General features: G+C 45.1%; 3 pseudogenes; all 3 read left to right on the top strand.

The window, feature by feature from the left end:
• Positions 1 to 23,549: 23,549 nt before the first annotated feature.
• LOC142264475 (U2 spliceosomal RNA) lies at positions 23,550 to 23,756 on the top strand (annotated as a pseudogene).
• A 13,603-nt stretch (positions 23,757 to 37,359) lies between these two features.
• On the top strand, positions 37,360 to 37,566 carry LOC142264474 (U2 spliceosomal RNA; annotated as a pseudogene).
• A 15,670-nt stretch (positions 37,567 to 53,236) lies between these two features.
• LOC142264473 (U2 spliceosomal RNA) lies at positions 53,237 to 53,443 on the top strand (annotated as a pseudogene).
• Positions 53,444 to 72,089: the final 18,646 nt, after the last annotated feature.

The raw sequence follows: 72,089 nt of genomic DNA, 5'->3' as shown, positions 1-72,089 counted from the left end.
AAATGTTAAGGGCACATACCCAATAGTGAGATAGATCTGGTGTATGTTACTTTTTGAGATCAATACATGAAAGATTTTACGTGAAAACATTGTGTGGCACTCCGATGTCCCTGAGAAGAGACGTACATGAAGGCCTCTTGAGTCTAATGTGCCCATTTTGAGGAAGTGAGTCTTTGTAGTATTTTCCTTTGCCAGGGCAGTCCTAAATTGTGAGGTTCACCAATGCCCCTGCATACAGACGTGCATGAGGGCCTCAAAACATTAAGTGTCCATTGTCAGGAAGTGGGTGTATTATAGTATAGCCCTTAGGCAGGGCAGCCAAAAATTGGGAGGCTCCACATTGTCCCTGGGTAGAGACGTGCATGATGGCCTTTAAACCTGAAGTGCCCATTGTAAGGAAGTGGGTCTATTTCAGTATAGCCCTTTGCCAGGGCAGCCAAAAATTGGGAGGCTCCACATTGTCCCTGGGTAGAGACGTGCATGAGGGCCTCAAAACATTAAGTGTCCATTTTAAGGAAGTGGGTGTATTTCAGTATAGCCCTTAGGCAGGGCAGCCAAAAATTGGGAGGCTCCACATTGTCCCTGGATAGAGACGTGCATGATGGCCTTTAAACCTGAAGTGCCCATTGTAAGGAAGTGGGTCTATTTCAGTATAGCCCTTTGCCAGGGCAGCCAAAAATTGGGAGGCTCCACATTGTCCCTGGGTAGAGACGTGCATGAGGGCCTCAAAACATTAAGTGTCCATTGTCAGGAAGTGGGTGTATTATAGTATAGCCCTTAGGCAGGGCAGCCAAAAATTGGGAGGCTCCACATTGTCCCTGGGTAGAGACGTGCATGATGGCCTTTAAACCTGAAGTGCCCATTGTAAGGAAGTGGGTCTATTTCAGTATAGCCCTTTGCCAGGGCAGCCAAAAATTGGGAGGCTCCACATTGTCCCTGGGTAGAGACGTGCATGAGGGCCTCAAAACATTAAGTGTCCATTTTAAGGAAGTGGGTGTATTTCAGTATAGCCCTTAGGCAGGGCAGCCAAAAATTGGGAGGCTACACGTTGTCCCTGGGTAGAGACGTGCATGAGGGCCTCAAAACATTAAGTGTCCATTTTAAGGAAGTGGGTGTATTTCAGTATAGCCCTTAGGCAGGGCAGCCAAAAATTGGGAGGCTCCACATTGTCCCTGGGTAGAGACGTGCATGATGGCCTTTAAACCTGAAGTGCCCATTGTAAGGAAGTGGGTCTATTTCAGTATAGCCCTTTGCCAGGGCAGCCAAAAATTGGGAGGCTCCACATTGTCCCTGGGTAGAGACGTGCATGAGGGCCTCAAAACATTAAGTGTCCATTGTCAGGAAGTGGGTGTATTATAGTATAGCCCTTAGGCAGGGCAGCCAAAAATTGGGAGGCTCCACATTGTCCCTGGGTAGAGACGTGCATGATGGCCTTTAAACCTGAAGTGCCCATTGTAAGGAAGTGGGTCTATTTCAGTATAGCCCTTTGCCAGGGCAGCCAAAAATTGGGAGGCTCCACATTGTCCCTGGGTAGAGACGTGCATGAGGGCCTCAAAACATTAAGTGTCCATTGTCAGGAAGTGGGTGTATTATAGTATAGCCCTTAGGCAGGGCAGCCAAAAATTGGGAGGCTCCACATTGTCCCTGGGTAGAGACGTGCATGATGGCCTTTAAACCTGAAGTGCCCATTGTAAGGAAGTGGGTCTATTTCAGTATAGCCCTTTGCCAGGGCAGCCAAAAATTGGGAGGCTCCACATTGTCCCTGGGTAGAGACGTGCATGAGGGCCTCAAAACATTAAGTGTCCATTTTAAGGAAGTGGGTGTATTTCAGTATAGCCCTTAGGCAGGGCAGCCAAAAATTGGGAGGCTACACGTTGTCCCTGGGTAGAGACGTGCATGAGGGCCTCAAAACATTGTTCCCATTGCAAAGGAGCGGGTCTCCTGTCGTTGTAATGTCCATTCTGCAAAGAATGGGCGAAAAAATTTACCACTGGGGGTATACCTGAAACAAAGACCTAACTATTGTAACGGTCATCATGATGGCGCATGAGGAGAAGGAGGAGCAGTCCAGCGATTATCCAAAGTCGAGAAGTGTACCCATGGGTGAGTGGAGGTACATGGCAAACTTTAAATTCCGCTCTCATTTGCTGGTGGTGTGGTGAAGTCTGGCCCAATCCAACCCTTGTTCATCTTTATCAGAGTCAGCCTGTCAGCATTTTCAGTTGACAGGCGGGTGCGTTTATCTGTAATGATTCCACCTGCGGCACTAAAAACACGCTCTGACAAAACGCTAGCAGCAGGGCAGGCCAGGACTTCCAAGGCGTAGAGAGCCAATTCATGCCACGTGTCCAGCTTGGATACCCAATAATTGTAAGGCACAGAGGAATGTCGGAGTACAGTTGTTCGATCTGCAAGGTACTCCTTCAGCATCTGGGCAAACTTAGGATTTCTTGTGGCACTACCCCGCACCTCAGGGGCTGTGGTACGTGAGGGGCTGAGAAAACTGTCCCACATCTTAAAGACTGTTCCCCTACCTCTGGCGGATTGGACTTGTGCCTCTCTCGGCTGTACGCCTCGGTTGTCCACTGATTCCTGACCTATGCCGCTAGCGTTTTGTGAGGGGAATGCTTTGCCTACTTCCGTGAGTATGGCCTTCCGAAACTGCTGCATTTTGGTTGACCTCTCATCCACGGGAATAAGAGACAAAAAGTTCTCCTTGTAGCGTGGGTCTAACAGTGTTACCAACCAGTAATGATTGTCGGCCAAGATGTTCTTAACGCGAGGGTCACGAGACAGGCAGCTTACCATAAAGTCAGCCATGTGCGCCAGACTCTTAACAGCCAGGACTTCAGTAGCCTGACCAACAAGATGACTGAACATGCTGTCCTCCTCCTCCTCCTCCTCCTCCTCCTCCTCATCTACCCTGTCCTCTGGCCAGCCACGCTGAATCGAGGATATGACTGGTGTGCATGTCATATCCTCAATTTGGCCGGAGAGTTGCTCCATGTCTTCATCCTCCTCCTCGTCATAGTCCTCCACTGCACGTTGTGATGAGACGAGGCTGGGCTGTGTGTTATCACCCACACCCACTACTGTTTCTTGCTGCAACTCATCGCGCTCCGCCTGCAATGCATCATGTTTGTTTTTCAAAAGGGACCGTTTTAGAAGGCAGAGTAGCGGTATGGTGACGCTAATAATGGCGTCATCACCACTCACCATCTTGGTGGAGTCCTCAAAGTTTTGGAGGATGGTACATAGGTCTGACATCCATCTCCACTCCTCAGGTGTTATGTGTGGAGTTTGACCCATTTCCCGACGGCTTAGGTGATGCAGGTACTCAACAACTGCCCTCTTCTGCTCACATATCCTGACCAACATGTGCAGAGTTGAATTCCAACGCGTGGGGACATCACACACCAGTCTGTGAGCCGGAAGATGCAAACGGCGCTGAAAGCCGGCAAGGCCGGCTGAAGCAGTAGGTGACTTTCGAAAATGTGCAGACAGGCGGCGAACTTTTACCAGCAGATCAGACAGCTCTGGGTATGACTTTATAAACCGCTGAACCACGAGGTTGAGCACATGGGCCACGCATGGAACATGTGTCAGCTGGCCTCGCCTCAAAGCCGCCACCAGGTTCCGGCCATTGTCACAAACGACCTTTCCTGGCTTTAGGTTCAGAGGTGTGAGCCAGTGATCTGCCTGCTGTTTCAGAGCTGTCCACAGCTCTTCTGCATTGTGGGGTTTGTCACCTATGCAGATTAGCTTCAGCACAGCCTGTTGCCGCTTCGCCGAGGCAGTGCTGCAGTGCTTCCAGCTTGTGACTGGTGTGGAGGGCACAGTGGATGAGGATGCGCAGGAGGAGGAGGAGGCTGAAGAGCATGACATTCCGGAGCTGTAGAGTGTGGGTGAAACACTGACTGAGGTAGGGCCTGCAAACCTTGGTGTGGGAAGGACGTGTTCCGTCCCTCGCTCAGACTGGGTCCCAGCTTCCACAATATTAACCCAGTGTGCCGTCAACGAGATGTAGCGGCCTTGCCCACAAGCACTTGTCCACGTGTCTGTGGTTAGGTGGACTTTGGGTGAAACAGCGTTGTTCAGGGCACGTGTGATGTTTTGTGACACGTGGTTATGCAACGCGGGGACGGCACACCGGGAGAAATAGTGGCGGCTGGGGACCGAGTAACGTGGGACAGCTGCCGCCATCAGGTCACGGAATGCTTCTGTCTCCACCAGCCTAAAAGGCAACATTTCCAGCGCAAGCAGTCGCGAAATGTTAGCATTTAGAACTGTGGCATGTGGGGTGTTGGCAGTGTATTTGCGCCTGCGTTCAAAGGTTTGCTGAATGGATAACTGAACGCTGCGCTGGGACAAGGACGTGCTTGATGATGGTGTTCTTTCTGCGTAGGCAACTGCAGGTGCAGGAGTGGAGGAGGCTTGTTCGCAGGCAGCATGGACAGAGGATTGGCTCGCATGCACAACCAGCGAAGACGTAGCAGTGACATCAGCAAGCACTGCTCCTCGACTCTGTTGTACTTCCCACAAAGTCGGGTGCTTGGCTGACATGTGCCTGATCATGCTGGTGGTGGTCAGGCTGCTAGTTTTGGTACCCCTGCTGATGCTGGCACGGCAGGTGTTGCAAATGGCCTTTTTTGAATCATCTGGATCCAACTTAAAAAACTGCCAGACTCGTGAAGACCTAACATTTGTACAGGCACCTTGTGTCGTCGTGTTGTTACGGGGAACGGTTGCCTGACTTCTGCCTGGGACCACCACCCTGCTTCTTACTGCCTGTTGTGATGCTACGCCTCCCTCCCCCTGTGCACTGCTGTCCTCGCTCTGCATATCCTCCTGCCAGGTTGGGTCAGTTACTGGATCATCCACCACGTCGTCTTCCTCTTCCGCACCCTGCTCCTCCTCCTGACTTGCTGACAATTGTGTCTCATCATCGTCCACCACTTGTTGAGACACGTTGCCAACTTCGTGAGAACGTGGCTGCTCAAATATTTGGCTATCTGTACAGACGATCTCCTCATGACCCACTTCAATATGAGCTGGCGAGAGGCCAGAATGTGTGAATGGAAACGTGAACAGCTCTTCCGAGTGTCCAAGTGTGGGATCATTAATGTCCGAGGAGGACGTGTACTCAGCCTGGTGGTAGGAAGGAGGATCAGGTTCAGAAATGTGCGGTGCAGTATCACGGCTACTGACACTTGACCGTGTGGAAGACAGAGTGTTTGTGGTGGTGCCAATCTGACTGGAAGCATTATCCGCTATCCAACTAACAACCTGTTGACACTGGTCTTGGTTCAAGAGCGGTGTACTGCTGCGGTCCCCAAGAATTTGGGACAGGACGTGCGAGCGACTAGATGTGGCCCTTTGTTGTGGCGAAATTAGAGCTTGCCCACGACCTCGGCCTCTGCCTGCACCACCATCACGTCCACTTCCTTGTTCCTTGCCAATGCCCTTGCGCATTTTGCAATGCTGTGCACTGCTGACGTGTATATTCACTACTTGTGCGTTATATCAAAGTTTCTGGAAATTGCACACCAGTGCACCTGTACGCTGCCACCAACAGGCACACACGTGCGGTTTTAAAAACCAAGCACGGACGCAATAATAACCTAACACAGGTTTTAGGAGCAAAAATTAAGAACTCTGACACTATCAGCCACTGCTGACTGACGTGTATTATACACTACACTTGTGCGTTATATAATAGTTTGGTAAACGCACACCAGTGCACCTGTACGCTGCCACCAACAGGCACACACGTGCGGTTTTAAAAACCAAGCACGGACGCAATAATAACCTAACACAGGTTTTAGGAGCAAAAATTAAGAACTCTGACACTATCAGCCACTGCTGACTGACGTGTATTATACACTACACTTGTGCGTTATATAATAGTTTGGTAAACGCACACCAGTGCACCTGTACGCTGCCACCAACAGGCACACACGTGCGGTTTTAAAAACCAAGCACGGACGCAATAATAACCTAACACAGGTTTTAGGAGCAAAAATTAAGAACTCTGACACTATCAGCCACTGCTGACTGACGTGTATTATACACTACACTTGTGCGTTATATAATAGTTTGGTAAACGCACACCAGTGCACCTGTACGCTGCCACCAACAGGCACACACGTGCGGTTTTAAAAACCAAGCACGGACGCATTAATAACCTAACACAGGTTTTAGGAGCAAAAATTAAGAACTCTGACACTATCAGCCACTGCTGACTGACGTGTATTATACACTACACTTGTGCGTTATATAATAGTTTGGTAAACGCACACCAGTGCACCTGTACGCTGCCACCAACAGGCACACACGTGCGGTTTTAAAAACCAAGCACGGACGCAATAATAACCTACTAACAGGTTTTTTTGGGGAGCGACAATTACAGTACAGACAAGTCAGACACTATCTGGACTGTTTTACACTGTGTACACCAGCCCCAGATATGAAGGCTGGTATACGGTCACCACTACCCTGCCTGCCTGCCTGCCTGTATACTGCTACAATAGTCCTGACAAGGACTCTTTTGGTCACTAGCCTGTATTCAGACCTGGCTATACCCTGCCTGTATATAGCAACAATAGTCCTGAGAAGGACTCTGCTACTGTACTCCGACCTGGCTATACCCTGCCTGCCTGTATACAACTAGAATAGTCCTGAGAAGGACTTTTGGTCACACTGTTTGCAGCCCTGCAACTGAAAAAGCTATAAAGGGCCGCAAAGCTTTCCCTGAATCAGCGACACTCTCCCTACACTCACTGTCAGAATAGCTGTGAGCAGAGCACAGCGCGCCGGCCGATATAAAGGCTCGGTGACGCTGTGCAGGCCGGCCAATCACTGCAATTCCACAACTAACAGGGCTGTGGCATTGCAGTGGTCTGCCAGCCAATCCCTGCATGAGGGCTGGCTCTCAAAAGAGCGCCAACATGCAGAAATGAAGACCACGAGTAAAGCACGAGTATCGCGAGATTACTCGGTCCCCGCCGAGCAGCCCGAGTACAGTGATACTCGTGCGAGTACCGAGTAGTGACAAGCATGCTCGCTCATCACTAGTTATCTTGCAATCCCGAGATAATCGTCTCCATGCTCCAAATCCATTTTAAAGCCATTTTAAGGCATTTCGCGCATACATGAAATGAACACATTTTTCTCCAAAACTATAACAGATGCAAGCTTGTCCTGTTTGGTGGAGATGATATTTAATAAAATAAGTAGAAATCCACTAAAAGTTTTGTTTGGTTATCTTGCAATCCCGAGATAATCGTCTCCATGCTCCAAATCTATTTTAAAGCCATTTTTAAGGCATTTCGCGCATACATGAAATGAACACTTTTTTCTCCAAAACTATAACAGATGCAAGCTTGTCCTGTTTGGTGGAGATGATATTTAATAAAATAAGTAGAAATCCACTAAAAGTTTTGTTTGGTTATCTTGCAATCCCGAGATAATCGTCTCCATGCTCCAAATCCATTTTAAAGCCATTTTTAAGGCATTTCGCGCATACATGAAATGAACACATTTTTCTCCAAAACTATAACAGATGCAAGCATGTCCTGTTTGGTGGAGATGATATTTAATAAAATAAGTAGAAATCCACTAAAAGTTTTGTTTGGTTATCTTGCAATCCCGAGATAATCGTCTCCATGCTCCAAATCTATTTTAAAGCCATTTTTAAGGCATTTCGCGCATACATGAAATGAACACATTTTTCTCCAAAACTATAACAGATGCAAGCTTGTCCTGTTTGGTGGAGATGATATTTAATAAAATAAGTAGAAATCCACTAAAAGTTTTGTTTGGTTATCTTGCAATCCCGAGATAATCGTCTCCATGCTCCAAATCCATTTTAAAGCCATTTTTAAGGCATTTCGCGCATACATGAAATGAACACATTTTTCTCCAAAACTATAACAGATGCAAGCTTGTCCTGTTTGGTGGAGATGATATTTAATAAAATAAGTAGAAATCCACTAAAAGTTTTGTTTGGTTATCTTGCAATCCCGAGATAATCGTCTCCATGCTCCAAATCCATTTTAAAGCCATTTTTAAGGCATTTCGCGCATACATGAAATGAACACATTTTTCTCCAAAACTATAACAGATGCAAGCTTGTCCTGTTTGGTGGAGATGATATTTAATAAAATAAGTAGAAATCCACTAAAAGTTTTGTTTGGTTATCTTGCAATCCCGAGATAATCGTCTCCATGCTCCAAATCCATTTTAAAGCCATTTTTAAGGCATTTCGCGCATACATGAAATGAACACATTTTTCTCCAAAACTATAACAGATGCAAGCTTGTCCTGTTTGGTGGAGATGATATTTAATAAAATAAGTAGAAATCCACTAAAAGTTTTGTTTGGTTATCTTGCAATCCCGAGATAATCGTCTCCATGCTCCAAATCCATTTTAAAGCCATTTTTAAGGCATTTCGCGCATACATGAAATGAACACATTTTTCTCCAAAACTATAACAGATGCAAGCTTGTCCTGTTTGGTGGAGATGATATTTAATAAAATAAGTAGAAATCCACTAAAAGTTTTGTTTGGTTATCTTGCAATCCCGAGATAATCGTCTCCATGCTCCAAATCCATTTTAAAGCCATTTTTAAGGCATTTCGCGCATACATGAAATGAACACATTTTTCTCCAAAACTATAACAGATGCAAGCTTGTCCTGTTTGGTGGAGATGATATTTAATAAAATAAGTAGAAATCCACTAAAAGTTTTGTTTGGTTATCTTACAATCCCGAGATAATCGTCTCCATGCTCCAAATCCATTTTAAAGCCATTTTTAAGGCATTTCGCGCATACATGAAATGAACACATTTTTCTCCAAAACTATAACAGATGCAAGCTTGCCCTGTTTGGTGGAGATGATATTTAATAAAATAAGTAGAAATCCACTAAAAGTTTTGTTTGGTTATCTTGCAATCCCGAGATAATCGTCTCCATGCTCCAAATCCATTTTAAAGCCATTTTTAAGGCATTTCGCGCATACATGAAATGAACACATTTTTCTCCAAAACTAAAACAGATGCAAGCTTGTCCTGTTTGGTGGAGATGTTATTTAATAAAATAAGTAGAAATCCACTAAAAGTTTTGTTTGGTTATCTTGCAATCCCGAGATAATCGTCTCCATGCTCCAAATCCATTTTAAAGCCATTTTTAAGGCATTTCGCGCATACATGAAATGAACACATTTTTCTCCAAAACTATAACAGATGCAAGCTTGTCCTGTTTGGTGGAGATGATATTTAATAAAATAAGTAGAAATCCACTAAAAGTTTTGTTTGGTTATCTTGCAATCCCGAGATAATCGTCTCCATGCTCCAAATCCATTTTAAAGCCATTTTTAAGGCATTTCGCGCATACATGAAATGAACACATTTTTCTCCAAAACTATAACAGATGCAAGCTTGTCCTGTTTGGTGGAGATGATATTTAATAAAATAAGTAGAAATCCACTAAAAGTTTTGTTTGGTTATCTTGCAATCCCGAGATAATCGTCTCCATGCTCCAACTCCATTTTAAAGCCATTTTTAAGGCATTTCGCGCATACATGAAATGAACACATTTTTCTCCAAAACTATAACAGATGCAAGCTTGTCCTGTTTGGTGGAGATGATATTTAATAAAATAAGTAGAAATCCACTAAAAGTTTTGTTTGGTTATCTTGCAATCCCGAGATAATCGTCTCCATGCTCCAAATCCATTTTAAAGCCATTTTTAAGGCATTTCGCGCATACATGAAATGAACACATTTTTCTCCAAAACTATAACAGATGCAAGCTTGTCCTGTTTGGTGGAGATGATATTTAATAAAATAAGTAGAAATCCACTAAAAGTTTTGTTTGGTTATCTTGCAATCCCGAGATAATCGTCTCCATGCTCCAAATCCATTTTAAAGCCATTTTTAAGGCATTTCGCGCATACATGAAATGAACACATTTTTCTCCAAAACTATAACAGATGCAAGCTTGTCCTGTTTGGTGGAGATGATATTTAATAAAATAAGTAGAAATCCACTAAAAGTTTTGTTTGGTTATCTTGCAATCCCGAGATAATCGTCTCCATGCTCCAAATCCATTTTAAAGCCATTTTTAAGGCATTTCGCGCATACATCAAATGAACACATTTTTCTCCAAAACTATAACAGATGCAAGCTTGTCCTGTTTGGTGGAGATGATATTTAATAAAATAAGTAGAAATCCACTAAAAGTTTTGTTTGGTTATCTTGCAATCCCGAGATAATCGTCTCCATGCTCCAAATCCATTTTAAAGCCATTTTTAAGGCATTTCGCGCATACATGAAATGAACACATTTTTCTCCAAAACTATAACAGATGCAAGCTTGTACTGTTTGGTGGAGATGATATTTAATAAAATAAGTAGAAATCCACTAAAAGTTTTGTTTGGTTATCTTGCAATCCCGAGATAATCGTCTCCATGCTCCAAATCCATTTTAAAGCCATTTTTAAGGCATTTCGCGCATACATGAAATGAACACATTTTTCTCCAAAACTATAACAGATGCAAGCTTGTCCTGTTTGGTGGAGATGATATTTAATAAAATAAGTAGAAATCCACTAAAAGTTTTGTTTGGTTATCTTGCAATCCCGAGATAATCGTCTCCATGCTCCAAATCCATTTTAAAGCCATTTTTAAGGCATTTCGCGCATACATGAAATGAACACATTTTTCTCCAAAACTATAACAGATGCAAGCTTGTCCTGTTTGGTGGAGATGATATTTAATAAAATAAGTAGAAATCCACTAAAAGTTTTGTTTGGTTATCTTGCAATCCCGAGATAATCGTCTCCATGCTCCAAATCCATTTTAAAGCCATTTTTAAGGCATTTCGCGCATACATGAAATGAACACATTTTTCTCCAAAACTATAACAGATGCAAGCTTGTCCTGTTTGGTGGAGATGATATTTAATAAAATAAGTAGAAATCCACTAAAAGTTTTGTTTGGTTATCTTGCAATCCCGAGATAATCGTCTCCATGCTCCAAATCTATTTTAAAGCCATTTTTAAGGCATTTCGCGCATACATGAAATGAACACATTTTTCTCCAAAACTATAACAGATGCAAGCTTGTCCTGTTTGGTGGAGATGATATTTAATAAAATAAGTAGAAATCCACTAAAAGTTTTGTTTGGTTATCTTGCAATCCCGAGATAATCGTCTCCATGCTCCAAATCCATTTTAAAGCCATTTTTAAGGCATTTCGCGCATACATGAAATGAACACATTTTTCTCCAAAACTATAACAGATGCAAGCTTGTCCTGTTTGGTGGAGATGATATTTAATAAAATAAGTAGAAATCCACTAAAAGTTTTGTTTGGTTATCTTGCAATCCCGAGATAATCGTCTCCATGCTCCAAATCTATTTTAAAGCCATTTTTAAGGCATTTCGCGCATACATGAAATGAACACATTTTTCTCCAAAACTATAACAGATGCAAGCTTGTCCTGTTTGGTGGAGATGATATTTAATAAAATAAGTAGAAATCCACTAAAAGTTTTGTTTGGTTATCTTGCAATCCCGAGATAATCGTCTCCATGCTCCAAATCCATTTTAAAGCCATTTTTAAGGCATTTCGCGCATACATGAAATGAACACATTTTTCTCCAAAACTATAACAGATGCAAGCTTGTCCTGTTTGGTGGAGATGATATTTAATAAAATAAGTAGAAATCCACTAAAAGTTTTGTTTGGTTATCTTGCAATCCCGAGATAATCGTCTCCATGCTTCAAATGCTATTAAAACCCATTTCTAAGGCATTTCGCGCATAAATGAAATGAACACATTTTTCTCCAAAACTATAACAGATGCAAGCTTGTCCTGTTTGGTGGAGATGATATTTAATAAAATAAGTAGAAATCCACTAAAAGTTTTGTTTGGTTATCTTGCAATCCCGAGATAATCGTCTCCATGCTCCAAATCCATTTTAAAGCCATTTTTAAGGCATTTCGCGCATACATGAAATGAACACATTTTTCTCCAAAACTATAACAGATGCAAGCTTGTCCTGTTTGGTGGAGATGATATTTAATAAAATAAGTAGAAATCCACTAAAAGTTTTGTTTGGTTATCTTGCAATCCCGAGATAATCGTCTCCATGCTCCAAATCCATTTTAAAGCCATTTTTAAGGCATTTCGCGCATACATGAAATGAACACATTTTTCTCCAAAACTATAACAGATGCAAGCTTGTCCTGTTTGGTGGAGATGATATTTAATAAAATAAGTAGAAGTCCACTAAAAGTTTTGTTTGGTTATCTTGCAATCTCGAGATAATCGTCTCCATGCTTCAAATGCTATTAAAACCCATTTCTAAGGCATTTCGCGCATAAATGAAATGAACACATTTTTCTCCAAAACTATAACAGATGCAAGCTTGTCCTGTTTGGTGGAGATGATATTTAATAAAATAAGTAGAAATCCACTAAAAGTTTTGTTTGGTTATCTTGCAATCCCGAGATAATCGTCTCCATGCTCCAAATCCATTTTAAAGCCATTTTTAAGGCATTTCGCGCATACATGAAATGAACACATTTTTCTCCAAAACTATAACAGATGCAAACTTGTCCTGTTTGGTGGAGATGATATTTAATAAAATAAGTAGAAATCCACTAAAAGTTTTGTTTGGTTATCTTGCAATCCCGAGATAATCGTCTCCATGCTCCAAATCTATTTTAAAGCCATTTTTAAGGCATTTCGCGCATACATGAAATGAACACATTTTTCTCCAAAACTATAACAGATGCAAGCTTGTCCTGTTTGGTGGAGATGATATTTAATAAAATAAGTAGAAATCCACTAAAAGTTTTGTTTGGTTATCTTGCAATCCCGAGATAATCGTCTCCATGCTCCAAATCCATTTTAAAGCCATTTTTAAGGCATTTCGCGCATACATGAAATGAACACATTTTTCTCCAAAACTATAACAGATGCAAGCTTGTCCTGTTTGGTGGAGATGATATTTAATAAAATAAGTAGAAATCCACTAAAAGTTTTGTTTGGTTATCTTGCAATCCCGAGATAATCGTCTCCATGCTCCAAATCTATTTTAAAGCCATTTTTAAGGCATTTCGCGCATACATGAAATGAACACATTTTTCTCCAAAACTATAACAGATGCAAGCTTGTCCTGTTTGGTGGAGATGATATTTAATAAAATAAGTAGAAATCCACTAAAAGTTTTGTTTGGTTATCTTGCAATCCCGAGATAATCGTCTCCATGCTCCAAATCCATTTTAAAGCCATTTTTAAGGCATTTCGCGCATACATGAAATGAACACATTTTTCTCCAAAACTATAACAGATGCAAGCTTGTCCTGTTTGGTGGAGATGATATTTAATAAAATAAGTAGAAATCCACTAAAAGTTTTGTTTGGTTATCTTGTAATCCCGAGATAATCGTCTCCATGCTTCAAATGCTATTAAAACCCATTTCTAAGGCATTTCGCGCATAAATGAAATGAACACATTTTTCTCCAAAACTATAACAGATGCAAGCTTGTCCTGTTTGGTGGAGATGATATTTAATAAAATAAGTAGAAATCCACTAAAAGTTTTGTTTGGTTATCTTGCAATCCCGAGATAATCGTCTCCATGCTCCAAATCCATTTTAAAGCCATTTTTAAGGCATTTCGCGCATACATGAAATGAACACATTTTTCTCCAAAACTATAACAGATGCAAGCTTGTCCTGTTTGGTGGAGATGATATTTAATAAAATAAGTAGAAATCCACTAAAAGTTTTGTTTGGTTATCTTGCAATCCCGAGATAATCGTCTCCATGCTCCAAATCCATTTTAAAGCCATTTTTAAGGCATTTCGCGCATACATGAAATGAACACATTTTTCTCCAAAACTATAACAGATGCAAGCTTGTCCTGTTTGGTGGAGATGATATTTAATAAAATAAGTAGAAGTCCACTAAAAGTTTTGTTTGGTTATCTTGCAATCTCGAGATAATCGTCTCCATGCTTCAAATGCTATTAAAACCCATTTCTAAGGCATTTCGCGCATAAATGAAATGAACACATTTTTCTCCAAAACTATAACAGATGCAAGCTTGTCCTGTTTGGTGGAGATGATATTTAATAAAATAAGTAGAAATCCACTAAAAGTTTTGTTTGGTTATCTTGCAATCCCGAGATAATCGTCTCCATGCTCCAAATCCATTTTAAAGCCATTTTTAAGGCATTTCGCGCATACATGAAATGAACACATTTTTCTCCAAAACTATAACAGATGCAAGCTTGTCCTGTTTGGTGGAGATGATATTTAATAAAATAAGTAGAAATCCACTAAAAGTTTTGTTTGGTTATCTTGCAATCCCGAGATAATCGTCTCCATGCTCCAAATCTATTTTAAAGCCATTTTTAAGGCATTTCGCGCATACATGAAATGAACACATTTTTCTCCAAAACTATAACAGATGCAAGCTTGTCCTGTTTGGTGGAGATGATATTTAATAAAATAAGTAGAAATCCACTAAAAGTTTTGTTTGGTTATCTTGCAATCCCGAGATAATCGTCTCCATGCTCCAAATCCATTTTAAAGCCATTTTTAAGGCATTTCGCGCATACATGAAATGAACACATTTTTCTCCAAAACTATAACAGATGCAAGCTTGTCCTGTTTGGTGGAGATGATATTTAATAAAATAAGTAGAAATCCACTAAAAGTTTTGTTTGGTTATCTTGCAATCCCGAGATAATCGTCTCCATGCTTCAAATGCTATTAAAACCCATTTCTAAGGCATTTCGCGCATAAATGAAATGAACACATTTTTCTCCAAAACTATAACAGATGCAAGCTTGTCCTGTTTGGTGGAGATGATATTTAATAAAATAAGTAGAAATCCACTAAAAGTTTTGTTTGGTTATCTTGCAATCCCGAGATAATCGTCTCCATGCTCCAAATCCATTTTAAAGCCATTTTTAAGGCATTTCGCGCATACATGAAATGAACACATTTTTCTCCAAAACTATAACAGATGCAAGCTTGTCCTGTTTGGTGGAGATGATATTTAATAAAATAAGTAGAAATCCACTAAAAGTTTTGTTTGGTTATCTTGCAATCCCGAGATAATCGTCTCCATGCTCCAAATCCATTTTAAAGCCATTTTTAAGGCATTTCGCGCATACATGAAATGAACACATTTTTCTCCAAAACTATAACAGATGCAAGCTTGTCCTGTTTGGTGGAGATGATATTTAATAAAATAAGTAGAAGTCCACTAAAAGTTTTGTTTGGTTATCTTGCAATCTCGAGATAATCGTCTCCATGCTTCAAATGCTATTAAAACCCATTTCTAAGGCATTTCGCGCATAAATGAAATGAACACATTTTTCTCCAAAACTATAACAGATGCAAGCTTGTCCTGTTTGGTGGAGATGATATTTAATAAAATAAGTAGAAATCCACTAAAAGTTTTGTTTGGTTATCTTGCAATCCCGAGATAATCGTCTCCATGCTCCAAATCCATTTTAAAGCCATTTTTAAGGCATTTCGCGCATACATGAAATGAACACATTTTTCTCCAAAACTATAACAGATGCAAACTTGTCCTGTTTGGTGGAGATGATATTTAATAAAATAAGTAGAAATCCACTAAAAGTTTTGTTTGGTTATCTTGCAATCCCGAGATAATCGTCTCCATGCTCCAAATCTATTTTAAAGCCATTTTTAAGGCATTTCGCGCATACATGAAATGAACACATTTTTCTCCAAAACTATAACAGATGCAAGCTTGTCCTGTTTGGTGGAGATGATATTTAATAAAATAAGTAGAAATCCACTAAAAGTTTTGTTTGGTTATCTTGCAATCCCGAGATAATCGTCTCCATGCTCCAAATCCATTTTAAAGCCATTTTTAAGGCATTTCGCGCATACATGAAATGAACACATTTTTCTCCAAAACTATAACAGATGCAAGCTTGTCCTGTTTGGTGGAGATGATATTTAATAAAATAAGTAGAAATCCACTAAAAGTTTTGTTTGGTTATCTTGCAATCCCGAGATAATCGTCTCCATGCTCCAAATCTATTTTAAAGCCATTTTTAAGGCATTTCGCGCATACATGAAATGAACACATTTTTCTCCAAAACTATAACAGATGCAAGCTTGTCCTGTTTGGTGGAGATGATATTTAATAAAATAAGTAGAAATCCACTAAAAGTTTTGTTTGGTTATCTTGCAATCCCGAGATAATCGTCTCCATGCTCCAAATCCATTTTAAAGCCATTTTTAAGGCATTTCGCGCATACATGAAATGAACACATTTTTCTCCAAAACTATAACAGATGCAAGCTTGTCCTGTTTGGTGGAGATGATATTTAATAAAATAAGTAGAAATCCACTAAAAGTTTTGTTTGGTTATCTTGTAATCCCGAGATAATCGTCTCCATGCTTCAAATGCTATTAAAACCCATTTCTAAGGCATTTCGCGCATAAATGAAATGAACACATTTTTCTCCAAAACTATAACAGATGCAAGCTTGTCCTGTTTGGTGGAGATGATATTTAATAAAATAAGTAGAAATCCACTAAAAGTTTTGTTTGGTTATCTTGCAATCCCGAGATAATCGTCTCCATGCTCCAAATCCATTTTAAAGCCATTTTTAAGGCATTTCGCGCATACATGAAATGAACACATTTTTCTCCAAAACTATAACAGATGCAAGCTTGTCCTGTTTGGTGGAGATGATATTTAATAAAATAAGTAGAAATCCACTAAAAGTTTTGTTTGGTTATCTTGCAATCCCGAGATAATCGTCTCCATGCTCCAAATCCATTTTAAAGCCATTTTTAAGGCATTTCGCGCATACATGAAATGAACACATTTTTCTCCAAAACTATAACAGATGCAAGCTTGTCCTGTTTGGTGGAGATGATATTTAATAAAATAAGTAGAAGTCCACTAAAAGTTTTGTTTGGTTATCTTGCAATCTCGAGATAATCGTCTCCATGCTTCAAATGCTATTAAAACCCATTTCTAAGGCATTTCGCGCATAAATGAAATGAACACATTTTTCTCCAAAACTATAACAGATGCAAGCTTGTCCTGTTTGGTGGAGATGATATTTAATAAAATAAGTAGAAATCCACTAAAAGTTTTGTTTGGTTATCTTGCAATCCCGAGATAATCGTCTCCATGCTCCAAATCCATTTTAAAGCCATTTTTAAGGCATTTCGCGCATACATGAAATGAACACATTTTTCTCCAAAACTATAACAGATGCAAACTTGTCCTGTTTGGTGGAGATGATATTTAATAAAATAAGTAGAAATCCACTAAAAGTTTTGTTTGGTTATCTTGCAATCCCGAGATAATCGTCTCCATGCTCCAAATCTATTTTAAAGCCATTTTTAAGGCATTTCGCGCATACATGAAATGAACACATTTTTCTCCAAAACTATAACAGATGCAAGCTTGTCCTGTTTGGTGGAGATGATATTTAATAAAATAAGTAGAAATCCACTAAAAGTTTTGTTTGGTTATCTTGCAATCCCGAGATAATCGTCTCCATGCTCCAAATCCATTTTAAAGCCATTTTTAAGGCATTTCGCGCATACATGAAATGAACACATTTTTCTCCAAAACTATAACAGATGCAAGCTTGTCCTGTTTGGTGGAGATGATATTTAATAAAATAAGTAGAAATCCACTAAAAGTTTTGTTTGGTTATCTTGCAATCCCGAGATAATCGTCTCCATGCTCCAAATCTATTTTAAAGCCATTTTTAAGGCATTTCGCGCATACATGAAATGAACACATTTTTCTCCAAAACTATAACAGATGCAAGCTTGTCCTGTTTGGTGGAGATGATATTTAATAAAATAAGTAGAAATCCACTAAAAGTTTTGTTTGGTTATCTTGCAATCCCGAGATAATCGTCTCCATGCTCCAAATCCATTTTAAAGCCATTTTTAAGGCATTTCGCGCATACATGAAATGAACACATTTTTCTCCAAAACTATAACAGATGCAAGCTTGTCCTGTTTGGTGGAGATGATATTTAATAAAATAAGTAGAAATCCACTAAAAGTTTTGTTTGGTTATCTTGCAATCCCGAGATAATCGTCTCCATGCTTCAAATGCTATTAAATCCCATTTCTAAGGCATTTCGCGCATAAATGAAATGAACACATTTTTCTCCAAAACTATAACAGATGCAAGCTTGTCCTGTTTGGTGGAGATGATATTTAATAAAATAAGTAGAAATCCACTAAAAGTTTTGTTTGGTTATCTTGCAATCCCGAGATAATCGTCTCCATGCTCCAAATCCATTTTAAAGCCATTTTTAAGGCATTTCGCGCATACATGAAATGAACACATTTTTCTCCAAAACTATAACAGATGCAAGCTTGTCCTGTTTGGTGGAGATGATATTTAATAAAATAAGTAGAAATCCACTAAAAGTTTTGTTTGGCTATCTTGCAATCCCGAGATAATCGTCTCCATGCTCCAAATCCATTTTAAAGCCATTTTTAAGGCATTTCGCGCATACATGAAATGAACACATTTTTCTCCAAAACTATAACAGATGCAAGCTTGTCCTGTTTGGTGGAGATGATATTTAATAAAATAAGTAGAAGTCCACTAAAAGTTTTGTTTGGTTATCTTGCAATCTCGAGATAATCGTCTCCATGCTTCAAATGCTATTAAAACCCATTTCTAAGGCATTTCGCGCATAAATGAAATGAACACATTTTTCTCCAAAACTATAACAGATGCAAGCTTGTCCTGTTTGGTGGAGATGATATTTAATAAAATAAGTAGAAATCCACTAAAAGTTTTGTTTGGTTATCTTGCAATCCCGAGATAATCGTCTCCATGCTCCAAATCCATTTTAAAGCCATTTTTAAGGCATTTCGCGCATACATGAAATGAACACATTTTTCTCCAAAACTATAACAGATGCAAGCTTGTCCTGTTTGGTGGAGATGATATTTAATAAAATAAGTAGAAATCCACTAAAAGTTTTGTTTGGTTATCTTGCAATCCCGAGATAATCGTCTCCATGCTCCAAATCCATTTTAAAGCCATTTTTAAGGCATTTCGCGCATACATGAAATGAACACATTTTTCTCCAAAACTATAACAGATGCAAGCTTGTCCTGTTTGCTGGAGATGATATTTAATAAAATAAGTAGAAATCCACTAAAAGTTTTGTTTGGTTATCTTGCAATCCCGAGATAATCGTCTCCATGCTCCAAATCCATTTTAAAGCCATTTTTAAGGCATTTCGCGCATACATGAAATGAACACATTTTTCTCCAAAACTATAACAGATGCAAGCTTGTCCTGTTTGGTGGAGATGATATTTAATAAAATAAGTAGAAATCCACTAAAAGTTTTGTTTGGTTATCTTGCAATCCCGAGATAATCGTCTCCATGCTCCAAATCCATTTTAAAGCCATTTTTAAGGCATTTCGCGCATACATGAAATGAACACATTTTTCTCCAAAACTATAACAGATGCAAGCTTGTCCTGTTTGGTGGAGATGATATTTAATAAAATAAGTAGAAATCCACTAAAAGTTTTGTTTGGTTATCTTGCAATCCCGAGATAATCGTCTCCATGCTCCAAATCCATTTTAAAGCCATTTTTAAGGCATTTCGCGCATACATGAAATGAACACATTTTTCTCCAAAACTATAACAGATGCAAGCTTGTCCTGTTTGGTGGAGATGATATTTAATAAAATAAGTAGAAATCCACTAAAAGTTTTGTTTGGTTATCTTGCAATCCCGAGATAATCGTCTCCATGCTCCAAATCCATTTTAAAGCCATTTTTAAGGCATTTCGCACATACATGAAATGAACACATTTTTCTCCAAAACTATAACAGATGCAAGCTTGTCCTGTTTGGTGGAGATGATATTTAATAAAATAAGTAGAAATCCACTAAAAGTTTTGTTTGGTTATCTTGCAATCCCGAGATAATCGTCTCCATGCTCCAAATCCATTTTAAAGCCATTTTTAAGGCATTTCGCGCATACATGAAATGAACACATTTTTCTCCAAAACTATAACAGATGCAAGCTTGTCCTGTTTGGTGGAGATGATATTTAATAAAATAAGTAGAAATCCACTAAAAGTTTTGTTTGGTTATCTTGCAATCCCGAGATAATCGTCTCCATGCTCCAAATCCATTTTAAAGCCATTTTTAAGGCATTTCGCGCATACATGAAATGAACACATTTTTCTCCAAAACTATAACAGATGCAAGCTTGTCCTGTTTGGTGGAGATGATATTTAATAAAATAAGTAGATTTCTAATTGCAAGTTTTCCATTTGTACCTTAATGGCAATGACGCTATACAATTGAACACATATCATCCTGTTATCCATATAGGTGTGTATTTACCTGCTTGACTATTTTTGGTTGTTTGATCCAGAATGTTTCTCCAGATAGGTCATGTGGAAATTTTCTTTCCTCAGTACAAATGTTTTCACTATGGCTTTGGAAAAATTTTTTGTATGTGCATCATGGTCATTTGACCCATTGTACTCTCAAGTAGCAATATATTGTACTGTTATGTTGTACTATGTACTAATTACGTGTTTATATGGTTTTGTAACCCTTTATGATCTTAGATAACTTTATCCTTGATAAAGACCTAAAAACAAGGTCGAAACGTTGGATGAATTATCCTTTTGCACAAATAAAGAATTTTCAGCATTCCAAGAGTTCTTTTCTTACGTTATTGATCACTATAGTGTGCCAGAGCTATTTCTATTGAATTGACTCTTATTTTTTCTGAGCACCTGCTATATACACAGTGACCCAGACATATTCAAGTTTCATTCAGAAGGCAGAGGGAAGCCTTAGCAGCTGAGCCTATATCTTGGCTTGTGAGCATTAGAACAGGCCGGCGATTACAGGGTAACATGAAAAATGTCCAGCTTGCATTATGACTAGAACATGACAATATCCTTTTAAGTACTAACCTATGATGCGTTCCTAAGCAGTTGATGTTATATGTTCTACATTTCATTTTCTGCATACTTTACAAGTAGTAGAATTTGCTTTGATATAGGCAACTGGATTTTCACAATGAAAAGGCAAAGGATAACGCCCGAAAAAGACGCCATACATTATGTCAGTGCCATCACTGACAAACCTGGATTGACCATGAAATACATCAATCCCCTTAAAGGTGAGTTAAAACAAGTTTTAACTAAATTGCCTTAATATTGTCATGCATTAGAATGACTGTCTTAGGTAATGATAAATATTTTCTACAGGAAGAGGAGTGTTTGCTGAAACTGAAATCGAAAAAGGGAGTTTTGTTGCAGAATATCGAGGCGAGCTCACGTATGCACTTACGATGGTAGACAACTACTCGAGATTTATGGTTGTGGTACAAGTCAAAGATCTAATGGCCCATACTGCAGCGAAGGTCTTCCAAGCACACTTATGCAGACCTCATGGCTACTCAGAGAGAGTCCTCACAGATCAAGGCACAGCCTTTGAAGCGGAAATCTTCAAGGACTTCTGCAGCTTTTACCGATGCAGGAAGATGCGCACTACACCCTACCATGCTCAAACCAATGGTTATCAACCTGCTCAGGACTTTACCCCATATTCCAGATGTGGCCTTACAAGTCATTTATAGAGGGGTAACAATACGTTGGGATCACCGGATCTAATCTCCCTTTTTATACACCCTAAAATCTTGTTTGCTTTAGAATAAACAATAACATCATAAAGGTATAGCAGTACCGTTTCAAAGTTTCGGTGTCCCAAGCAGCATTCCATCAGCCTCTGGAAGGTTCCTGGCAAATTGCACAGCTCGAAGGGCATGCTTTTGAACTCGCAGAGACCCATCGGGGTGGCAAAGGCGGTCTTCTCCCGGTCTGCCTCAGCAACGGACACTTGCCAATAGCGACTAGTGAGATCAAGGGTAGAAAAATAATTTGCAGTTCTCAATGCAGCTAGCTATTCCTCAATACAGGGGAGTGGTGCTGTCCTTCTTCTTTAACAGGACCAACGGAGCTGCCCAGAGGCTACAACTGTCACGGATAACCCCAGCCTCCTTCATGTTGCTCAACATGTCCTTGGTACACTGGTAATGTGCAGGTAGTTTTGGCTTATATCTCTCTTTGATGGGTGGGTGTGCACTTGTGGGGATGTAGTGTTTGACCCCTTTTATTCTTCAAAAGTCTAGCGGATGTTTGCTGAAGACTTGCTCGTATTCTTGCACTAGCCTGTAGACCCCCTTCTTGTGATGTGAAGGTGTGGAGTCAGTGCCTACGTGTAATTCCTTACACCACTCCTCTGGCTGACTTGGTGAGCTGTCACTGAATGGGTGGGCTGAAGCAATGGTGGATGCTGCTGTTTGGATATCATGTGTATCTACTGAGAACAGCTTATCAATGGTGGCAAATCGGAGCAGCTTAATCTCTTGCTCTCCGCAGTTCAACACTCTCATGGGCACTCTTCCCTTCCATATTAATGAATAAAACTATGATGTAAATAGCATATAGATACCCCACAAATGCAGATAAAAGTAGGTTATGGGAAAAGGGGGAAGAGAGAAACAGGAAAATAGTGGAATAAAGTATACCTTCCAGGTGGGAGAGGAAATGGCAGCACAGCCAGTGGAGGTGAAGCAAGGGGAGCCTGCAACTAAAGAGTTGAGAGCGTTATCACATGGTGACTGAGCCTGATTGTAACGGGAGCATAGAGGTGCCGATCCTGTCTTACCTGCGTTGGTGTAGAAGTGGGTGTCCTGTGGTGGAGTCAGCTATGTGCAGTGGTGGCCGTGGGTTCTTTTATGTGCGACCGTAGTAATAGCTGCGCCCACTTCCTGTATGGGAGTGGAATGCAGTGAGGGTAATGGAACGCACGCCTGCGCATTTGTGTTTAACGTCGCGCATGTGCAGAACGGAGAAAAGGCTGCGCTCACTTCCTAATGAAAGGGAGTGAGACGCATCTGGGAAGGGAAGGGAAAAGATTAGGGTTTGGGGATGATGAAAGGGCTTTCTACGGGCAAGGATGGCAAAGGGTGGCAGTGACGGAAAGTCAGGCAGCCTGTCCTGTCCTGTCCTGTCCGTCCGTCTTTTTGTATCATGAATTGGAAAGACTGCAAGGGGGAGGGGAGGTGCTTGTGTCCAAAAGGAGGAGTTATTCAGATTCATTGCAGTGGGCGGCGGCTGCAAAAAGCACCATTCTTCTTGTTTTTGCTCTGCAAAACAGCCTTTTCAAGGGTTGGCTTGGGTGACAAAATGTCTTCTGTAGGCGTGGGTTTGTCTCCCTCTCCCTAAGATGTGTCCGGTATAGGCCAGGGTGCCACTCAAGGCCGTAACCAATTCGGGTTATAGCTTCTCGGCCTTTTGGCTAAGATCAAGTGTAGTTTCGGAGGACGCTACCTTGGTCGGTACTGGAAGGTGCCTGGGATTGCACGTCTGCCGGCCTTGAGGAAGTGTGTGCGCCTTCTGGTGACACATAGCCCTCTTGTGCCTGGACGGTTCCCAGGCAACGGGAGGCGATCACCTTTGTTATTTTGAAGTCCTACTGATAAACAGAAAAAAAAAAAAATTAAATCTGTTCTTATCAGTTTAATATCTGATACGTCCCCTCTCTGGGGACCATATATTAAATGGATTTTTAGAACAAGGAGATGGAAAAAATCTTGCTCTGTCCACTCCACGCATTGACCTGGTATTGCAGTACCTCCAGGACCGGTGCACCCCTTCTTAACCCAGTTTCCAAAAGCAGAACTCAATTCACCTGATTCAAATGAGCCCCATTAGTGAATTGAAAGAAAGCAAAAACTTTATATGCACCTCAATTTGGCCAATTCACTTTTCACACTTTCACCCTTTCTTTTATCTTTCACACCTTTTACTTGCTTTATTGATGCAAAAAGCTGTGCCAAATAGCAAACTCATCTCCACTCAACTTGACCAACTCTGCTATGTCCCGTGCAGTATCTTATTCTCAGTCTTATCTAGATCATTTGCAATTGAATAGAATAGATCCCTTTTGGCTGCTTATGACTGTGTAAAATATGTAGTTTTACTGGGCTGGGATGAGAGAATCCATTGAAGCATGGTGTAGGGATTGTGGTTCCTGTGTGCTAAGAAGAGAGGCTGGCACCAGCCAGAAAGCCCCATTGCAGCCAATAATCACTTAATAACTTTTTCAACTTGTCATCATATGGGAGGCCTTCCATTCCTTGTAGTAGTCTAGTTGCCCACCTTTGAACTGACTCTAACTTCTGAATGTCCTTTTTAAAATGTGGAGCCCAAAACTGGTTCCCATATTCCAGATGTAGCCTTACAAGTGATTTATAGAGGTGTAACAATACGTTGGGATCACGGGATCTAATCTCCCTTTTTATACACCCTAAAATCTTGTCCCAAGAAGCATTCCATCAGCCTCTGGAAGGTTCCTGGCGCATTGCACAGCTCGAAGGGCATGCTTTTGAACTCGCAGAGACCCATAGGGGTGGCGAAGGCGGTCTTCTCCCGGTCTGCCTCAGCAACGGACACTTGCCAATAGTGACTAGTGAGATCAAGGGTAGAAAAATAATTTGCAGTTCTCAATGCAGCTAGCGATTCCTCAATACGGGGAGTGGTGCCGTCCTTCTTTTTTAACAGGATCAACAGAGCTGCCCAAAGGCTACAACTGTCACGGATAACCCCAGCCGCCTTCATGTTGCTCAACATGTCCTTGGTACACTGGCAATGTGAAGGTGGTATTGGCTTATAGCTCTCTTTGATGGGTGGGTGTGCACCTGTGGGGATGTGGTGTTGGACCCCTTTTATTCCCCCAAAATCTAGCGGGCTTCCCACCGGTAACCCGCTCCCCAGCTTGGATGGATGCTGAGGGAGCCCCTTTTGCCCGCAGGCTCTGGCCCTGGGAACTGTAGCCTTGGCGGTGACTGTGCTTCCCTCTACGGTGTGAGCTGTTGCCTTCAATCGGGTCTTGACTGCTGGGAAACCCTGGAGGTTCCTGTCGCTAACGGATTTGACCGGTTTTACGGCGACTCCTAGCCTGGTCGGGGTCCGTAGGCCCTGCCGGATGGTGCTGGCTTCTCTTCACTCCCCGATCTGGTACCGGCGGGCCACCGCCCATCCCCGGTCCGTACGGTTCACTCCAATCAGCCTCTCCTGCAGAAGGTCACCACCGTCTGCCAACCTTGCTGAGTGCCCGGGCCACACACCCGGACACGGTCAGTCTCCTCTCCTCTTCACTTCTCTAACTCCAAAACTGATCTCTAATCTGACTCCTTTTCCCGCCTCCAGGACTGTGAACTCCTCGGTGGGTGGGATCAACCGCCTGGCCCACCCCCTGGTGTGGACATCAGCCCCTGGAGGAAGGCAACTAGGATTTGTGTTTAGCTTCGGTGTGCCTAGCCGGAGTGTAGAGCGTGTTGGTGTAGTACCTGTGACGACCTGGCTTGTCCAGGGCGCCACATTCCCCTATAGTCAAATGCAGACCGTCCGCGGGCTGCCCGTCCATCACCGGTTTTATTTTCACAACTGAAAAAGAATAAAACGGTAAAACATGTAAAAGCATCATAAACATTTTACAACGGTACAGCTTCCGCTCTTCTCCCACCCAAACAACCTGGCCCTGATGCTGCCCCTAAGAAGCGGGCAGCACCCCTTGACCCCAGTCCAGCACCAAGTTGCCCGAGCGGGTTCTGTCTCTTTCAGGGGGCCCACGTCCAAGGGGACCCCTGAACCCCCGGAGGATCGCCACCGGTTACGGTAGTGGCGGGCCTAGGCCATCCCTTTCCTCCAGGCCCATCCTCCCAAATCAGCCTCTCCGGAGGCGGTAACGGTGTCAAGCCAACAAACATTTTTATTTACATTGCACTAAGTTTGTGGTTGCCCTGCAAGTTCTCGGGCTTGTCCGTAAGCAGTTCCTTACGCAATGGTTGCACAGTCCCTACGGGGACAACAGTTGCCGGCAACGGCCGGTTTAATCACGGTTCAATCAGGTAAACTTCTTTGGTTGATCATCTTTACTTATCATTTAAAACTTTCAAACTGGTACACTCAACACATAAAGCCCCCCCCCTTTTAAAGAGTAGTTTCCCTGTACCTAAGTGGGGGTCTACCTAGGTTGGGGCGAGTGGACCTTCGGGGTCCGGTGTCAGTGGTGACAGGCAGTGGGGCAGAGGGAACAGTCAGTTCCTCCTCCCTGCTATCATGTGGGGCAGGCGGAGGCGTAGGGGAGCTGGGTACAGGTACATCCCTGGGCACTGGCTCGCGGTTAACCGTTTCCATCATTTCTTCATCCACGGGTTGTGGGAACAGTATCACTGGAAGGATCACCGCACCGTTCTGTGTAGGCCAGTCTGCTGGAAAATCACCCATCATGGTGTGGATTACCTCTTTTTCCTTCTCCACTGGACTGGGAACTGGAGCCTCATCCGCTACTCTCAATGCTGGTGGGCACTTCTTCAGGTGGTCTCGGGAAACCGTGGCCAAAGTCCCCCCCTGGTCACGGCTGATCTGGTAGGCCTTCTCATTCTCCCATCCTGTGGGCTGGACTACATACGGGGTTTTTTCCCATTGATCATCCAGCTTGTGGGCCCTTCTTTTCCGCTTCAGCACTACATCCCCAGGTTGGAAGGAACCGGCAGGCGCCTTCTTGTTGAAGCACTGCTCCTGTTGTCCCCGACTCCGGCACAAGTTCTTTTCAACATACTCCTGGACCTGTCGGTACTGTGTCCTCCGCCGAGTGTCCCATTCAGCTGTCGACAGGAGTGCTTCTGAAGCTTCCAAGCCCATTTCCAGATCCACTGGTAGCCGGCCGGGACGAGCTCTCATCAGGTATGCTGGAGTGCATTTCGTAGAGCTGGAAGGGATGTTGTTGTACATATCGACCAGGTCAGGTAGCTTCTCCAGCCACAGGTTCCGCTCTTCCAGTGGTAACGTCTTGAGGAGGCCCAGGACCAAGTGGTTCATCTTTTCACAAATGCCATTGGTTTGGGCGTGGTAAGGCGTGGTCCGGATTTTCTTGCAGCCGTACAACTGGCAGAATTCCTGGAATACCTCTGCTTCAAAGGCCGGACCCTGGTCGGTAAGCACCCTCTCCGGGTACCAATGCGGTCAACAGAAATAAGCCTGGAAAGCCTTAGCAGCGGTGCGGCCGGTTAAGTCCTTAACTGGGACAACCACCAGGAACCTCGAGTAGTGGTCTACGATGGTCAGAGCGTAGGTGTACCCACTTCGGCTGGGGGTGAGCTTTACATGGTCAAGGGCAACCAGCTCCAGCGGTTGGTGTGTAATGATCGGGTGTAGGGGTGCCTTCTGGCTGGCCTCGTCCTTCCTTCTCAATGCGCAAGGGCCACATTCTCGGCACCAGGCCTCCACAGATTCCCGCATTCCACTCCAATAGAACCGCTCTCTTAACAACATCTCTAGCTTCTTCCACCCGAAGTGCACTGCACCATCATGGTATGCTTGCAGGACGGTGGGCACGTTAGCCTGGGGAATCACCAGCTGGCGGATCTTCTCGTGAGTCTTTGGATTAATCAGCTCGCGATACAACTTCCCCTGGTGTAGGTATAGCCGGGTCCATTCTTGCCACAGACGTTGGGCTTCGGCAGGGGCAGCAGGGTCTATCCCAGCAGAACCCTGTTCCACTAGAGTCTTGACCAGGCGGACAGCAGGTGCCTGGTCCTGAGCTTCCTGCCAGTCCTGTCGGGGCAGCGGATCCAGGTTCACCCGTTGTTGGTAGACGTGCACCTTCTCAGTGAATGGCCGGTGAAATGCAGGCAACTCGATCTCTTCGAGGTCATCATCCTCTGGACCCTCTTCCGACAGGTGGGGCATCCGGGAGAGTGCATTGGCATTGACGTTGGTACGGCCGGCCCGGTACTTGATGGTGAAATCGTAGTTGGCTAACCTGGTCACCCACCGCTGCTCCAACGCGCCCAGCTTGGCCGTATCTAGATGGGTCAGCAGGTTATTGTCTGTGTACGCGGTGAACTTGGCTGCTGCCAGGTAATGGCGGAACCGCTCGGTGATAGCCCACACCAGTGCCAAGAGCTCAAGCTTGAAGGAGATGTAGTTCTCAGGGTTCCTCTCAGTCGGTCGGAGTTTTCGGCTAGCATAAGCTATTACCTTTTCCCTTCTGTCTTGGACCTGGGATAGAACAGCCCCCAAGCCCACATTGCTGGCGTCGGTGTAGAGGATGAATGGGCGGCTGTAGTCAGGGTACGCTAGGATTTCCTCTCCGGTCAGGGCTGTTCTCAGCTGGCGGAAGGATTCCTCATGCTTTTCTTCCCACACCAATGGGGCTACTAGGGATCTACCACCCTTGGTCTGTCCTACGAGGAGGTCTTGCATGGGGGCAGCCATCTTTGTGTACCCCTTAATGAAGCGACGGTAATATCCCACCAGGCCCAGAAACTGCCTCACTTCCCTCACTGTGGTCGGTCTCGGCCAGTCTTGGATGGCGGTGATCTTCTCGGGGTTGGGGGCGACACCTTCCGCACCAACCACATGTCCTAGGTACTGCACTCTGGGTTTCAGCAGATGACACTTTGAGGGCTTCAGCTTCATCCCATACTTGGCAAGGGACGCGAACACCTCGGCTAGGTGCTCCAGGTGGGCTTCATACGTCTGTGAGTACACAATCACATCATCCAAGTACAGCAAAACGGTCCCATAGGCAGTCTTCTCTCGGTCTTCCGGTGACACGGCCACCTGCCAGTACCCGCTGGTGAGGTCAAGGGTGGAGAAGTAGTTAGCGGTTCTCAGCGAGGCCAGGGACTCTTTGATGCGGGGCAGAGGGTAAGCATCCTTATGCGTTATCTGGTTAATCTTCCGGTAATCCACACACATCCGAATGGTGCCATCCTTCTTCTTAACCAGCACCAACGGAGCGGCCCAGGGACTACAGCTGTCCCTAATAACCCCTGCCTCCTTCATGTTCCTCAACATGTCTTTGGCGCATTGGTAGTGCGCAGGGGGAATAGGCCTGTATCTCTCTTTAATAGGGGAGTGTGTACCGGTAGGGATGTGGTGTTGAACCCCTTTAATCTGCCCAAAATCTAGAGGGTGCTTGCTAAAAACCCGCTCATACTCCTGTACCACCTGGTATACCCCTTCCTTGTGGTGTATGGGGGTATCATCAGTGCCGACATGTAGCTCTCGATACCACTCGCCTAACTCCCCCAGGGATGAGTGGGAACCGGCAGCAGGCGGTGTGACCGGGGGAACGGCTTCATGGATCGTGTGGGGATCTAGAGTGAGCAATTTGGCAAGGGTAGCATACCGGGTGGTGCATGAATGCACACATATTGGTTTTATAATCTTATTGTATTACTTTATATTCTTATTTCATTTGTGCATATCTCCACCATAATCCTGGCTACGAAATATAGCTTTTTTTGGGGTACACAGGTAGTAAGGTCTTCTTTCTATTTCTTTAGGGGTGATATAGCCTGGTGGAACTCTAGACCTCTAACATTATATATGCACCCTTTTTCTTTATGGTTCTTGGACACCTTATAACATTCTTCCATACATATATATCTTTCTCATAAATTATAAATAATTAGGCATTTTTATATATTTTATTTACATTTTCATAAATAACTTTTTACAAAGCATGGGGGACATTCTCACATACATATAATTTTCATGTACGCATTCTGAAAATTTACGCATAAACCGTACACACTCCTTTTTGTAACAATTTCTATAACTCATTCGCTGAACTCTCATCCCGGATATTCATTCTTACACCGAATTTCCTGTTATAACACAACATTCATGATTTTTATTCAATTTATTTTTATTTTTTAGGTTTATTAGTAGTGATGAGCGAGTACTAAAAAGCTCGGGTGCTCGAAGCTCGGGCCGAGCCTCCCAAGATACTCGTGTACTCGGCCCGAGCACCGAGCCCAATGTTATCCTATGGGAGACCCGAGTATTTTTGTGAAATGACCACCGGCAGCATGTAGAAACCCTAAAAATGGCACAAAAGTCTCCGAAGAGTGCTCAAATGACATGGCAACAGCATGGGGAAGACCCCTTGAAGCATTTATCACTCAAAAGTCACAGCTGTGAATAATTTTGTCCGCGTTTTACGCCATTTTTACGGACTCACCAGAAAACCTTCCAAAATGACACCAAAATGATTTTTCATAGCGGAAATGTTAAGGGCACATACCCAATAGTGAGATAGAGCTAATGTATGTTACTTTTTGAGATCAATACATGAAAGATTTTACGTAAAACATTGTGTGGCACTCCGATGTCCCTGAGAAGAGACGTACATAAAGGCCTCTGAGTCTAATTACCCACACTCTACAGCTCCGGAATGTCATGCTCTTCAGCCTCCTCCTCCTCCTGCGCATCCTCATCCACTTTACCCTCCACACCAGTCCCAAGCTGGAAGCACTGCAGCACTGCCTCGGCGAAGCGGCAACAGGCTGTGCTGCAGCTAATCTGCATAGGTGACAAACCCCACAATGCAGAAGAGGTGTGGACAGCTCTAAAACAGCATGCAGATCACTGGCTCACACCTCTGAACCTAAAGCCAGGAAAGGTTGTGTGTGACAATGGCCGGAACCTGGTGGCGGCTTTGAGGCGAGGCCAGCTGACACATGTTCCATGCGTGGCCCATGTGCTCAACCTCGTGGTTCAGCGGTTTCTAAACTCATACCCAGAGCTGTCTGATCTGCTGGTAAAAGTTCACCGCCTGTCTGCACATTTTCGAAAGTCACCTACTGCTTCAGCCGGCCTTGCCGGCTTTCAGCGTCATTTGCATCTTCCGGCTCACAGACTGGTGTGTGATGTCCCCACGCATTGGAATTCAACTCTGCACATGTTGATCAGGATATGTGAGCAGAAGAGGGCAGTTGTTGAGTACCTGCATCACCTAAGCCATCGGGAAATGGGTCAAACTCCACACATAACACCTGAGGAGTGGAGATGGATGTCCGACTTATGTACCATCCTCCAAAACTTTGAGGACTCCATCAAGATGGTGAGCGGCGATGACGCCATTATTAGCGTCACCATACCGCTTCTCTGCCTTCTAAAACGGTCTCTGCTCAAAACCAAACATGATGCATTGCAGGCGGAACACGATGAGTTGGAGCAAGAAACAGTAGTGGGTGTGGGTGATAACACACAGCCCAGCCTCGTCTCATCACAACGTGCAGTGGAGGACTATGACGAGGAGGAAGATGAAGACATGGAGCAACTCTCCGACCAAATTGAGGATATGACATGCATACCAGTCATATGCTCAGTTCAGCGTGGCTGGCCAGAGGACAGGGTAGATGAGGAGGAGGAGGAGGAGAAGGAGGAGGACAGCATGTTCAGTCATCGTGTTGGTCTGGATATTGAAGTGATGGCTGTTAAGAGTCTGGCGCACATGGATGACTTTATGGTAAGCTGCCTGTCTCGTGACCCTCGCGTTAAGAACATCTTGGCCGACAATCATTACTGGTTGGTAACACTGTTAGACCCACGCTACAAGGAGAACTTTATGTCTCTTATTCCCGAGGCGGAGAGGTCAGCCAAAATGCAGCAGTTCTGGAAGGCCATAGTCACGGAAGTAGGCAAAGCATTCCCTTCACAAAACGCTAGCGTCATAATTGTAACACTATTAGTTAAAAGAAAGGGATAAAATGTAAAAAAAACAAAATAAGGCATAACTTTTGTTTAACATCAATTTTTTTTTTTTAGATTTAACCAAAGAATGTGCACATTTGTTATAATAAACAAGTGAAAAATGTTGAAAATCAGTCATCCAAAGGTGTGTGAAAAAAAAATATATATATGGTACCAATAAAAATGTCACTTTGTCCTGCAAAGAATGCAGCCCCCCACATTATTTTTTTCCTCTGTGCGGCCCATACACCCAGCCGAGTTTGAGACCCCCTGCCTTACACTATATAGATATCATGTTCATTCCCCATCTATCTTGCTCAGGAGAGCATCTCCCTCCCCCGGCACCAAGAGCAGCTCATACTGAATTGTTACATTGACTAGTAACACTGCACACAGAAATGCACCTTAATATTCCACTGTTAACCCTTTCCTCCCAGCAGTAACACACAACTCCTCACCTTGATATCATGGTGATTTATGGTCAGAATGACTTCAATGCGATCAGTGATTTCTATTCTAGCTCTGCTCACATAGATTTTATATCCACACTCAACTATAGGCCGTTCTTCATATTTTGGGGGTTTTTAGTCAGATATACTAGTTTGTGCCTGTATAGTATTGGTGTAGATGGGAGTGTAGGGCATGGGTTACATGGCACTGTGGTGGGATACTGATGGGAGGTATTGGTGCTGTGTTTGATGCTTCTACTGGGTATTTTCCTACAAATACTGGAACAGCTCACTGCTTAGAATGATCCTTCCCAGCTCTATAATATATTATATATACCCCACAATGCAGGCTCACACACACATTTGTCTCAAGTGTGTTGTAGGGACACAGATACAGTCTTGGTCATGTGACTAAAGGCTACTTTACACACTGCGATATCGGTCCTGATATGGCTAGTGTGGGTACCCGCCCCCATCTGTTGCGCGACACGGGCAAATCGCTGCCCATGCTGCACAACACCGAACAGAACCAGTCACACATACTTACCTGCCCGGCGACGTCGCTGTGACCGGCGAACCGCCTCCTTTCTAAGGGGGCGGTCCGTGCGGCGTCACAGCAACGTCACTGAGCGACCGCCCAATAGCAGTGGAGGGGCGGAGATGAGTGGCCGGAACATCCCGCCCATCTCCTTCCTTCCTCATAGCGGCTGGGAGGCAGGTAAGGAGAGGTTCCTCGTTTCTGCGGTGTCACACGGAGCAATGTGTGCTGCCGCAGGAGCGACGAACTACATCGTTACTGCTGCAGTAACGATAATCGAGAATGGAGACCCATGTCACCGATGAGCGATTTTGCACGTTTTTGCAACGGTGTCACACGCAGCAACATCGCTAATGCGGCCGGATGTGCGTCACAAATTCCGTGACCCCAACGACTCCGCATTAGCGATGTCGCAGCGTGTAAAGCCCCCTTTAGTGGGAGTGGTGTACAGGGTCTTAGCAGTAAAGAGTATTCCATATTTCTGCCAGATACCCACAGAGATATTGAAATCTGAAAAAAGAGACTTCTGCTCATTGAAGGTAAGAACTGCTCACATAGCGTTCAAATCCACAGCAAACGAGTGCTCTAGCACTGGCATCTCAGCAGGGATATTCCCCTACTACACATGTGTGTCTGGGTCGCTGTGACAGTTTACAGGACATAACTCAGGGCACCTAGACAGAAGGCAGAGGGACTACTTTCTATTTCTGGTGTAGAGCTTAGTACAATATATATATATATACTATTACATGTGACACATGTACCTTGTATTACCATTATTCGCTGTATATGAACCCCTTTTCTCCGGGCATTATTTGTCTATAGCATTTTTCACGAACCTGAGGCAACTGAGAACCCTTCAGTGAAGGAATTCCACTAACCCTCACAATACCAACCAGGGGCCTCCCTGCAGTAACTCAGGTAGTTGTACCCATTCTCTTTCCGCATTCTATGTGTTCTTCTTCTTTCTTCTTTTTTTTCTTTTTTCTTCTTTTTATTTCTATCATGTAGTTCAGGGGTTTATAGATATATGTCCTGCATCTCATATTTCCTTTAGTGGTGCTTCTTACCCATTCTCATATCATTTACCCTAGTATTTCATGATCCTGAGGCGACTGAGAACCCTTTAATAAAGGAATCCTTTTTCACTTGAATTGTCAAGTGATACTTACCAGTGACTATCACGTAATGTTACAGGTAGTTGCATTTTCTTCCTCTTCTTTCTCTCCTTTCTTCTTTGTCACACGGTCCATTGTGTTATAGCCCACGTGTCATGATAACACTTGTACCATCTTTTCATTTAGATTCCACCTACAATTATTTACCGATTCCAGTTCTGAAATAGGCTTTCATCATCTAATCACTAGAATTCTCAAGTGCATAAGGTACTGAGACATATACATGTTCACACCATTATAAAGAACAAAGTATAAACATTGAGGTTTTTCTCACACCCATGTTCCTGTGTTCTTTGATATGATATGTGTTCATTTCCTTCACTATATAGGATTGCAAGTTTTCCATTTGTACCTTAATGGCAATGACGCTATACAATTGAACACATATCATCCTGTTATCCATATAGGTGTGTATTTACCTGCTTGACTATTTTTGGTTGTTTGATCCAGAATGTTTCTCCAGATAGGTCATGTGGAAATTTTCTTTCCTCAGTACAAATGTTTTCACTATGGCTTTGGAAAAATTTTTTGTATGTGCATCATGGTCATTTGACCCATTGTACTCTCAAGTAGCAATATATTGTACTGTTATGTTGTACTATGTACTAATTACGTGTTTATATGGTTTTGTAACCCTTTATGATCTTAGATAACTTTATCCTTGATAAAGACCTAAAAACAAGGTCGAAACGTTGGATGAATTATCCTTTTGCACAAATAAAGAATTTTCAGCATTCCAAGAGTTCTTTTCTTACGTTATTGATCACTATAGTGTGCCAGAGCTATTTCTATTGAATTGACTCTTATTTTTTCTGAGCACCTGCTATATACACAGTGAGCCAGACATATTCAAGTTTCATTCAGAAGGCAGAGGGAAGCCTTAGCAGCTGAGCCTATATCTTGGCTTGTGAGCATTAGAACAGGCCGGCGATTACAGGGTAACATGAAAAATGTCCAGCTTGCATTATGACTAGAACATGACAATATCCTTTTAAGTACTAACCTATGATGCGTTCCTAAGCAGTTGATGTTATATGTTCTACATTTCATTTTCTGCATACTTTACAAGTAGTAGAATTTGCTTTGATATAGGCAACTGGATTTTCACAATGAAAAGCAAAGGATAACGCCCGAAAAAGACGCCATACATTATGTCAGTGCCATCACTGACAAACCTGGATTGACCATGAAATACATCAATCCCCTTAAAGGTGAGTTAAAACAAGTTTTAACTAAATTGCCTTAATATTGTCATGCATTAGAATGACTGTCTTAGGTAATGATAAATATTTTCTACAGGAAGAGGAGTGTTTGCTGAAACTGAAATCGAAAAAGGGAGTTTTGTTGCAGAATATCGAGGCGAGCTCACGTATGCACTTACGATGGTAGACAACTACTCGAGATTTATGGTTGTGGTACAAGTCAAAGATCTAATGGCCCATACTGCAGCGAAGGTCTTCCAAGCACACTTATGCAGACCTCATGGCTACTCAGAGAGAGTCCTCACAGATCAAGGCACTGCCTTTGAAGCGGAAATCTTCAAGGACTTCTGCAGCTTTTACCGATGCAGGAAGATGCGCACTACACCCTACCATGCTCAAACCAATGGTTATCAACCTGCTCAGGACTTTACCCCATATTCCAGATGTGGCCTTACAAGTGATTTATAGAGGGGTAACAATACGTTGGGATCACCGGATCTAATCTCCCTTTTTATACACCCTAAAATCTTGTTTGCTTTAGAATAAACAATAACATCATAAAGGTATAGCAGTACCGTTTCAAAGTTTCGGTGTCCCAAGCAGCATTCCATCAGCCTCTGGAAGGTTCCTGGCAAATTGCACAGCTCGAAGGGCATGCTTTTGAACTCGCAGAGACCCATCGGGGTGGCAAAGGCGGTCTTCTCCCGGTCTGCCTCAGCAACGGACACTTGCCAATAGCGACTAGTGAGATCAAGGGTAGAAAAATAATTTGCAGTTCTCAATGCAGCTAGCTATTCCTCAATACAGGGGAGTGGTGCTGTCCTTCTTCTTTAACAGGACCAACGGAGCTGCCCAGAGGCTACAACTGTCACGGATAACCCCAGCCTCCTTCATGTTGCTCAACATGTCCTTGGTACACTGGTAATGTGCAGGTAGTTTTGGCTTATATCTCTCTTTGATGGGTGGGTGTGCACTTGTGGGGATGTAGTGTTTGACCCCTTTTATTCTTCAAAAGTCTAGCGGATGTTTGCTGAAGACTTGCTCGTATTCTTGCACTAGCCTGTAGACCCCCTTCTTGTGATGTGAAGGTGTGGAGTCAGTGCCTACGTGTAATTCCTTACACCACTCCTCTGGCTGACTTGGTGAGCTGTCACTGAATGGGTGGGCTGAAGCAATGGTGGATGCTGCTGTTTGGATAGCATGTGTATCTACTGAGAACAGCTTATCAATGGTGGCAAATCGGAGCAGCTTAATCTCTTGCTCTCCGCAGTTCAACACTCTCATGGGCACTCTTCCCTTCCATATTAATGAATAAAACTATGATGTAAATAGCATATAGATACCCCACAAATGCAGATAAAAGTAGGTTATGGGAAAAGGGGGAAGAGAGAAACAGGAAAATAGTGGAATAAAGTATACCTTCCAGGTGGGAGAGGAAATGGCAGCACAGCCAGTGGAGGTGAAGCAAGGGGAGCCTGCAACTAAAGAGTTGAGAGCGTTATCACATGGTGACTGAGCCTGATTGTAACGGGAGCATAGAGGTGCCGATCCTGTCTTACCTGCGTTGGTGTAGAAGTGGGTGTCCTGTGGTGGAGTCAGCTGTGTGCAGTGGTGGCCGTGGGTTCTTTTATGTGCGACCGTAGTAATAGCTGCGCCCACTTCCTGTATGGGAGTGGAATGCAGTGAGGCTAATGGAACGCACGCCTGCGCATTTGTGTTTAACGTCGCGCATGTGCAGAACGGAGAAAAGGCTGCGCTCACTTCCTAATGAAAGGGAGTGAGACGCAGCTGGGAAGGGAAGGGAAAAGATTAGGGTTTGGGGATGATGAAAGGGCTTTCTACGGGCAAGGATGGCAAAGGGTGGCAGTGACGGAAAGTCAGGCAGCCTGTCCTGTCCTGTCCTGTCCGTCCGTCTTTTTGTATCATGAATTGGAAAGACTGCAAGGGGGAGGGGAGGTGCTTGGAGGAGGAGGAGTTATTCAGATTAATTGCAGTGGGCGGCGGCTGAAAAAAGCATCATTCTTCTTGTTTTTGCTCTGCAAAACAGCCTTTTCAAGGGTTGGCTTGGGTGACAAAATGTCTTCTGTAGGCGTGGGTTTGTCTCCCTCTCCCTAAGATCTGTCCGGTATAGGCCAGGGTGCCACTCAAGGCCGTAACCAATTCGGGTTATAGCTTCTCGGCCTTTTGGCTAAGATCAAGTGTAGTTTCGGAGGACGCTACCTTGGTCGGTACTGGAAGGTGCCTGGGATTGCACGTCTGCCGGCCTTGAGGAAGTGTGTGCGCCTTCTGGTGACACATAGCCCTCTTGTGCCTGGACGGTTCCCAGGCAACGGGAGGCGATCACCTTTGTTATTTTGAAGTCCTACTGATAAACAGAAAAAAAAAAAAATTAAATCTGTTCTTATCAGTTTAATATCTGATACGTCCCCTCTCTGGGGACCATATATTAAATGGATTTTTAGAACAAGGAGATGGAAAAAATCTTGCTCTGTCCACTCCACGCATTGACCTGGTATTGCAGTACCTCCAGGACCGGTGCACCCCTTCTTAACCCAGTTTCCAAAAGCAGAACTCAATTCACCTGATTCAAATGAGCCCCATTAGTGAATTGAAAGAAAGCAAAAACTTTATATGCACCTCAATTTGGCCAATTCACTTTTCACACTTTCACCCTTTTTTTTATCTTTCACACCTTTTACTTGCTTTATTGATGCAAAAGCTGTGCCAAATAGCAAACTCATCTCCACTCAACTTGACCAACTCTGCTATGTCCCGTGCAGTATCTTATTCTCAGTCTTATCTAGATCATTTGCAATTGAATAGAATAGATCCCTTTTGGACACATTGGATTCAGCTGCTGCAGTGACTGCAGGTGTTAGAAGATGCAGACTTGGCATCAGGTGCTGTCTATCAGATTCCACTCCAATTAAAGCTTCCATTGTTTTTCGGTGTTTTCTTTGAGCAATGATGATGTCTTTAGTGATCTGTTGGCTCCCTCTCCTGGAGGAAGAGTTTGCTTGCTCTTGGACTTTCAAAAAGAGAGGTCATGATAGACATTTAGCTTCTGAGCCCAATTGGGGACAGTCATGGGTGATGAATGTTTTGCAACCTGCTGCGAAGCCTGATACCGCAATATAAGGAACGTCAAATACTAAGAATGGGCGGCCTATGAAAGAATTAGTACTTTCATTAAGCATACTTAAACGGCTAATTGGGAATAGACAAACTGTAAAAAGCCCTCTGAGAAAGCCCCTCTCTAACCTTTGTTAGTAAGCTTTTCTGTAGTCTGCCTGTTGATGTATTTTCCGTTTGAACAGTGCACAACATGAAGTGACGGAACACTGGCTTGTCACAATGTCCCCCGCTGACATCACAATAGCGCTGCTGCCTAGAAAGCCAGCTGCGCAGCAGAAGTTGCTCTTTGGGTGGGATGGTGGGCTAATGTATCTATTCCTGCTTGGTGTGAGTTTGACATGATCTAGAGCAACGAGTTCCAGCGGCTAGCGGTTGATTATTGGCTGTAATGGGGCTTTCTGGCTGGTGCCAGCCTTTCTTCTTAGCACACAGGAACCACAATCCCTACACCATGCTTCGATGGATTCTCTCATCCCAGCCCAGTAAAACTACATATTTCACACAGTTATAAGCAGCCCATGGGCATTCACCTGGATTAAAACCCATAACAGCTCATAGACCAAACAATCAATCTACCACTGGACCAAAGACAGGAAGCTAAATCCACTGCCTGCGGTAACTAACTTAATCCTATAGTCTACTCACACAACAAACCCAAGAGAAAGGAAAAAAACATGGCTTCGATTATCCATCCAATGAAAACGCATAACCATTGTGAGCCATTGGACAATGCAATTGCACACATGGTGACATGGTGCACGGCCCAATGAATCAAGTCTGTACTTCATATTCACGGTTTAAGCCCTTGGGTTCTAATGTGTCCAGAGTACATATCCAGAAAGATTCCCTTTCTTTGTGCTAAGCACAAGTCAACAATACGTTGTAAGCAGATTCTATTACCAGTCCCACACCATTTTGTGACGCATAATCGCACAGTGGCCCAATTAAGATTCCAAGTCATCGAACATGTCCCAGCCATACGCAGAGGAGGCGATAGAATTAGGAAGCTCAAAGAAAGGGAATCTTTCTGGATATATACTCTGGGCACGTTGGAACCCAAGGGCTTAAACCATGAATATGAAGAACCGACTTGATTCATTGGGCCGTGCACATTTTTTCTAACGCCCGGTTCTTTTTCGTGTTCACACTATATATGGTTCCACTATGTATGGAGTTCCATTCTTCCTTGTTTTTTATTTGTCATGTTTGTCTGATTACCTTGTCTAACAGTTTTTTCTCCCCTTTCTTTACCTTCCAGGTTCCCATAGTCACGTGAAATATCCCTGTTGCACTTGATTACGGCTCACTATTCACTATAGGATGTCTTATATCTAACATCACACTCTCACCCATCAGCACTCTATAGGTTTGTATAAGGTATGCGCTTACACATCCGGTCCTCCATAGGTATTTCCACTTATGTAGCACTATCCCTATGATCACTCATAACTCATACCCTTGTAGTCAATTACAGCCTCCTCTCTCCCCTCTCCCCTTCTCCCTTTCCATCTATAATTTTGCCAGTACAATATTAGTTTACATTAGGCACACACTCACATATTCCTTTCCTTAGTGACTTATTGTAATTCACATTCGCATACAATTCTCTATGCCTGCCCCATTACTACATTCATACCTACTTGACCCTATCCTGATACCCCTTGTCTCACCTTGTTGGTCCCTACACCTGTTATCATCTCCTTTCCTGTGTCTGTCTTGTCACACAACACATTTTAGCATATCCCTTGTGCTCCTTATTACCTGTCCTGCCTATAAGAATTATGTCCATTATGTCCATGCATGGCCCAATGAATCAAGTCTGTACTTCATATTCATGGTTTAAGCCTTTGGGTTCCAATGTGCTCAGAGTATATATCCAGAAAGATTCCCTTTCTTTGAGCTTCCTAATTCTATTGCCTCCTCTGCGTATGGCTTGGACATGTTCGATGACTTGGAATCTTAATTGGATCACTGTGTGATTATGCGTCACAAAATGGTGTGGGACTGGTAATAGAATCTGCTTACAATGTATTGTTGACTTGTGTTTAGCTCAAAGAAAGAGAATCTTTCTGGATATGTACTCTGGGCACATTAGAACCCAAGGGCTTAAACCGTGAATATGAAGTAAAGACTTGATTCATTGGGCCGTGCACCATGTCACCATGTGTCCAATTGCATTGTCCAATGGCTCACAATGGTTATGCGTTTTCATTGGATGGATAATCGAAGCCATGTTTTTTTCCTTTCTGTTGGGTTTGTTGTGTGAGTAGCCTATAGGATTAAGTTGGTTACCGCAGGCAGTGGATTTAACTTCCTGTCTTTGGTCCAGTGGTAGATGGATTGTCTGGTCTATGAGCTGTTATTGGTTTGAATGCAGGTGAATGCCCATGGGCTGCTTATGACTGTGTAAAATATGTAGTTTTACTGGGCTGGGATGAGAGAATCCATTGAAGCATGGTGTAGGGATTGTGGTTCCTGTGTGCTAAGAAGAGAGGCTGGCACCAGCCAGAAAGCCCCATTGCAGCCAATAATCACTTAATAACTTTTTCAACTTGTCATCATATGGGAGGCCTTCCATTCCTTGTAGTAGTCTAGTTGCCCACCTTTGAACTGACTCTAACTTCTGAATGTCCTTTTTAAAATGTGGAGCCCAAAACTGGTTCCCATATTCCAGATGTAGCCTTACAAGTGATTTATAGAGGTGTAACAATACGTTGGGATCACGGGATCTAATCTCCCTTTTTATACACCCTAAAATCTTGTCCCAAGCAGCATTCCATCAGCCTCTGGAAGGTTCCTGGCGCATTGCACAGCTCGAAGGGCATGCTTTTGAACTCGCAGAGACCCATAGGGGTGGCGAAGGCGGTCTTCTCCCGGTCTGCCTCAGCAACGGACACTTGCCAATAGTGACTAGTGAGATCAAGGGTAGAAAAATAATTTGCAGTTCTCAATGCAGCTAGCGATTCCTCAATACGGGGAGTGGTGCCGTCCTTCTTTTTTAACAGGATCAACAGAGCTGCCCAAAGGCTACAACTGTCACGGATAACCCCAGCCGCCTTCATGTTGCTCAACATGTCCTTGGTACACTGGCAATGTGAAGGTGGTATTGGCTTATAGCTCTCTTTGATGGGTGGGTGTGCACCTGTGGGGATGTGGTGTTGGACCCCTTTTATTCCCCCAAAATCTAGCGGGCTTCCCACCGGTAACCCGCTCCCCAGCTTGGATGGATGCTGAGGGAGCCCCTTTTGCCCGCAGGCTCTGGCCCTGGGAACTGTAGCCTTGGCGGTGACTGTGCTTCCCTCTACGGTGTGAGCTGTTGCCTTCAATCGGGTCTTGACTGCTGGGAAACCCTGGAGGTTCCTGTCGCTAACGGATTTGACCGGTTTTACGGCGACTCCTAGACTGGTCGGGGTCCGTAGGCCCTGCCGGATGGTGCTGGCTTCTCTTCACTCCCCGATCTGGTACCGGCGGGCCACCGCCCATCCCCGGTCCGTACGGTTCACTCCAATCAGCCTCTCCTGCAGAAGGTCACCACCGTCTGCCAACCTTGCTGAGTGCCCGGGCCACACACCCGGACACGGTCAGTCTCCTCTCCTCTTCACTTCTCTAACTCCAAAACTGATCTCTAATCTGACTCCTTTTCCCGCCTCCAGGACTGTGAACTCCTCGGTGGGTGGGATCAACCGCCTGGCCCACCCCCTGGTGTGGACATCAGCCCCTGGAGGAAGGCAACTAGGATTTGTGTTTAGCTTCGGTGTGCCTAGCCGGAGTGTAGAGTGTGTTGGTGTAGTACCTGTGACGACCTGGCTTGTCCAGGGCGCCACATTCCCCTATAGTAAAATGCAGACCGTCCGCGGGCTGCCCGTCCATCACCGGTTTTATTTTCACAACTGAAAAAGAATAAAACGGTAAAACATGTAAAAGCATCATAAACATTTTACAACGGTACAGCTTCCGCTCTTCTCCCACCCAAACAACCTGGCCCTGATGCTGCCCCTAAGAAGCGGGCAGCACCCCTTGACCCCAGTCCAGCACCAAGTTGCCCGAGCGGGTTCTGTCTCTTTCAGGGGGCCCACGTCCAAGGGGACCCCTGAACCCCCGGAGGATCGCCACTGGTTACGGTAGTGGCGGGCCTAGGCCATCCCTTTCCTCCAGGCCCATCCTCCCAAATCAGCCTCTCCGGAGGCGGTAACGGTGTCAAGCCAACAAACATTTTTATTTACATTGCACTAAGTTTGTGGTTGCCCTGCAAGTTCTCGGGCTTGTCCGTAAGCAGTTCCTTACGCAATGGTTGCACAGTCCCTACGGGGACAACAGTTGCCGGCAACGGCCGGTTTAATCACGGTTCAATCAGGTAAACTTCTTTGGTTGATCATCTTTACTTATCATTTAAAACTTTCAAACTGGTACACTCAACACATAAAGCCCCCCCCTTTTAAAGAGTAGTTTCCCTGTACCTAAGTGGGGGTCTACCTAGGTTGGGGCGAGTGGACCTTCGGGGTCCGGTGTCAGTGGTGACAGGCAGTGGGGCAGAGGGAACAGTCAGTTCCTCCTCCCTGCTATCATGTGGGGCAGGCGGAGGCGTAGGGGAGCTGGGTACAGGTACATCCCTGGGCACTGGCTCGCGGTTAACCGTTTCCATCATTTCTTCATCCACGGGTTGTGGGAACAGTATCACTGGAAGGATCACCGCACCGTTCTGTGTAGGCCAGTCTGCTGGAAAATCACCCATCATGGTGTGGATTACCTCTTTTTCCTTCTCCACTGGACTGGGAACTGGAGCCTCATCCGCTACTCTCAATGCTGGTGGGCACTTCTTCAGGTGGTCTCGGGAAACCGTGGCCAAAGTCCCCCCCTGGTCACGGCTGATCTGGTAGGCCTTCCCATTCTCCCATCCTGTGGGCTGGACTACATACGGGGTTTTTTCCCATTGATCATCCAGCTTGTGGGCCCTCCCGCTTCAGCACTACATCCCCAGGTTGGAAGGAACCGGCAGGCGCCTTCTTGTTGAAGCACTGCTCCTGTTGTCCCCGACTCCGGCACAAGTTCTTTTCAACATACTCCTGGACCTGTCGGTACTGTGTCCTCCGCCGAGTGTCCCATTCAGCTGTCGACAGGAGTGCTTCTGAAGCTTCCAAGCCCATTTCCAGATCCACTGGTAGCCGGCCGGGACGAGCTCTCATCAGGTATGCTGGAGTGCATTTCGTAGAGCTGGAAGGGATGTTGTTGTACATATCGACCAGGTCAGGTAGCTTCTCCAGCCACAGGTTCCGCTCTTCCAGTGGTAACGTCTTGAGGAGGCCCAGGACCAAGTGGTTCATCTTTTCACAAATGCCATTGGTTTGGGCGTGGTAAGGCGTGGTCCGGATTTTCTTGCAGCCGTACAACTGGCAGAATTCCTGGAATACCTCTGCTTCAAAGGCCGGACCCTGGTCGGTAAGCACCCTCTCCGGGTACCAATGCGGTCAACAGAAATAAGCCTGGAAAGCCTTAGCAGCGGTGCGGCCGGTTAAGTCCTTAACTGGGACAACCACCAGGAACCTCGAGTAGTGGTCTACGATGGTCAGAGCGTAGGTGTACCCACTTCGGCTGGGGGTGAGCTTTACATGGTCAAGGGCAACCAGCTCCAGCGGTTGGTGTGTAATGATCGGGTGTAGGGGTGCCTTCTGGCTGGCCTCGTCCTTCCTTCTCAATGCGCAAGGGCCACATTCTCGGCACCAGGCCTCCACAGATTCCCGCATTCCACTCCAATAGAACCGCTCTCTTAACAACATCTCTAGCTTCTTCCACCCGAAGTGCACTGCACCATCATGGTATGCTTGCAGGACGGTGGGTACGTTAGCCTGGGGAATCACCAGCTGGCGGATCTTCTCGTGAGTCTTTGGATTAATCAGCTCGCGATACAACTTCCCCTGGTGTAGGTATAGCCGGTTCCGTTCTTGCCACAGACGTTGGGCTTCGGCAGGGGCAGCAGGGTCTATCCCAGCAGAACCCTGTTCCACTAGAGTCTTGACCAGGCGGACAGCAGGTGCCTGGTCCTGAGCTTCCTGCCAGTCCTGTCGGGGCAGCGGATCCAGGTTCACCCGTTGTTGGTAGACGTGCACCTTCTCAGTGAATGGCCGGTGAAATGCAGGCAACTCGATCTCTTCGAGGTCATCATCCTCTGGCCCCTCTTCCGACAGGTGGGGCATCCGGGAGAGTGCATTGGCATTGACGTTGGTACGGCCGGCCCGGTACTTGATGGTGAAATCGTAGTTGGCTAACCTGGTCACCCACCGCTGCTCCAACGCGCCCAGCTTGGCCGTATCTAGATGGGTCAGCAGGTTATTGTCTGTGTACGCGGTGAACTTGGCTGCTGCCAGGTAATGGCGGAACCGCTCGGTGATAGCCCACACCAGTGCCAAGAGCTCAAGCTTGAAGGAGATGTAGTTCTCAGGGTTCCTCTCAGTCGGTCGGAGTTTTCGGCTAGCATAAGCTATTACCTTTTCCCTTCTGTCTTGGACCTGGGATAGAACAGCCCCCAAGCCCACATTGCTGGCGTCGGTGTAGAGGATGAATGGGCGGCTGTAGTCAGGGTACGCTAGGATTTCCTCTCCGGTCAGGGCTGTTCTCAGCTGGCGGAAGGATTCCTCATGCTTTTCTTCCCACACCAATGGGGCTACTAGGGATCTACCACCCTTGGTCTGTCCTACGAGGAGGTCTTGCATGGGGGCAGCCATCTTTGTGTACCCCTTAATGAAGCGACGGTAATATCCCACCAGGCCCAGAAACTGCCTCACTTCCCTCACTGTGGTCGGTCTCGGCCAGTCTTGGATGGCGGTGATCTTCTCGGGGTTGGGGGCGACACCTTCCGCACCAACCACATGTCCTAGGTACTGCACTCTGGGTTTCAGCAGATGACACTTTGAGGGCTTCAACTTCATCCCATACTTGGCAAGGGACGCGAACACCTCGGCTAGGTGCTCCAGGTGGGCTTCATACGTCTGTGAGTACACAATCACATCATTCAAGTACAGCAAAATGGTCCCATAGGCAGTCTTCTCTCGGTCTTCCGGTGCCACGGCCACCTGCCAGTACCCGCTGGTGAGGTCAAGGGTGGAGAAGTAGTTAGCGGTTCTCAGCGAGGCCAGGGACTCTTTGATGCGGGGCAGAGGGTAAGCATCCTTATGCGTTATCTGGTTAATCTTCCGGTAATCCACACACATCCGCATGGTGCCATCCTTCTTCTTAACCAGCACCAACGGAGCGGCCCAGGGACTACAGCTGTCCCTAATAACCCCTGCCTCCTTCATGTTCCTCAACATGTCTTTGGCGCATTGGTAGTGCGCAGGGGGAATAGGCCTGTATCTCTCTTTAATAGGGGAGTGTGTACCGGTAGGGATGTGGTGTTGAACCCCTTTAATCTGCCCAAAATCTAGAGGGTGCTTGCTAAAAACCCGCTCATACTCCTGTACCACCCGGTATACCCCTTCCTTGTGGTTTGAAATTGGTTGAAGGATTTCACCAGCACAAAACTCCAGGCATTTTGTTCTTTAAAATAAAACTTCCTTTATTTTCTTATCATTAAAAAGTCCATGCTATGGTGGTCAAGCCCATGTCAGAGAGGACGCGTTTCGAACATCCAGTTCTTATTCAGTCTCTAAACCATCTAGTCACAGAACTGTTTAAAAAGGGCTGAACCCAAACATGTGATCAAATGCAAGGAGAGAGCAAGACAATTACAAAAACATTAACCCCTTGAGTTATATCACTCCATATAATGCTTATAACACTTATATATATATACAAAGTTTTTTTAGTTTTTTAGCCAGATTAATATGCAAACATCAATTCATTTCTTTTATTTAAACCTTTCGGAAATCTAGTGCCCATTAAAAACATCCATTTTATTTCTCTCTGAAAGAGGATATCTTTCAAATTTCCACCCCTTCTAGGTAGTTGAATTTTTTCAATGGCATTAACTTTCATGCCTGTTAAATTACCTGCATGTGCGTCGCGAAAATGTTGAGACGCTCCTGATAATTTTCTGGTGGTGGCATTATTAACATCATAAATGTGTTCAGATATCCTCTTTCTGAGAGAACGACAAGTGCTGCCTATATATTGTAACTGGCAAATAGTACACGATATTAAATAAACCACATGGTCTGAACTGCAGTTTATGAGTGACATTATTTTATACGTTTTTTTATCTGTAAATGAAGAAAATTCTTTCACATTTGACATATAACCGCATAGTCCACACGATCTGTGGCCACATTTGAAAGAGCCTGTGCTGGGTAACCAATTGCCAGTGTTTTTTTTAGTGGAACCGCACCTATTCATATGATCACTAGGTGATAACATGGATCCCAATGTAATGTTCCTTTTTGAAACAAATTTAACTCCATTTTTTAAGATTTTGTGTAATGTGTCATCTGTAGATAAAATGGGTAAATATTTTTTAATAATTTTAATTACATCATAATAATTTTTACTGTATGTTGTTGAAAAAACAACTGACAATTCTTTCTGGGGATTATCTCTGGTTTTATTCATGTCCAAATATTGTGACCTACTCACTTTGATTGCCTTGGTTTTGGCTTTCTGGAGATTTGTCATTTTATACCCTCTTGCCAAAAACCTTTTTTCAATAGTGCTGCATTCTGCCTCAAAACCATTTTGGGTGTTGCAACATCTCCTAGCACGGACATATTCACCTGTAGGGATGTTATTTATAACATGCTTTGGATGGCAACTTCCCGCATGTAATAATGAGTTGCCTGATATGGGTTTTCTATAAAGACTGCAATTAATTTCTCCATTGTCACTCTTCCCATGGAATTGTATATCCAAAAAATTAATTTTTGATACATCATGAAAAAAAGTGAAAAAGAGATTATGGGCATTATTATTAATATATGATATGAAATCCTCAATTTTTTTGTTTGGATTTTGCCATACAATAAGTACATCATCTATAAATCTCAGATATAATACTATATCCGAGAAAAAAGGATTGCACTGATTAAAAATATATTGTTCTTCCCACCAAAACATAAATATGCCTGCTAGAGAGGGGGAAAACCGTGCGCCCATTGAACATCCCTGTAACTGAATATATCCTTTATTTAAAAAGGTAAAATAGTTGTTTTTGAGTAAAAACTCAGTTACGTCAATCAAATAGTCCTGTAATTCAAGTGAGTAGTCAGAATATTTTTTGAGCAAATCTTTCAACGCTAAAATGGCAAGAGAATGTGGAATGGATGTATACAGTGATTGCACATCACAAGTTAACCAACTAAAATTATCTTGCCATTTCATCTGAGAAATAATATTCAACACATGTTTGCTATCCAGGACATAGCCAGGAGACATTTTAGGAAGAAATTGAAGGTGGTTATCCAACCACTCTGCCAGATGTTCAGTATAAGAATCTATACCTGAGACAATCGGTCTCATTTTTGGGGGAAATTGGTTTTTATGTGACTTGGGTAAGGCATGTAATAATGGTATTAAACAATAAGATGGATTAAGATAATCTCTCAATTTTTCATCAATTAAACCCAAATGTAAGCCTTCTTCTAGAATTTTTTCCAAGGATTTTTTTATATCTGCAGAGGGGTCATGATCGACTCTCCTGTAGGTATCACAATCCTGTAACATAGTCAATACCTCCCTTTCATAAAGTCCAGTATCCAAAACTACGACTGCCCCCCCCTTGTCAGAATTTTTTATTATGATGTTAGAGTTTTTTGCAAGGAAATAATCGCATCCTTCTCAGTCTTAGACAAATTTTGAACCATTGGTTCTTGTAAATGAGAAAGAGCAGTTAATTCCTTTTCTACTATGTTCTGGAAATCAGTCATCTGATCACACCTCGAAGGTATGGGATAAAAACTGGGATTAGGAACATTAAAGTGGGAAACCACACAATGTGGATTGGGTCCGGCACCACTATCACTTGACAAATCATGCAAATCTTGTAAAGCCATTTGTTCTTTAAATGACATAGGAGAGAAAAAAATGTCAGCTGATGCATTTGAAACATTAGGAACATTAACCTCATTTTCATCGTGAAAGAAGTGTTTTTTTACTGTTAATTTTCGGATAAACTTATTAACATCTAGTATTGTTTTAAAAAGATCAAACCTCTTGTTGGGAACAAAATTTAAACCCCTTTTCAAAACACTAATTTCACTGCTGTTTAAAATGCATGCCGACATATTTATAACAGAAAAATTATTATTATCAATATTCATTTCCTTTTCCCCCTCGTGAAATGATTGTGTTGGTACACATGACTTTCTATGTTTGCGGCCGCTCCTCCTTGTTTTTTTCGATTTTTTTGAAAAAACGGCTGATTTTTCAAGTTTTTTGACACACTTGAAGAAGTGGATGGGGTGTCAAAATTATTATCGGACGTGTCAGTATTATAGTCTGTAGAGTCCACATCAGTCGTTTCAAAGTCCGTAGGCGGAGATGAGTGGCCGGAACATCCCGCCCACCTCCTTCCTTCCTCATAGCGGCTGGGAGGCAGGTAAGGAGAGGTTCCTCGTTTCTGCGGTGTCACACGGAGCGATGTGTGCTGCCGCAGGAGCGACGAACTACATCGATACTGCTGCAGTAACGATAATCGAGAATGGAGACCCATGTCACCGATGAGCGATTTTGCACGTTTTTGCAGCGATGCAAAATCGCTCATCGGTGTCACACGCAGCAACATCGCTAATGCGGCCGGATGTGCGTCACAAATTCCGTGACCCCAACGACTCCGCATTAGCGATGTCGCAGCGTGTAAAGCCCCCTTTAGTGGGAGTGGTGTACAGGGTCTTAGCAGTAAAGAGTATTCCATATTTCTGCCAGATACCCACAGAGATATTGAAATCTGAAAAAAGAGACTTCTGCTCATTGAAGGTAAGAACTGCTCACATAGCGTTCAAATCCACAGCAAACGAGTGCTCTAGCACTGGCATCTCAGCAGGGATATTCCCCTACTACACATGTGTGTCTGGGTCGCTGTGACAGTTTACAGGACATAACTCAGGGCACCTAGACAGAAGGCAGAGGGACTACTTTCTATTTCTGGTGTAGAGCTTAGTACAATATATATATATATACTATTACATGTGACACATGTACCTTGTATTACCATTATTCGCTGTATATGAACCCCTTTTCTCCGGGCATTATTTGTCTATAGCATTTTTCACGAACCTGAGGCAACTGAGAACCCTTCAGTGAAGGAATTCCACTAACCCTCACAATACCAACCAGGGGCCTCCCTGCAGTAACTCAGGTAGTTGTACCCATTCTCTTTCCGCATTCTATGTGTTCTTCTTCTTTCTTCTTTTTTTTCTTTTTTCTTCTTTTTATTTCTATCATGTAGTTCAGGGGTTTATAGATATATGTCCTGCATCTCATATTTCCTTTAGTGGTGCTTCTTACCCATTCTCATATCATTTACCCTAGTATTTCATGATCCTGAGGCGACTGAGAACCCTTTAATAAAGGAATCCTTTTTCACTTGAATTGTCAAGTGATACTTACCAGTGACTATCACGTAATGTTACAGGTAGTTGCATTTTCTTCCTCTTCTTTCTCTCCTTTCTTCTTTGTCACACGGTCCATTGTGTTATAGCCCACGTGTCATGATAACACTTGTACCATCTTTTCATTTAGATTCCACCTACAATTATTTACCGATTCCAGTTCTGAAATAGGCTTTCATGATCTACTCACTAGAATTCTCAAGTGCATAAGGTACTGAGACATATACATGTTCACACCATTATAAAGAACAAAGTATAAACATTGAGGTTTTTCTCACACCCATGTTCCTGTGTTCTTTGATATGATATGTGTTCATTTCCTTCACTATATAGGATTGCAAGTTTTCCATTTGTACCTTAATGGCAATGACGCTATACAATTGAACACATATCATCCTGTTATCCATATAGGTGTGTATTTACCTGCTTGACTATTTTTGGTTGTTTGATCCAGAATGTTTCTCCAGATAGGTCATGTGGAAATTTTCTTTCCTCAGTACAAATGTTTTCACTATGGCTTTGGAAAAATTTTTTGTATGTGCATCATGGTCATTTGACCCATTGTACTCTCAAGTAGCAATATATTGTACTGTTATGTTGTACTATGTACTAATTACGTGTTTATATGGTTTTGTAACCCTTTATGATCTTAGATAACTTTATCCTTGATAAAGACCTAAAAACAAGGTCGAAACGTTGGATGAATTATCCTTTTGCACAAATAAAGAATTTTCAGCATTCCAAGAGTTCTTTTCTTACGTTATTGATCACTATAGTGTGCCAGAGCTATTTCTATTGAATTGACTCTTATTTTTTCTGAGCACCTGCTATATACACAGTGACCCAGACATATTCAAGTTTCATTCAGAAGGCAGAGGGAAGCCTTAGCAGCTGAGCCTATATCTTGGCTTGTGAGCATTAGAACAGGCCGGCGATTACAGGGTAACATGAAAAATGTCCAGCTTGCATTATGACTAGAACATGACAATATCCTTTTAAGTACTAACCTATGATGCGTTCCTAAGCAGTTGATGTTATATGTTCTACATTTCATTTTCTGCATACTTTACAAGTAGTAGAATTTGCTTTGATATAGGCAACTGGATTTTCACAATGAAAAGGCAAAGGATAACGCCCGAAAAAGACGCCATACATTATGTCAGTGCCATCACTGACAAACCTGGATTGACCATGAAATACATCAATCCCCTTAAAGGTGAGTTAAAACAAGTTTTAACTAAATTGCCTTAATATTGTCATGCATTAGAATGACTGTCTTAGGTAATGATAAATATTTTCTACAGGAAGAGGAGTGTTTGCTGAAACTGAAATCGAAAAAGGGAGTTTTGTTGCAGAATATCGAGGCGAGCTCACGTATGCACTTACGATGGTAGACAACTACTCGAGATTTATGGTTGTGGTACAAGTCAAAGATCTAATGGCCCATACTGCAGCGAAGGTCTTCCAAGCACACTTATGCAGACCTCATGGCTACTCAGAGAGAGTCCTCACAGATCAAGGCACAGCCTTTGAAGCGGAAATCTTCAAGGACTTCTGCAGCTTTTACCGATGCAGGAAGATGCGCACTACACCCTACCATGCTCAAACCAATGGTTATCAACCTGCTCAGGACTTTACCCCATATTCCAGATGTGGCCTTACAAGTGATTTATAGAGGGGTAACAATACGTTGGGATCACCGGATCTAATCTCCCTTTTTATACACCCTAAAATCTTGTTTGCTTTAGAATAAACAATAACATCATAAAGGTATAGCAGTACCGTTTCAAAGTTTCGGTGTCCCAAGCAGCATTCCATCAGCCTCTGGAAGGTTCCTGGCAAATTGCACAGCTCGAAGGGCATGCTTTTGAACTCGCAGAGACCCATCGGGGTGGCAAAGGCGGTCTTCTCCCGGTCTGCCTCAGCAACGGACACTTGCCAATAGCGACTAGTGAGATCAAGGGTAGAAAAATAATTTGCAGTTCTCAATGCAGCTAGCTATTCCTCAATACAGGGGAGTGGTGCTGTCCTTCTTCTTTAACAGGACCAACGGAGCTGCCCAGAGGCTACAACTGTCACGGATAACCCCAGCCTCCTTCATGTTGCTCAACATGTCCTTGGTACACTGGTAATGTGCAGGTAGTTTTGGCTTATATCTCTCTTTGATGGGTGGGTGTGCACTTGTGGGGATGTAGTGTTTGACCCCTTTTATTCTTCAAAAGTCTAGCGGATGTTTGCTGAAGACTTGCTCGTATTCTTGCACTAGCCTGTAGACCCCCTTCTTGTGATGTGAAGGTGTGGAGTCAGTGCCTACGTGTAATTCCTTACACCACTCCTCTGGCTGACTTGGTGAGCTGTCACTGAATGGGTGGGCTGAAGCAATGGTGGATGCTGCTGTTTGGATAGCATGTGTATCTACTGAGAACAGCTTATCAATGGTGGCAAATCGGAGCAGCTTAATCTCTTGCTCTCCGCAGTTCAACACTCTCATGGGCACTCTTCCCTTCCATATTAATGAATAAAACTATGATGTAAATAGCATATAGATACCCCACAAATGCAGATAAAAGTAGGTTATGGGAAAAGGGGGAAGAGAGAAACAGGAAAATAGTGGAATAAAGTATACCTTCCAGGTGGGAGAGGAAATGGCAGCACAGCCAGTGGAGGTGAAGCAAGGGGAGCCTGCAACTAAAGAGTTGAGAGCGTTATCACATGGTGACTGAGCCTGATTGTAACGGGAGCATAGAGGTGCCGATCCTGTCTTACCTGCGTTGGTGTAGAAGTGGGTGTCCTGTGGTGGAGTCAGCTATGTGCAGTGGTGGCCGTGGGTTCTTTTATGTGCGACCGTAGTAATAGCTGCGCCCACTTCCTGTATGGGAGTGGAATGCAGTGAGGGTAATGGAACGCACGCCTGCGCATTTGTGTTTAACGTCGCGCATGTGCAGAACGGAGAAAAGGCTGCGCTCACTTCCTAATGAAAGGGAGTGAGACGCATCTGGGAAGGGAAGGGAAAAGATTAGGGTTTGGGGATGATGAAAGGGCTTTCTACGGGCAAGGATGGCAAAGGGTGGCAGTGACGGAAAGTCAGGCAGCCTGTCCTGTCCTGTCCTGTCCGTCCGTCTTTTTGTATCATGAATTGGAAAGACTGCAAGGGGGAGGGGAGGTGCTTGTGTCCAAAAGGAGGAGTTATTCAGATTCATTGCAGTGGGCGGCGGCTGCAAAAAGCACCATTCTTCTTGTTTTTGCTCTGCAAAACAGCCTTTTCAAGGGTTGGCTTGGGTGACAAAATGTCTTCTGTAGGCGTGGGTTTGTCTCCCTCTCCCTAATATGTGTCCGGTATAGGCCAGGGTGCCACTCAAGGCCGTAACCAATTCGGGTTATAGCTTCTCGGCCTTTTGGCTAAGATCAAGTGTAGTTTCGGAGGACGCTACCTTGGTCGGTACTGGAAGGTGCCTGGGATTGCACGTCTGCCGGCCTTGAGGAAGTGTGTGCGCCTTCTGGTGACACATAGCCCTCTTGTGCCTGGACGGTTCCCAGGCAACGGGAGGCGATCACCTTTGTTATTTTGAAGTCCTACTGATAAACAGAAAAAAAAAAAAATTAAATCTGTTCTTATCAGTTTAATATCTGATACGTCCCCTCTCTGGGGACCATATATTAAATGGATTTTTAGAACAAGGAGATGGAAAAAATCTTGCTCTGTCCACTCCACGCATTGACCTGGTATTGCAGTACCTCCAGGACCGGTGCACCCCTTCTTAACCCAGTTTCCAAAAGCAGAACTCAATTCACCTGATTCAAATGAGCCCCATTAGTGAATTGAAAGAAAGCAAAAACTTTATATGCACCTCAATTTGGCCAATTCACTTTTCACACTTTCACCCTTTTTTTTATCTTTCACACCTTTTACTTGCTTTATTGATGCAAAAAGCTGTGCCAAATAGCAAACTCATCTCCACTCAACTTGACCAACTCTGCTATGTCCCGTGCAGTATCTTATTCTCAGTCTTATCTAGATCATTTGCAATTGAATAGAATAGATCCCTTTTGGCTGCTTATGACTGTGTAAAATATGTAGTTTTACTGGGCTGGGATGAGAGAATCCATTGAAGCATGGTGTAGGGATTGTGGTTCCTGTGTGCTAAGAAGAGAGGCTGGCACCAGCCAGAAAGCCCCATTGCAGCCAATAATCACTTAATAACTTTTTCAACTTGTCATCATATGGGAGGCCTTCCATTCCTTGTAGTAGTCTAGTTGCCCACCTTTGAACTGACTCTAACTTCTGAATGTCCTTTTTAAAATGTGGAGCCCAAAACTGGTTCCCATATTCCAGATGTAGCCTTACAAGTGATTTATAGAGGTGTAACAATACGTTGGGATCACGGGATCTAATCTCCCTTTTTATACACCCTAAAATCTTGTCCCAAGCAGCATTCCATCAGCCTCTGGAAGGTTCCTGGCGCATTGCACAGCTCGAAGGGCATGCTTTTGAACTCGCAGAGACCCATAGGGGTCTGCCTCAGCAACGGACACTTGCCAATAGTGACTAGTGAGATCAAGGGTAGAAAAATAATTTGCAGTTCTCAATGCAGCTAGCGATTCCTCAATACGGGGAGTGGTGCCGTCCTTCTTTTTTAACAGGATCAACAGAGCTGCCCAAAGGCTACAACTGTCACGGATAACCCCAGCCGCCTTCATGTTGCTCAACATGTCCTTGGTACACTGGCAATGTGAAGGTGGTATTGGCTTATAGCTCTCTTTGATGGGTGGGTGTGCACCTGTGGGGATGTGGTGTTGGACCCCTTTTATTCCCCCAAAATCTAGCGGGCTTCCCACCGGTAACCCGCTCCCCAGCTTGGATGGATGCTGAGGGAGCCCCTTTTGCCCGCAGGCTCTGGCCCTGGGAACTGTAGCCTTGGCGGTGACTGTGCTTCCCTCTACGGTGTGAGCTGTTGCCTTCAATCGGGTCTTGACTGCTGGGAAACCCTGGAGGTTCCTGTCGCTAACGGATTTGACCGGTTTTACGGCGACTCCTAGCCTGGTCGGGGTCCGTAGGCCCTGCCGGATGGTGCTGGCTTCTCTTCACTCCCCGATCTGGTACCGGCGGGCCACTGCCCATCCCCGGTCCGTACGGTTCACTCCAATCAGCCTCTCCTGCAGAAGGTCACCACCGTCTGCCAACCTTGCTGAGTGCCCGGGCCACACACCCGGACACGGTCAGTCTCCTCTCCTCTTCACTTCTCTAACTCCAAAACTGATCTCTAATCTGACTCCTTTTCCCGCCTCCAGGACTGTGAACTCCTCGGTGGGTGGGATCAACCGCCTGGCCCACCCCCTGGTGTGGACATCAGCCCCTGGAGGAAGGCAACTAGGATTTGTGTTTAGCTTCGGTGTGCCTAGCCGGAGTGTAGAGTGTGTTGGTGTAGTACCTGTGACGACCTGGCTTGTCCAGGGCGCCACATTCCCCTATAGTAAAATGCAGACCGTCCGCGGGCTGCCCGTCCATCACCGGTTTTATTTTCACAACTGAAAAAGAATAAAACGGTAAAACATGTAAAAGCATCATAAACATTTTACAACGGTACAGCTTCCGCTCTTCTCCCACCCAAACAACCTGGCCCTGATGCTGCCCCTAAGAAGCGGGCAGCACCCCTTGACCCCAGTCCAGCACCAAGTTGCCCGAGCGGGTTCTGTCTCTTTCAGGGGGCCCACGTCCAAGGGGACCCCTGAACCCCCGGAGGATCGCCACCGGTTACGGTAGTGGCGGGCCTAGGCCATCCCTTTCCTCCAGGCCCATCCTCCCAAATCAGCCTCTCCGGAGGCGGTAACGGTGTCAAGCCAACAAACATTTTTATTTACATTGCACTAAGTTTGTGGTTGCCCTGCAAGTTCTCGGGCTTGTCCGTAAGCAGTTCCTTACGCAATGGTTGCACAGTCCCTACGGGGACAACAGTTGCCGGCAACGGCCGGTTTAATCACGGTTCAATCAGGTAAACTTCTTTGGTTGATCATCTTTACTTATCATTTAAAACTTTCAAACTGGTACACTCAACACATAAAGCCCCCCCCTTTTAAAGAGTAGTTTCCCTGTACCTAAGTGGGGGTCTACCTAGGTTGGGGCGAGTGGACCTTCGGGGTCCGGTGTCAGTGGTGACAGGCAGTGGGGCAGAGGGAACAGTCAGTTCCTCCTCCCTGCTATCATGTGGGGCAGGCGGAGGCGTAGGGGAGCTGGGTACAGGTACATCCCTGGGCACTGGCTCGCGGTTAACCGTTTCCATCATTTCTTCATCCACGGGTTGTGGGAACAGTATCACTGGAAGGATCACCGCACCGTTCTGTGTAGGCCAGTCTGCTGGAAAATCACCCATCATGGTGTGGATTACCTCTTTTTCCTTCTCCACTGGACTGGGAACTGGAGCCTCATCCGCTACTCTCAATGCTGGTGGGCACTTCTTCAGGTGGTCTCGGGAAACCGTGGCCAAAGTCCCCCCCTGGTCACGGCTGATCTGGTAGGCCTTCCCATTCTCCCATCCTGTGGGCTGGACTACATACGGGGTTTTTTCCCATTGATCATCCAGCTTGTGGGCCCTTCTTTTCCGCTTCAGCACTACATCCCCAGGTTGGAAGGAACCGGCAGGCGCCTTCTTGTTGAAGCACTGCTCCTGTTGTCCCCGACTCCGGCACAAGTTCTTTTCAACATACTCCTGGACCTGTCGGTACTGTGTCCTCCGCCGAGTGTCCCATTCAGCTGTCGACAGGAGTGCTTCTGAAGCTTCCAAGCCCATTTCCAGATCCACTGGTAGCCGGCCGGGACGAGCTCTCATCAGGTATGCTGGAGTGCATTTCGTAGAGCTGGAAGGGATGTTGTTGTACATATCGACCAGGTCAGGTAGCTTCTCCAGCCACAGGTTCCGCTCTTCCAGTGGTAACGTCTTGAGGAGGCCCAGGACCAAGTGGTTCATCTTTTCACAAATGCCATTGGTTTGGGCGTGGTAAGGCGTGGTCCGGATTTTCTTGCAGCCGTACAACTGGCAGAATTCCTGGAATACCTCTGCTTCAAAGGCCGGACCCTGGTCGGTAAGCACCCTCTCCGGGTACCAATGCGGTCAACAGAAATAAGCCTGGAAAGCCTTAGCAGCGGTGCGGCCGGTTAAGTCCTTAACTGGGACAACCACCAGGAACCTCGAGTAGTGGTCTACGATGGTCAGAGCGTAGGTGTACCCACTTCGGCTGGGGGTGAGCTTTACATGGTCAAGGGCAACCAGCTCCAGCGGTTGGTGTGTAATGATCGGGTGTAGGGGTGCCTTCTGGCTGGCCTCGTCCTTCCTTCTCAATGCGCAAGGGCCACATTCTCGGCACCAGGCCTCCACAGATTCCCACATTCCACTCCAATAGAACCGCTCTCTTAACAACATCTCTAGCTTCTTCCACCCGAAGTGCACTGCACCATCATGGTATGCTTGCAGGACGGTGGGCACGTTAGCCTGGGGAATCACCAGCTGGCGGATCTTCTCGTGAGTCTTTGGATTAATCAGCTCGCGATACAACTTCCCCTGGTGTAGGTATAGCCGGGTCCGTTCTTGCCACAGACGTTGGGCTTCGGCAGGGGCAGCAGGGTCTATCCCAGCAGAACCCTGTTCCACTAGAGTCTTGACCAGGCGGACAGCAGGTGCCTGGTCCTGAGCTTCCTGCCAGTCCTGTCGGGGCAGCGGATCCAGGTTCACCCGTTGTTGGTAGACGTGCACCTTCTCAGTGAATGGCCGGTGAAATGCAGGCAACTCGATCTCTTCGAGGTCATCATCCTCTGGCCCCTCTTCCGACAGGTGGGGCATCCGGGAGAGTGCATTGGCATTGACGTTGGTACGGCCGGCCCGGTACTTGATGGTGAAATCGTAGTTGGCTAACCTGGTCACCCACCGCTGCTCCAACGCGCCCAGCTTGGCCGTATCTAGATGGGTCAGCAGGTTATTGTCTGTGTACGCGGTGAACTTGGCTGCTGCCAGGTAATGGCGGAACCGCTCGGTGATAGCCCACACCAGTGCCAAGAGCTCAAGCTTGAAGGAGATGTAGTTCTCAGGGTTCCTCTCAGTCGGTCGGAGTTTTCGGCTAGCATAAGCTATTACCTTTTCCCTTCTGTCTTGGACCTGGGATAGAACAGCCCCCAAGCCCACATTGCTGGCGTCGGTGTAGAGGATGAATGGGCGGCTGTAGTCAGGGTACGCTAGGATTTCCTCTCCGGTCAGGGCTGTTCTCAGCTGGCGGAAGGATTCCTCATGCTTTTCTTCCCACACCAATGGGGCTACTAGGGATCTACCACCCTTGGTCTGTCCTACGAGGAGGTCTTGCATGGGGGCAGCCATCTTTGTGTACCCCTTAATGAAGCGACGGTAATATCCCACCAGGCCCAGAAACTGCCTCACTTCCCTCACTGTGGTCGGTCTCGGCCAGTCTTGGATGGCGGTGATCTTCTCGGGGTTGGGGGCGACACCTTCCGCACCAACCACATGTCCTAGGTACTGCACTCTGGGTTTCAGCAGATGACACTTTGAGGGCTTCAACTTCATCCCATACTTGGCAAGGGACGCGAACACCTCGGCTAGGTGCTCCAGGTGGGCTTCATACGTCTGTGAGTACACAATCACATCATCCAAGTACAGCAAAACGGTCCCATAGGCAGTCTTCTCTCGGTCTTCCGGTGCCACGGCCACCTGCCAGTACCCGCTGGTGAGGTCAAGGGTGGAGAAGTAGTTAGCGGTTCTCAGCGAGGCCAGGGACTCTTTGATGCGGGGCAGAGGGTAAGCATCCTTATGCGTTATCTGGTTAATCTTCCGGTAATCCACACACATCCGCATGGTGCCATCCTTCTTCTTAACCAGCACCAACGGAGCGGCCCAGGGACTACAGCTGTCCCTAATAACCCCTGCCTCCTTCATGTTCCTCAACATGTCTTTGGCGCATTGGTAGTGCGCAGGGGGAATAGGCCTGTATCTCTCTTTAATAGGGGAGTGTGTACCGGTAGGGATGTGGTGTTGAACCCCTTTAATCTGCCCAAAATCTAGAGGGTGCTTGCTAAAAACCCGCTCATACTCCTGTACCACCCGGTATACCCCTTCCTTGTGGTGTATGGGGGTATCATCAGTGCCGACATGTAGCTCTCGATACCACTCGCCTAACTCCCCCAGGGATGAGTGGGAACCGGCAGCAGGCGGTGTGACTGGGGGAACGGCTTCATGGATCGTGTGGGGATCTAGAGTGAGCAATTTGGCAAGGGTAGCGTACCGGGTGGTGCATGAATGCACACATATTGGTTTTATAATCTTATTGTATTACTTTATATTCTTATTTCACTTGTGCATATCTCCACCATAATCCTGGCTAAGAAATATAGCTTTTTTTGGGGTACACAGGTAGTAAGGTCTTCTTTCTATTTCTTTAGGGGTGATATAGCCTGGTGGAACTCTAGACCTCTAACATTATATATGCACCCTTTTTCTTTATGGTTCTTGGACACCTTATAACATTCTTCCATACATATATATCTTTCTCATAAATTATAAATAATTAGGCATTTTTATATATTTTATTTACATTTTCATAAATAACTTTTTACAAAGCATGGGGGACATTCTCACATACATATAATTTTCATGTACGCATTCTGAAAATTTACGCATAAACCGTACACACTCCTTTTTGTAACAATTTCTATAACTCATTCGCTGAACTCTAATCCCGGATATTCATTCTTACACCGAATTTCCTGTTATAACACAATATTCATGATTTTTATTCAATTTATTTTTATTTTTTAGGTTTATTAGTAGTGATGAGCGAGTACTAAAAAGCTCAGGTGCTCGAAGCTCGGGCCGAGCCTCCCAAGATACTCGTGTACTCGGCCCGAGCACCGAGCCCAATGTTATCCTATGGGAGACCCGAGTATTTTTGTGAAATGACCACCGGCAGCATGTAGAAACCCTAAAAATGGCACAAAAGTCTCCGAAGAGTGCTCAAATGACATGGCAACAGCATGGGGAAGACCCCTTGAAGCATTTATCACTCAAAAGTCACAGCTGTGAATAATTTTGTCCGCGTTTTACGCCATTTTTACGGACTCACCAGAAAACCTTCCAAAATGACACCAAAATGATTTTTCATAGCGGAAATGTTAAGGGCACATACCCAATAGTGAGATAGAGCTAATGTATGTTACTTTTTGAGATCAATACATGAAAGATTTTACGTAAAACATTGTGTGGCACTCCGATGTCCCTGAGAAGAGACGTACATAAAGGCCTCTGAGTCTAATGTGCCCATTTTGAGGAACTGAGTCTTTGTAGTATTTTCCTTTGCCAGGGCAGTCCAAAATTGTGAGGTTCACCAATGCCCCTGCATACAGACGTGCATGATGGCCTGTAAACCTGAAGTGCCCATTGTAAGGAAGTGGGTCTATTGTAGTATAGCCCTTAGGCAGGGCAGCCAAAAATTGGGAGGCTCCACGTTGTCCCTGGATAGAGACGTGCATGAGGGCCTCAAAACATTAAGTGTCCAGTGTCAGGAAGTGGGTGTATTATAGTATAGCCCTTAGGCAGGGCAGCCAAAAATTGGGAGGCTCCACGTTGTCCCTGGATAGAGACGTGCATGAGGGCCTGTAAACCTGAAGTGCCCATTGGAAGGAAGTGGGTCTTTTGTAGTATAGCCCTTTGGCAGGGCAGCCAAAAATTGGGAGGCTCCACGTTGTCCCTGGATAGAGACGTGCATGAGGGCCTGTAAACCTGAAGTGCCCATTGGAAGGAAGTGGGTCTTTTGTAGTATAGCCCTTTGGCAGGGCAGCCAAAAATTGGGAGGCTCCACGTTGTCCCTGGATAGAGACATGCATGAGGGCCTCAAAACATTAAGTGTCCATTGTCAGGAAGTGGGTGTATTATAGTATAGCCCTTAGGCAGGGCAGCCAAAAATTGGGAGGCTCCACGTTGTCCCTGGATAGAGACGTGCATGAGGGCCTGTAAACCTGAAGTGCCCATTGGAAGGAAGTGGGTCTTTTGTAGTATAGCCCTTTGGCAGGGCAGCCAAAAATTGGGAGGCTCCACGTTGTCCCTGGATAGAGACGTGCATGAGGGCCTCAAAACATTAAGTGTCCATTGTCAGGAAGTGGGTGTATTATAGTATAGCCCTTTGGCAGGGCAGCCAAAAATTGGGAGGCTCCACGTTGTCCCTGGATAGAGACGTGCATGAGGGCCTCAAAACATTAAGTGTCCATTGTCAGGAAGTGGGTGTATTATAGTATAGCCCTTAGGCAGGGCAGCCAAAAATTGGGAGGCTCCACGTTGTCCCTGGATAGAGACGTGCATGAGGGCCTCAAAACATTAAGTGTCCATTGTCAGGAAGTGGGTCTTTTGTAGTATAGCCCTTTGGCAGGGCAGCCAAAAATTGGGAGGCTCCACGTTGTCCCTGGATAGAGACGTGCATGAGGGCCTCAAAACATTAAGTGTCCATTGTCAGGAAGTGGGTGTATTATAGTATAGCCCTTAGGCAGGGCAGCCAAAAATTGGGAGGCTCCACGTTGTCCCTGGATAGAGACGTGCATGAGGGCCTCAAAACATTAAGTGTCCATTGTCAGGAAGTGGGTCTTTTGTAGTATAGCCCTTTGGCAGGGCAGCCAAAAATTGGGAGGCTCCACGTTGTCCCTGGATAGAGACGTGCATGAGGGCCTCAAAACATTAAGTGTCCATTGTCAGGAAGTGGGTGTATTATAGTATAGCCCTTTGGCAGGGCAGCCAAAAATTGGGAGGCTCCACGTTGTCCCTGCATAGAGACGTGCATGAGGGCCTCAAAACATTGTTCCCATTGCAAAGGAGCGGGTCTCCTGTCGTTGTAATGTCCATTCTGCAAAGAATGGGCGAAAAAATTTACCACTGGGGGTATACCTGAAACAAAGGCCTAACTCTTGTAACGGTCATCATGGTGGCGCATGAGGAGAAGGAGGAGCAGTCCAGTGATTATCCAAAGTCCAGAAGTGTGTACCCATGGGTGACTGGAGGTACATGGCAAATTCCCGTTACAAACTTTAAATTCCGCTCTCATTTGCTGGTGGTGTGGTGAAGTCTGGCCCAATCCAACCCTTGTTCATCTTGATCAGAGTCAGCCTGTCAGCATTTTCAGTTGACAGGCGGGTGCGCTTATCTGTAATGATTCCACCTGCGGCACTAAAAACACGCTCTGACAAAACGCTAGCGGCAGGGCAGGCCAGGACTTCCAAGGCGTAGAGAGCCAATTCATGCCACGTGTCCACCTTGGATACCCAATAATTGTAAGGCACAGAGGAATGTCGGAGTACAGTTGTTCGATCTGCAAGGTACTCCTTGAGCATCTGGGCAAACTTAGGATTTCTTGTGGCACTACCCCGCACCTCAGGGGCTGTGGTACGTGAGGGGCTGAGAAAACTGTCCCACATCTTAAAGACTGTTCCCCTACCTCTGGCGGATTGGACTTGTGCCTCTCTCGGCTGTACGCCTTGGTTGTCCACTGATTCCTGACCTATGCCGCTAGCGTTTTGTGAGGGGAATGCTTTGCCTACTTCCGTGACTATGGCCTTCCGGAACTGCTGCATTTTGGTTGACCTCTCCACCTCGGGAATAAGAGACATAAAGTTCTCCTTGTAGCGTGGGTCTAACAGTGTTACCAACCAGTAATGATTGTCGGCCAAGATGTTCTTAACGCGAGGGTCACGAGACAGGCAGCTTACCATAAAGTCAGCCATGTGCGCCAGACTCTTAACAGCCAGGACTTCAGTAGCCTGACCAACACGTTGACTGAACATGCTGTCCTCCTCCTCCTCCTCCTCCTCCTCATCTACCCTGTCCTCTGGCCAGCCACGCTGAACCGAGGATATGACTGGTGTGCATGTCATATCCTCAATTTGGCCGGAGATTTGCTCCATGTCTTCATCCTCCTCCTCGTCATAGTCCTCCACTGCACGTTGTGATGAGACGAGGCTGGGCTGTGTGTTATCACCCACACCCACTACTGTTTCTTGCTGCAACTCATCGCGCTCCGCCTGCAATGCATCATGTTTGGTTTTGAGCAGAGACCGTTTTAGAAGGCAGAGTAGCGGTATGGTGACGCTAATAATGGCGTCATCACCACTCACCATCTTGGTGGAGTCCTCAAAGTTTTGGAGGATGGTACATAGGTCGGACATCCATCTCCACTCCTCAGGTGTTATGTGTGGAGTTTGACCCATTTCCCGACGGCTTAGGTGATGCAGGTACTCAACAACTGCCCTCTTCTGCTCACATATCCTGACCAACATGTGCAGAGTTGAATTCCAACGCGTGGGGACATCACACACCAGTCTGTGAGCCGGAAGATGCAAACTGCGCTGAAAGCCGGCAAGGCCGGCTGAAGCAGTAGGTGACTTTCGAAAATGTGCAGACAGGCGGCGAACTTTTACCAGCAGATCAGACAGCTCTGGGTATGACTTTAGAAACCGCTGAACCACGAGGTTGAGCACATGGGCCACGCATGGAACATGTGTCAGCTGGCCTCGCCTCAAAGCCGCCACCAGGTTCCGGCCATTGTCTCACACGACCTTTCCTGGCTTTAGGTTCAGAGGTGTGAGCCAGTGATCTGCCTGCTGTTTCAGAGCTGTCCACAGCTCTTCTGCATTGTGGGGTTTGTCACCTATGCAGATTAGCTTCAGCACAGCCTGTTGCCGCTTCGCCGAGGCAGTGCTGCAGTGCTTCCAGCTTGGGACTGGTGTGGAGGGTACAGTGGATGAGGATGCGCAGGAGGAGGAGGAGGCTGAAGAGCATGACATTCCGGAGCTGTAGAGTGTGGGTGAAACACTGACTGAGGTAGGGCCTGCAAACCTTGGTGTGGGAAGGACGTGTTCCGTCCCTCGCTCAGACTGGGTCCCAGCTTCCACAATATTAACCCAGTGTGCCGTCAACGAGATGTAGCGGCCTTGCCCACAAGCACTTGTCCACGTGTCTGTGGTTAGGTGGACTTTGGGTGAAACAGCGTTGTTCAGGGCACGTGTGATGTTTTGTGACACGTGGTTATGCAACGCGGGGACGGCACACCGGGAGAAATAGTGGCGGCTGGGGACCGAGTAACGTGGGACAGCTGCCGCCATCAGGTCGCGGAATGCTTCTGTCTCCACCAGCCTAAAAGGCAACATTTCCAGCGCAAGCAGTCGCGAAATGTTAGCATTTAGAACTGTGGCATGTGGGGTGTTGGCAATGTATTTGCGCCTGCGTTCAAAGGTTTGCTGAATGGATAACTGAACGCTGCGCTGGGACAAGGACGTGCTTGATGATGGTGTTATTTCTGAGTAGGCAACTGCAGGTGCAGGACCGGAGGAGGCTTGTTCGCAGGCAGCATGGACAGGGGATTGGCTCGCATGCACAACCAGCGAAGACGTAGCAGTGACATTAGCAAGCACTGCTCCTCGACTCTGTTGTACTTCCCACAAAGTCGGGTGCTTGGCTGACATGTGCCTGATCATGCTGGTGGTGGTCAGGCTGCTAGTTTTGGTACCCCTGCTGATGCTGGCACGGCAGGTGTTGCAAATGGCCTTTTTAGAATCATCTGGATCCAACTTAAAAAACTGCCAGACTCGGGAAGACCTAACATTTGTATAGGCACCTTGTGTCGTGTTGTTGTTCCGGGGAACGGTTGCCTGACTTCTGCCTGGAGCCACCACCCTGCTTCTTACTGCCTGTTGGGATGCTACGCCTCCCTCCCCCTGTGCACTGCTGTCCTCGCTCTGCATATCCTCCTGCCAGGTTGGGTCAGTTACTGGATCATCCACCACGTCGTCTTCCTCTTCCGCACCCTGCTCCTCCTCCTGACTTCCTGACAATTGTGTCTCATCATCGTCCACCCCTTGTTGAGACACGTTGCCAACTTCGTGAGAACGTGGCTGCTCAAATATTTGGCCATCTGTACATACGATCTCCTCATGACCCACTTCAACATGAGCTGGCGAGAGGCCAGAATGTGCGAATGGAAACGTGAACAGCTCTTCCGAGTGTCCAAGTGTGGGATCATTAATGTCCGAGGACGTGTACTCAGCCTTGTGGTAGGAAGGAGGATCAGGTTCTGAAATGTGCGGTGCAGTATCACGGCTACTGACACTTGACATGGTGGAAGACAGAGTGTTTGTGGTGGTGCCAATCTGACTGGAAGCATTATCCGCTATCCAACTAACAACCTGTTGACACTGGTCTTGGTTCAAGAGCGGTGTACTGCTGCGGTCCCCAAGAATTTGGGACAGGATGTGCGAGCGACTAGATGTGGCCCTTTGTTGTGGCAAAATTAGAGCTTGCCCACGACCTCGGCCTCTGCCTGCACCACCATCACGTCCACTTCCTTGTTCCTTGCCAACGCCCTTGCGCATTTTGCAATGCTGTGCTGACGTGTATTCACTAGACTTGGGCGTTATATCAAAGTTTGTGCAAATTGTGCACCTGTACGCTGCCACCGACAGGCACACACGTGCGGTTTTTAAATGCAAGCACGGACGCACTAAGAACCTAACAGGTTTTAGGAGCAAAAAATAATGACGAGAACTCTGACACTATCAGCCACTGCTGACTGACGTGTATTATACACTACACTTGTGCGTTATATAATAGTTTGGTAAAAACGCACACAAGTGCACCTGTACGCTGCCACCGACAGGCACACACGTGCGGTTTTTAAATGCAAGCACGGACGCACTAAGAACCTAACACAGGTTTTAGGAGCAAAAATTAATGACGAGAACTCTGACACTATCAGCCACTGCTGACTGACGTGTATTATACACTACACTTGTGCGTTATATAATAGTTTGGTAAAAACGCACACAAGTGCACCTGTACGCTGCCACCGACAGGCACACACGTGCGGTTTTTAAATGCAAGCACGGACGCACTAAGAACCTAACACAGGTTTTAGGAGCAAAAATTAATGACGAGAACTCTGACACTATCAGCCACTGCTGACTGACGTGTATTATACACTACACTTGTGCGTTATATAATAGTTTGGTAAAAACGCACACAAGTGCACCTGTACGCTGCCACCGACAGGCACACACGTGCGGTTTTTAAATGCAAGCACGGACGCACTAAGAACCTAACACAGGTTTTAGGAGCAAAAATTAATGACGAGAACTCTGACACTATCAGCCACTGCTGACTGACGTGTATTATACACTACACTTGTGCGTTATATAATAGTTTGGTAAAAACGCACACAAGTGCACCTGTACGCTGCCACCGACAGGCACACACGTGCGGTTTTTAAATGCAAGCACGGACGCACTAAGAACCTAACACAGGTTTTAGGAGCAAAAATTAATGACGAGAACTCTGACACTATCAGCCACTGCTGACTGACGTGTATTATACACTACACTTGTGCGTTATATAATAGTTTGGTAAAAACGCACACAAGTGCACCTGTACGCTGCCACCGACAGGCACACACGTGCGGTTTTTAAATGCAAGCACGGACGCACTAAGAACCTAACACAGGTTTTAGGAGCAAAAATTAATGACGAGAACTCTGACACTATCAGCCACTGCTGACTGACGTGTATTATACACTACACTTGTGCGTTATATAATAGTTTGGTAAAAACGCACACAAGTGCACCTGTACGCTGCCACCGACAGGCACACACGTGCGGTTTTTAAATGCAAGCACGGACGCACTAAGAACCTAACAGGTTTTAGGAGCGACAATTGCTGAGAAGTCTGACACTATCAGGACTGTTTTAGACTGTGTACACCATCCCCAGATATGATGAAGGCTGGTATACGGTCACCACTAGGAATGGCTATATACCCTGCCTGCCTGCCTGCCTGCCTGTATACTGCTACAATAGTCCTGACAAGGACTCTTTTGGTCACTAGCCTGTATTCCAACCTGGCTATACCCTGCCTGTATACAGCAACAATAGTCCTGAGAAGGACTCTGCTACTGTACTCCGACCTGGCTATACCCTGCCTGCCTGTATACAACTAGAATAGTCCTGAGAAGGACTTTTGGTCACACTGTTTGCAGCCCTGCTACGGAAATAGCTATAAAGGGCCGCAAACCTTTCCCTGAAGCAGCGACCCTCTCCCTGCACTGACTGTCTGGATAGCTGTGAGCAGAGCACAGCGCGCCCGCCGGTATAAAGGCTCGGTCACGCTGTGCAGGCCGGCCAATCACTGCAATTCCACAACTAACAGGGCTGTGGCATTGCAGTGGTCTGCCAGCCAATCCCTGCATGAGGGCTGGCTCTCAAAAGAGCGCCAACATGCAGGGATGAAGACCACGAGTACAGCACGAGTATCGCGAGATTACTCGGTCCCCGTCGAGTAGACCGAGTACAGTGATACTCGTGCGAGTACCGAGTAGTAACAAGCATGCTCGCTCATCACTATTTATTAGTAAAATGGCTTACACTCCCCTTTTTTCCACTTTTTTCTTCACTACTTTTATAAAGAAATTTTTCCTTTCTTTATTCTTAATGCAATTTTATATAGCAACACCACCATTTTTTGCCACGAACATAATTTTTCTTGTCCGTCATCCCGTTCACCCTTACAGGGTTGTGGACAGATGCACTTGTCACTACACTTCTAAGACTCAATACAGGGTCTGGAGCTCAATGCTCCCTTTTTGTTTTTTTTTTCTTCTTTTTTTTCTTTTTTTCATTTTGTCCTTCTTCTTCTTCTTTTTCTGATTTTTGTCTCAAAAAGCTGATGAAATTTGAAACACTATACCCCAGTGATTTTATAAATGTTTCTCAATATATCACTTGAGAACTTTTATGGCCGGTATTGTAACAGTTGACCATCCCGGCAGTATTTGAAATACAGCAGTCAGTCCTCTGACGTAGCTCCATATGTGTATATATAGAGGTTCTTCCTCCTTTGATTGCATACTGTTCTTTTTTTGCCCTGATGAAGGAGACAGTGATCTCTGAAACACATTGACCGGAAAAAAGAATAAAGAGATGAAATAATTAACATCAGTTTCCTTTGGTGACAGCGCGGCACGCACCCGATTTTCCTCCTATACGTTATTGCTCTTCTACTAGGGGCTGCGGCTGTCGCCATTTGTAACGTGCATTTAGGGGTTGTGACTGGCACAACCTTAAGAGGTGAGTGCAACTACTATTAATTATTTGTTACCTTACCAGGTAAGACCCTAATTTGTGCGTCTGCTCCAGAGTTATTTCCCTGATTATTAATATCTGACAGGCAGTGATTGATCCTGCATTCTCACCTTCCTCTCTGTTGCACATTCTTATTGTTCCTATATGCTCTCTATTTCCATCAGACTTTTTTTGTCCTTCGGTGGGGCTCTAACATATGTGCACCATTTATTATTTATTTTTATGGATTCCTTTCTTTTTTCATGCTAGCGTTCATTATGCAGTAGTCATTCATGATATATCTTATATTTGTGAATCCATTAGGGCTCTATATGTCTGGTGCATCACATTGGGTCTTTTCAGTGCACAATAGGCACCTTTTTCTGTTATGCTCTGCTGCCACCTTATGGACATCCTATCAGTGATGCCAGAAAAAAATGGACATGTCTCCGTGCAGCAATCACGGACACGCGGGTACGCCGCACGGAGACACGTGCAGTGAAAAATCACTGATGTGTGAGCAGACCCATTCATTATAATGGATCTGCGTATCTCAGTGATTCTGTTATGTTTAAAAAAAAGCACAAACGTACCAGAATCACTGACGTGTGAAACAGGCCTTATAGTGTTTTGATTTATGTATGTATTATACAACTTCTGTGGATCTTGTATGAGTGACTTTTCTTCATTTTATTGGATTGTTTTAAAATATTGAAATAAAGTCACGCTTCCTATGCATCCTTTTGTATTCTGATTGGCTACTATAATACAGTTTTTAGGCACTGAGATCGATACCAGAGGCATGGTCTTCCGCTTACCAGAGGATAAGCTCAAAAGGCTAAGGGACATAATAGAAGGGTTTAGTGCTGTTAATAAGGTGGCATTAAGATAAATGAAATATATCTTCTCGGTCTTCTCGTTTTCTTGCTGAGTTGTGCCAATGGACAGAGTTTTTTCTAGACATTTGCTATTGGAAACTCAGGGAACCAAAGCTCCTGGATAGAGTTGAGCGCGGTTCGTGGTTCGTGGTTCTCCAGTTCTAGGCTCGAGTGATTTTGGGGCATGTTCTAGATCGAACTAGAACTCGAGCTTTTTGCAAAAGCTCGATAGTTCTAGAAACGTTCGAGAACGGTTCTAGCAGCCAAAAAACAGCTAAATCATAGCTTGGTTTCTGCTGTAATAGTGTAAGTCACTCTGTGAATCAAACTATTATCAAATTTCAGTGTATAGTGTGCGTGAACAGCGCCTTCAGATCACTGCTGTTTCTATAATGGCGATCGCCATTTTTTTTTTTTTTTCCTTGTCTTCCTTCCCTAAGTGCGCGCGTCTTGTGGGGCGGGCCAGCATGTCAGCCAATCACAGACACACACACAGCTAAGTTGACTTTGAGCCAGAGAAGCAACGGCATGTGTGATAGGATCTGCATGTCACATGTCCCTGCATTATAAAACCGGACATTTTCTTCACGGACGCCATTATCTGCCTTCTGCGTCTTTGGTGTCAGACATCACTGTCGCAGCTCCGTCCTCCTGAGTCCTATAGCCGATACAGCTGTATGCGCTGCATACACAGCGTTAGACAGCATAGGGAGAGCAATTTATAGCAGTCCTTTTAAGAACTCAAACCGGCAGGGTCAGAGAGCCATAGGTGACAGGTCCTGCAAACAGCAACAGCATCTGTGTAGCCAAGGTCAGGGATTTCCTCCCTGCATTTCACCATTAGGAGGGAATAGAAAGGCAGGCTTCCATTCCTCTACCCAGAGCACCACAATCCTGCCACTGTACCCTCCTGTCCTCTGCACACTCCAACTCATTATAACTAAGCCATTATACTAGCAAACACTCAGTGTACCTAGTGGCATCCTATCTGTGGCTATTGGACTTTGCTATAGTCCCACTAGTGCAAAGACATTTGCAGAGCACGTCTGCCTGCATTGCACACTCCAACTTTTTTAAACTAAGCAATTTTACTAGCAAACACTCAGTGTACCTAGTGGCATCCTATACGTGGCTATTGGACTTTGCTATAGTCCCACTAGTGCCAAGACATTTGCAGAGCGCATCTGCCTGCGTTGCACACTCCAACTAATTTTAACTTAGCCATTATACTAGCAAACACTCAGTGTACCTAGTGGCATCCTATACGTGGCTATTGGACTTTGCTATAGTCCCACTAGTGCCAAGACATTTGCAGAGCGCATCTGCCTGCGTTGCACACTCCAACTAATTATAAGTAAGCCATTATACTAGCAAACACTCAGTGTACCTAGTGGCATCCTATCTGTGGCTATTGGACTTTGCTATAGTCCCACTAGTGCAAAGACATTTGCAGAGCACGTCTGCCTGCATTGCACACTCCAACTTTTTTAAACTAAGCAATTTTACTAGCAAACACTCAGTGTACCTAGTGGCATCCTATACGTGGCTATTGGACTTTGCTATAGTCCCACTAGTGCCAAGATATTTGCAGAGCGCATCTGCCTGCGTTGCACACTCCAACTAATTATAAGTAAGCCATTATACTAGCAAACACTCAGTGTACTTAGTGGCATCCTATCTGTGACATGGGTCTCCATTCTCGATTATCGTTACTGTAGCAGTAACGATGTAGTTCGTCGCTCCTGCGGCAGCACACATCGCTCCGTGTGACACCGCAGAAACGAGGAACCTCTCCTTACCTGCCTCCCAGCCGCTATGAGGAAGGAAGGAGGTGGGCGGGATGTTCCGGCCACTCATCTCCGCCCCTCCGCTGCTATTGGGCGGTCGCTCAGTGACGTCGCTGTGACGCCGCACGGACCGCCCCCTTAGAAAGGAGGCGGTTCGCCGGTCACAGCGACGTCGCCGGGCAGGTAAGTATGTGTGACGGGTCTGGTCGGTGTTGTGCGGCATGGGCAGCGATTTGCCCGTGTCGCGCAACAGATGGGGGCGGGTACCCACACTAGCGATATCGGGACCGATATCGCAGTGTGTAAAGTAGCCTTTAGTCACATGACCAAGACTGTATCTGTGTCCCTACAACACACTTGAGACAAATGTGTGTGTGAGCCTGCATTGTGGGGTATATATAATATATTATAGAGCTGGGAAGGATCATTCTAAGCAGTGAGCTGTTCCAGTATTTGTAGGAAAATACCCAGTAGAAGCCTCAAACACAGCACCAATACCTCCCATCAGTATCCCACCACAGTGCCATGTAACCCATGCCCTACACTCCCATCTACACCAATACTATACAGGCACAAACTAGTATATCTGACTAAAAGCCCCCAAAATATGAAGAACGGCCTATAGTTGAGTGTGGATATAAAATCTATGTGAGCAGAGCTAGAATAGAAATCACTGATCGCATTGAAGTCATTCTGACCATAAATCACCATGATATCAAGGTGAGGAGTTGTGTGTTACTGCTGGGAGGAAAGGGTTAACAGTGGAATATTAAGGTGCATTTCTGTGTGCAGTGTTACTAGTCAATGTAACAATTCAGTATGAGCTGCTCTTGGTGCCGGGGGAGGGAGATGCTCTCCTGAGCAAGATAGATGGGGAATGAACATGATATCTATATAGTGTAAGGCAGGGGGTCTCAAACTCGGCTGGGTGTATGGGCCGCACAGAGGAAAAAAATAATTTGGGGGGCTGCATTCTTTGCAGGACAAAGTGACATTTTTATTGGTACCATATATATATATTTTTTTCACACACCTTTGGATGACTGATTTTCAACATTTTTCAAATGTGCACATTCTTTGGTTAAATCTAAAAAAAAAAAATTTGATGTTAAAAAAAAGTCATGCCTTATTTTGTTTTTTTTTTACATTTTATCCCTTTCTTTTAACTAATAGTGTTACAATTATGACGCTAGCGTTTTGTGAAGGGAATGCTTTGCCTACTTCCGTGACTATGGCCTTCCGGAACTGCTGCATTTTGGCTGACCTCTCCGCCTCGGGAATAAGAGACATAAAGTTCTCCTTGTAGCGTGGGTCTAACAGTGTTACCAACCAGTAATGATTGTCGGCCAAGATGTTCTTAACGCGAGGGTCACGAGACAGGCAGCTTACCATAAAGTCATCCATGTGTGCCAGACTCTTAACAGCCATCACTTCAGTATCCAGACCAACACGATGACTGAACATGCTGTCCTCCTCCTTCTCCTCCTCCTCCTCCTCCTCATCTACCCTGTCCTCTGGCCAGCCACGCTGAACTGAGCATATGACTGGTATGCATGTCATATCCTCAATTTGGCCGGAGAGTTGCTCCATGTCTTCATCCTC

This window comes from Anomaloglossus baeobatrachus, unplaced genomic scaffold, assembly GCF_048569485.1.
Source record: "Anomaloglossus baeobatrachus isolate aAnoBae1 unplaced genomic scaffold, aAnoBae1.hap1 Scaffold_2657, whole genome shotgun sequence".
Lineage (NCBI taxonomy): Eukaryota > Metazoa > Chordata > Amphibia > Anura > Aromobatidae > Anomaloglossus > Anomaloglossus baeobatrachus.
This window is presented reverse-complemented; position numbering and strand designations above follow the sequence as displayed.